The sequence below is a fragment of the Stigmatopora argus genome, chromosome 4, assembly GCF_051989625.1.
Source record: "Stigmatopora argus isolate UIUO_Sarg chromosome 4, RoL_Sarg_1.0, whole genome shotgun sequence".
In the NCBI taxonomy this organism is placed as follows: Eukaryota; Metazoa; Chordata; class Actinopteri; order Syngnathiformes; family Syngnathidae; genus Stigmatopora; species Stigmatopora argus.
The window spans coordinates 7260795-7332883 of record NC_135390.1 but is presented as its reverse complement, the minus strand read 5'-3'; the positions used below and the strand labels follow the sequence as shown (position 1 = coordinate 7332883).

General features: G+C 38.5%; 1 protein-coding gene and 1 long non-coding RNA gene across 2 annotated transcripts; one reads left to right on the top strand and one right to left on the bottom strand.

The window, feature by feature from the left end:
* Positions 1–20050: 20050 nt before the first annotated feature.
* Positions 20051–47617, bottom strand: LOC144073326 (uncharacterized). The gene is made up of 4 exons (XR_013300059.1): positions 47449–47617; positions 38226–38365; positions 22077–22151; positions 20051–22004 (listed from the first exon to the last, which is right to left on the bottom strand). It is a non-coding gene; the product is annotated as an uncharacterized LOC144073326 (long non-coding RNA).
* A 1951-nt stretch (positions 47618–49568) lies between these two features.
* On the top strand, positions 49569–63339 carry sall3a (spalt-like transcription factor 3a). Its single transcript, XM_077599471.1, has 4 exons — positions 49569–50794; positions 57097–60237; positions 61293–61630; positions 61736–63339. The coding sequence occupies exons 1-4, from the start codon at positions 50713–50715 to the stop codon at positions 62165–62167; spliced, it is 3993 nt and encodes a 1330-aa protein (XP_077455597.1). The 5' UTR covers positions 49569–50712; the 3' UTR covers positions 62168–63339.
* The last annotated feature ends 8750 nt before the right edge of the window (positions 63340–72089 follow it).

Below are 72089 nucleotides of genomic sequence, written 5' to 3'. Positions count from 1 at the left end.
GTAGTTTTCTTCTAGAAATTTCTTCCACATGCATATATTTGCAACACATGATGTATACGAGTAATGGGTAGAGTATAAGAGTAAGTAAATTGTTGTTAGTTTATATGCTTTGCAAAAAAAGACTCAAACATTCAGCTGATGTGGTTTGACACCTTTGACCCCAGACCATGAAGCAACAAGGTTTCGCTCAGAGAATATGACATGGTTGCAATGATGTTTGACCCAGCCATTCAAGTGTCACTCCATCAAGCAATATTTTGTTCACGACTTTGTCATCACATGTTCCTCTGTCTGGCCCCAATGCAATCATGTCTAGACACCTCTGTCTTCCTGATGCATACATATTATGTCAAAACTTTTTTAGGAAGTTCAGACATGAGTTCTTCCTCTCTGCTGACAGACACTAGCACCAGTATAGTGAAACCAGGAACCAATTATGTGTGGACTGCTCAGTTAACTCTCCCTCATCCAACTGAAATTGTATCTCTTTTTTGCTGTAGTGTTATTTAATTCCTTCACACAAGGGATGCATAAGTTTGTTTGCATTGAAGAACATTTCTGAAATAGTAATCACAATTTGTACGATGAGTGGGAGTTGGGGTGGCAGTTTGTTGTGTAGTGGCTTAGTAGAGTTTAGTTACGCTGATATTAAATCAGATCAGGGAAAGTAAGCTTTCATCCTCATCTGATGCGAAATAAATAACAAATGTCCACACAGGTGATGCAGCGTTTCATTCACCTGACACACAGACAGTAGCCTCTCAAGTGTGAATCTGTGTGGGACTGGTTGTCCATCTCTGTATGTCCCCTGTAACTGGGTGACGGCGACCTGTTCAGGGTCTAATCCACCTTTACCCTTGGCACATCACAAAGTCAGTGATGCTTAAATGGATGAATGATTGAATGAATTTCATCAACAAAAGACATTCAAACCACAGAGAATTGAGTCACTTGCTCTAATTTTTCAAATTTACATCTATATGTTTATTTTATATATGCAATACCTTCTTAAAATAAACAACAATAATAATTTTGTTTATACCTGATTAAACTGGGTTGTTCTTTTACTGTTGTGTTATGCTGTATACTTTATTAGAAAACAGTCAACTCAAGCAATCATGTATTTTAATAGAAACCAGATTTTTTTAAATGTTATAGTGTATATACATATATAATCCACATTATTATTAAGATTGCAATGAAAACAACACAGATTAACACATACATTGTAATCTGTAAAATGTAATGTTATATTTACTTAGGTTGCAGACAAAACCGCGTATTATTCACACAGTTACATGTTGGAGTACTCAATGAATTAGCAAGTTGCCCTTGCTTGTAATTTGCTGGCCAGAACTTCAGTGGATTGGGTATTTTGTGAAATGACAGAACATGCCAACAAATTGCATCACTTCTGCTTCTGTGGCTAAGGACAATAGGCCACCATATGCCAAAGTGGGGAAATGAATGGAGCTCATTTGTACTGGCACCCAGAGTCCCTGCTCTGCTCGACCCTATTGGGGCCACCATGGCACTGACAGTGTCACAGACAGAAGAGCCCACCTTCTTTTATGATAGGTTTAGTATTCAGTTTGGTTTAAAGAATCTGATTTGAAATAAAAGAGTTGAAAAAATATTTGAAATTGTAATGACTTAATGAACGATAATGTGTAGAGTAATACAGAAAGAAATGGTGGTATTTTTTTTGGTAAAATCACCCTTGTATCTAAATATGTGTCACCCTGTTATGCGTGTGCGTGTGTAGTGTTTGTGTGTCGGAAAAGCCTAGGATGATGGCAGATGATTAAGGAGTGGCTGCTCTGCTGACATGAGATACTAATGAGGATGAAATGAGAAGGTCAGGGCTTGTCTCTGGGAGGGAGACACTGCAGCAACAACCCCGACCCCCCCGACCATTACCCATACAGCATCCTTACACACACCAACACCGATTTTGTTAACCCGCCCCCCCTTCTCTGGATAGAGAGCTAATCCTTCTCTTCATCGACACAGACCAATGCATACAAACACATTTAGCAGAGACCAAGGCCTAACCCCCCATCTTTCAAAATGAAGTCCTGGAAGTGTTTGAAAAATCCTGCAATACTGGACATTGGCCACTGGATCTGGCTACTATGGTTTCACGAGTGAGGAGTGTACATTAACACATTATTTTTAAGTGCCCAAATCCAGCATCAAAACAAACCAGATTAAAGCGTATTTCAAACTTTTAATTATGTCATACCTTCTTTCTGGGGGAAAAATGCTGCATTTTTCAAAATTGTTTTGTCTTTTCTGATATAGACAAATAGACATTGTGCTGGTGCATTTGTATTTACTTTGTTGACCAAAAAACCTCATGAGACAGTGAGTGTTTACTGCCAGGCCAAATACTAATTCTGAATACTAGGGGCTTACCTCTCTCATTCGATTTGAAGCCAAACTATTCCCTCACCGGGGCTGTTGAATTTAGGCTGGCATCAGCAATCATCTTCTGCTCTGCATTGCACTGCTAACTTTATCCTAGCGTCTATCAGCCCCACCACCTCATTCTCTCAGAGACAGAGAGAAATAACAATTCAACAAGAGGAATTACTCTGTTCATTTAACGTGAAACAAATATGCCCAAGTGCTGAGAACCAAACACAAACAAAAACCTTTTGTCCTCAATTTTCTTAGGAGGAAAGAGATGAGGAAAACCCTAATGCACATGTGTCAAAGTGGCGGCCCGGGGGCCAAATCTGGCCCGCTGCATCATTTTATGTGGCCCGGGAAAGTAAATCATGAGTACCGACTTTCTGTTTTAGGATCAAATTAAAATAAAGAGTATAGATGTATGTTAAATTTCCTGATTTTCCCCCTTTTAAATCAATAATTGTAATTTTTTAATCATTTTTTTCTGTGTTTTTAGTTCAAAAATCATTTTGTAAAATCTAAAAATATATAAAAAAGCTAAGATAAACATTGTTTTAGATCTATAAAAAAACTGAATATTCAGGGCTTTTAATCCAGTTCTTTTAATCCATTTATTAAAAAAAAATATCTAAATATTTTATCTAAAATGGTCCGGCCCACGTGAAATCGAGTTGACGTTAAAGCGGCCCGCAAACCAACGCGAGTCTGACACCCTTGCCCTAATGCATGCTGCACATGGCAATATATCAATATAGGTGATATAAATGATGCGGGCCACAAAGGTAAGGATAGCAGAATGCAAATAGCTTGCAGGCTGGACAACGAGCTAGGCCAAAGTACAATAATTGCAACTTTTAAATGAAGACAAATACGATGGTTGCTCCGTGATGCAGCAAAGAGACCTGAGTGAGTAGAAGCAAGCTCTTATTAATGGAGGTGTGTGTGGGACTCTATCAGCATAGTGAACTGCTGACCCTGACAAGAGGAAGGAAGTGCTGGACCAGCTGCATGCCATTTTTCATCTCTAGAGTAGATCTCAGAAGAAAGGCAGTGTGAAGGGGTATAGAAAAAGAGGTGGGGAAATTGGGACTTGGAGAGAAAATTTAAAAAAAACTTAGTCCTATCAAGTGTGGCGAGTGTTAGATAGAGGCCAACTAAACAAGTGTCCTTGTGTGTCTGCCTCACTTCGTTAATCAAATGGTTCGGGAATATGGCAAAGGCACACAGACAGACTCAAACACATAAAACAGTGTGTCACTTTCACAGAGGTTTATAGAATATAAGAATAATATTTTTGTCTCCCACAAGACCGACATATGTTTAGGATAACTTTTTAAATCATTGTTATTATCTATAAACAATTACAAAGCACATTTATATCAGGCAATATAATATCATATACACTCACAAATAGTACTTTTAAAGATACACACAAGAAACAAATACACTCACACAAATTCAGGGTCACCCACTCACCCAAAATAGACACGTAAACATACCCAATAGTAATCAAATTTTAATACCGTATGATTGTGCCGGCCTTCCTTGTCTGATCCCCAGCAAGTGAGCCAGAGGAAAAATGAGCCTGCCAGTGGTTAATTGAGCATACAGATTCCTAATGTGTCAGGTGGTGGCCTTGCAGATGAGCAATGGGACTTTTTCTCAATGCATCTTCCTTTGTTTCCTCTTTCAGGCTAATGAATTCGGCCTTCTAGTTACCACCTGGATGAGTGTCTCTGCAACTAAAGACACGTTCAAGTCACCATTCAGAAAGTCCAAACGAGTTATCATCTTGTACCCGCCAACCCATAATTCATGCGTGTAGTAATGTCTTGTATGTGATTGCACAAATTGCAAAAAACAATGCATACACATGAATTGGATTATTAAGTGGATGCTTGTGAAAGACACTTTGTCTGGGCCAATGTTTACAGCATATTCATTACTAAAGCCGCAGACATGTTTATTTTTACTGTCCTAGAACAGCAAGTATTCATTATCCAAATTTTTGTGTGTGTCTCAGTGTGTGTGTGTGTGTGTGTTTTAATGCCTTTAGGTCACACACTAATGAGCTTAGCACTGAGGAAAGATGGAAGCTATTAGATGGGTTTGGTTGTTTAAAAAAACTGAGCGATGGCTTTGTCGTACCATGTAAAAAAAGAAAAATGACGATGAAGGGAAGTTAAACTAATAGGATTACACGTGTTTTATAATATTTAGAACGTTTTTAACTGTTTAATGTAGATCATTATCGTTGCATGGACATAGATCTGAACTTCTAATTGAATTCTGTGTCTTTCCCCTGACATCACTGGAAAAGCAGTACTATGTTCAAGGTGCTCTATTACCATATGTTTTCTCATTGGGGAATGAAGCAGCCAAGAGCTGCACTCTTTGACCTTCACTCAGGTAGAGCAATGAATACACCAGGCTCTTTTCGTTTGGGTTCATGCCAGGTGAACGGTGTAGTCAGCTATCCCCGCTAAGTGCCTAATGTTTAACAATAAATAGGGAATAGACAACATACATGTCAAGTGGAGGGAATTATTGACTGTTATTTTTTTTATGTAAAATACAGTCTTACCACAAACCAGCATCAAAAAAGTTTGAAAATAATGGTCCATTCTGAGCACAGCCACATGTTCAGTAATGAGACACAAACAAGCATGCATACACCAGCACTTCTGCGACCACATTCTCCAAGTTATTAAATTTACATAAACTCTTTGAAATGATTTAGTTTGAAAAATAGTTGGATAGGCTATTCATTCATTTTCTCACACTTATCCTCACAAGGGTCACAGTGGACAGGTTATATTTCATAAAATTGGTGAAAAGTCTTGAAATGATTTATTCTGGCCTCATTTATTTTTACATCATAAAAATTGAATTTGAAGACAGTTGTGAAGACTTTTCATTGCCATTGCATTTGACTTAATGCTTTTAAGATTAAATATTTCAAATTAAAAACAGAATTCAACCTACAGACTCCCACCCATTACATGTACCCACAAAGAGAAACACACACTCCACGGTCCTTGATATGGGTAGATAGTTAGAAAAAGAAGGGGGCTCAAATATATAAATATCTTGAAAAGAAAGAGGCCCTCTGGAATTTCCTAAAAAGTGGTCTCACTCTCTACTGTGGTTGAGGAGGGAGAAAAGGCGAACGCCGGTTTTGGATGGGAGGAGACTAAAACTGGGCTAGTTCAAGCTGCAACCTGAGCTTGAGGGGGACCAATCTGTCAAATAATTAGCTGTTGCCCAGCACAAAGGTTTTATTTGCAGGAATTTCATCGGCGCCGGATTGAATAATATGCCTGTGTGTTGTGTGGGGTCATGGGAACGTCATCTCTTCCTGGTGGACATAAAAGATGGCTAAATGATAATGAGAAGAGGCTCTAGTGACTCTTGTATGGGTTTCCAGCTTCCTCCCCCTCTCTTGTTCACTCTCATTCACTCTGTCCTTTTACCCTGCTCATCTTATTGCCCAGCATCATATTGATGGGAAGGTAACTCTATTAATTCATACTGCAAAAAGAGAAACAAATGGTTATTGAATAAACCAACATTTCCTCCAGGGATACAGTACGTTATTTATTTCCATGCTCATTTTGTGATTTGGGAGCATTATATTATATCCTAGTATATTAGAGTTTTAATGATAGAGGAATTAATACAATGGACTAATAGATTGACTACCAAATGAACACCTACACAAATGAATCATAAAGCACATTATATTTATAAAATTAATGAATAGATTGGTAATTAAATCAATCGTATTTACCAAGTGGGTCTAAGGGAAAAAAGTAAAAAGAAAGCCCTAAGGTTTCCTGTTCTAAACCCAATTGCTCTGTTGTCTTTTTTTTATGTTGACCTTTAACCTCTGTGAGCAGCCAACCAGGAAGTGCATAGTGTTAAAAGGGATTGATTAGGCTCTGGTCTATAGATGATTGTTTATATCATTCCATACTCCAGGTTTGACCCCTATTGACCTCTCTGTGGACCAATCTGCTGAAAACCATGACCTGCATCCATTTGCAACAGCACTAATTAGCTTTGACAGGGTCTCCGTTTGCAACTGGTTTGTAAAATGAAGCCCTGCAGTGCCCTGATTGAGGGTGGACGTGGCACAGCGATTCCACCATTTGCTTAGCATTTTCTCCAGTCGAATGTCAAACACATTAAACTTAATGTACCTGCAAATCTTACTCAATTATTTGTATGTTGTTGAAGTGCGTGTGAATAAATGTTTATGTGTGCGTCTGATGGCAGTAAATGGTGGTCATATGTCAGTCCATGTTCAGCTCTCTGAGCACACTGATGCATGTTGGTGTTTACATGTAAGAGTTTGCAATTTTGCCAGTAGATCTGCGCAGGGTAAAGGCATTCATCCAGAAAAACACAGCACAGGGATGAGGGAAGTTGCTTTTAAGTCGAATAATTGGATTATTGCTTCCTGTGATCTTGCTAATTATAATGAAAGCAAGCTTACAATTTCCCAATTATTATTCCATGCCGACGCCGCTCCTCCTCTAATAAAGAGGAGCACTGATGCAAAACAAAATGCCACAACTTCATTTCCTGCCTATGCCTTAAAGCCATTTAGAGATCAGGGGACTAGACACCCTTCAAATATCCCTGTCCCACACCCCTGTATAACACGTGGGACCGTCATATTATTACATACTGTTGTACAAAAAGTTATTCAAGGACACAATACTTAACAATAACTTTTTTTTCCCGTAAATCCAGCAATGGGTGAATTTTATCACAACATGGACATGACGGGAATAAATATTAAATATTTATTCCTACATAGAAAGTGAAGCGCAATTCATGCAAAGCTTTATTAGAGAACCCAAAATGACAATTTATTTCATTTGATTTATTTCAAAATAGAGAAAAGCTAAACAGATAAAACGATAAACTAAATATATTTTGACGTCTATGAATGAAATCCAAGAAAAAAAATTAACCGTATCTTGCATAAATCGTGAAAAAAAACTCACTTACTTGTGCCTGCCATTGCTCATTGAGGGCACCCCCATTTTATATATATATATATATATATATATATATAGTAATATATATTTATATATATATAGTAATATATATTTATATATATATATATTTATATTTATATTAATATTTATATATATATATATGCGATTGGCTGGCGACCAATTCAGGGTGTCCTCCAGATCCAGCCGATCACAGGGCGCAAGAAGACGGAAAACCATGTACACTCACACCCATACCTAGGGGCAATTTAGAGTATCCAATCAGCCTACATATATATATACCGGAGTACCCGGAGGACACCCTGAATTGGTCGCCAGCCAATCGCATATATATATATATATATATATATATATATATATATATATATATATATATATATATATATATATATATATATATATATATATATATATATATATATATATATATATATATATATATATGCGATTGGCTGGCGACCAATTCAGGGTGTTATCCAGGTACTCCGGTTTCTTCCCACATTCCAAAAACATGCATGGTAGGCTGATTGGATACTCTAAATTGCCCCTAGGTATGGGTGTGAGTGTGCATGGTTGTCCGTCTTCTTGCGCCCTGTGATCGGCTGGCCACCGATTTTGGGTGTCCCCCGCCTCTGGCCCGGAGTCAGATGGGATAGGCTCCAGCACCCCCCGCAACCCTAATGAGGATAAAATCGGTTTAGAAAATGAGATGAGATGAGAGATGTAATTTGCTTTGTTCTTTACTGAACAGCAAACAGATAAAACTAATTGTGCAAACAAATCATTTCCAATCTGCTCTCTGTAGCTCTTCCTCCATCAAGCACACACTTCACTCTTAATCAGTCACTCATTCACCCCTCATGCCTGGACTGACAGTCTTTTAACAAATTCCATGGACCACAGTACATCTGACAGTATTTCATCTCGGATTTGAGGATAAGTGAGAGGATTTCAGTTCAAGCCCAGAGCTTATCATGAAAATGCCGCCCAGAGTGAAAAGCAGAGGATTTACACAATGTGGGATCCCACCACAACCGAACCTTTTTTTTCCCTTCCAAATGGTACTCCCTCACAGCTTCTTTCTCTCCTTCCCTTTTTGCGCCGTTTTGTTGATTTAGCTGTGAGTGGCTGCCTAACATAACATTGGGCAACTCCTCAAGGAGCTAAATACAGCTGAACCCGTTGCAGAGTTATTCTATCACTGGATTCCAAGGGGAGCACAAAAAGGATGTATTATAATTAAGAGAAACCCGGGGGTTTCGGCATTACTATTACCTTGATGTTGAGATGAGAAAAAAGAAGAAATGGGGATTGTATTCAGTGTGTATACAGAGCAAAAGCAACATCTAAAATCATGCCAAGTATACTCAAAATCAAGAGATTACATAACTGCATTTTGTTCTCTGGCATTACGACAGTTAAAATCACCAGCTGAAATTTATTTGAACAAACGGTAAAAACATTCAAATATGGTTAGAAACAATAGCAAAATTGGGTTTAAGGAGGAAAACAAATTATTTCTACTCTCACCCTTTTATCTTTGCCATGATTTAAATTTACCCTGAAGCCCTGTTTCAACTTTAATCATTTTAGGCGCCTAAATCTATGTAAAGGAATAGCAATAACAGACAAATCACATGAACCACAAAAGCGTGGCTATTTGAGCATGGAGATACTGATGTGGCTGTTGACAAATAATCAACCTTATTTACCTGCTTTAAAAATATTTAATAATGGAATAAGCTTTCAGAAATTATAAAGCATCAATAAATTTTGTAAAAATACAGTGTTTTTGTCATTTAATTAAAGTTTACAGTTTTTCAAACATGCATTCTTATATAAATGCATACTCTATATACATACATAACTATCTTGATTCAGAACATTTCAAAAATTGAATGTTTATTGTATTTTCTATAACATTTCCGTTCACATTTTCAATCTTATATATTCCTTTATTTTATTTTATTTATTTTATTTTATTAAGGGACATAGAGGTGAAGAAACAAAAAAACATGCCTTCACCACCTTGTTAAATATTTGAATGTAACTTTTTAACTTATCTATTGGAAAATGCTACCTTCCCTATTTATAATGTTGATATGGTAAGCATGCAGTTATTCTTAGAGTGAAGTGACCATATTACTGAAATACAATGCAGCATAGCCACTGCAGCAAACATGTCTAATAGGCTCTAATAACAGGTGAAGGGCTGACTGACTCCCCCACCATAACACATGGTGCTCTCTCTCTCACTCTCTCTTTCTCTCTCTCACTCTCTATTTCTCTCTCTCTCTCTCTCTCTCTCACACACACACTCACTCTCTCTCTCTCACTCTCTCTTTCTCTCCCTCTCTCTCTCACTCTCTCTTTCTCTCTCTCTCTCTCTCACTCACTCTCTTTCTCTCCCTCTCTCTCACTCTCAATCTCTCTCTCTCTCTCTCTCTCTCTCTCTCTCTCTCTCTCTCTCTCTCTCTCTCTCTCTCTCTCTCTCTCTCTCTCTCTCTCCACACACACATGCATGCATACACAAACACGAGAGCGCAGGTTAACCCGGGAAATAAAATAATAAAATAAAATAAAAGCAATACGTTGCGAACATGAGGGGAATTCAAAATGCCAGTTGCTGGTAGGAAAGATGGATTGCCTGAATTCTCCACCAATCACCAAACAACACATCGGCTGCAGCATTGATTGATGAAGTATTTAAGTCGTCAATCTCCCATCACCTTCTTTTCTTCTCTCTCTTTCACACAAATGGCAGGTGAAAAGCTATGCTGCGTCTGCAGATTGGAAGAACTCTGACCTGTCAGACACTTGAGAGATCTCCAGCTTTTCTATTTTGAGGATCTACTTTGTAAATCAGAAATGATGTTGTCTAGTTTAGTCAAGTAAATAAGACAACTTTGTTGTCATTGCCTTACAGTAAAATACTTTTTACCTGTTGAATACCCATTGTGGTATATATATATATATATATATATATATATATATATATATATATATATATATATATATATATATATATATATATATAGTATCATGTATCTTTTCAATTCAAAACAGTCCAACAATTCAAGACCTCACTGTGTATAATTTAGCCCAATAATATTGATTAAAAATCATGATTAACAATAATGATATTGATAAAAATGGAACATTAGCCCTCACCTTTGACCTTATTTGTAGACCTTTTGTACTCGATGATGTATTCAATATCATAATCATGCCTCAGTACACTTTGCTGGAAAATATCGAGAGGAGTCGGAGTGCAGATAAGCTGTGGGGATTGCACAAACATTTTATTGTGTTTATAGTGCTTTGGAGAGCGAACATGTTACCAGGTTTTCTGGAGTTATGGAGATACCATTGATCCAGCAGTTAACCTATTTTCCTGCATTGGTACAGCACAAAGACCCTTCCCCCATCAAACTCATCCATTGTGTCCCTCTACTAATATGATACCCCCTGAAGGTTCTCCAAAGACCTTATTTCTAATCAATGCATGTGGTTGGTGGGATCATCCTGTCTCTGCAAATTAATGACTTCACTTTTTTTCCCGTGGTTTCATTTCATCGATTTGTTTTATTAGCCCATTGATCTCCATGCACCCACCACCACCCTGGAGCTCTCAAGCCAACCCTATGCTTCCTATTTGTTAACCAGTATAAATGAGTATACCTAAAAACTATGATTTTCCTCATTAGTAAACTGAAAAATGTTGCATTCATTTGGGGATTTTTTTAATCATGAAAATATTAGTCATATTCACAAAATGACCATTGCATTTTCATGATTGAGTGAAATACTTGATGTGTTACACAATCATTTTTATTAGAATTGATAATAGTTTTAACCATACCGACATTCATCTGGTCAGCTCTTGGTGGTCTTATTAACAGCCATATCTAACTCGCTCCCCTTTAATTCCCTTTGAGATGTGAACAAAAGGATAGGAAGTGCTTTACTCTGACAAGTCAGACTTCACTTCACAAGAGGAATTACTTCTTTTCATTTTCTGTCACTGGAGCGTTTTAGTGAGGTGCCCCACTAGCGTAACGATGAACTTTCTCACTTGTTTATTACTTGAACTACACACAAAGACTGGATTCACAGTGCTTGAATATAAAAAGAGAAAAAAGAGGATAACATCTATACAACAAGTTCATATTATTGCTGCAATAAGCACATATGAATATAATTACTGTTGCAAGTTTATATAAGACAACATCAATAGCACAGGCTAAACAATACTATATGGATGCACAGAGGTGAGTGTTTTTCAAGAACGGTGAAATCACACAACAAGCATCGCATTTTGAAGCAAATAATGTTGCCAAGTGAAAGAATGTTTGGTCTTGGCCACAGGTCAAGGGTCCTCCAAGAAGGATAAAAACCTAAAACTTAGAAGAAAACATCAGATTCTTCTGCAGTCTTTTCCGAGCCCAGTTCTCTGTTCTACAAACAATTCCCATTTGTGGAAAGAGATAAAAACATGTAGACTGGAGAAGCCTCTTTTTTTCTCTCTCAGAATGAATGGCCCAAAATACCTGCCGAGAGGATTGCAGAAGATTTTCAACGCTTGTGGGAGTTTTAGCTTCTGGCTACATTTTTGTCAAATCCTATCGAGTTCTTTTACACATGTTCCACACAGGACACTATATTACTCACTTTTGTCAAATTATGCCACTGTTTCCTGGTGAAAATTAAAATTCAGTTTGTGAGGCTATTCACAAATGTATTCACTATGCAAAAAGTTGCATGATTACTTGATCACACAGATCAAGCACCTCCTTGGTCTTAGAGCATAATGTTGTAATTTCAGAACAATATTTACTAATTAGTGAGTGGGTTTAATTTTGACATGAAAGAAATGTGACTGGTGGAGAGACGATGTATTCATGGTTAAAAGATAAACCAACATTTTGAAGCTCTGAGCTTTCTTAGACAGAATATTCATTTTATCCCGAGTTTATGCTTGAGTTTTTCAAGGGTACTCTGGCTTAATATATTCCTTAGCAATTCATAGTATTAAAGACAATGACTCAAATAGAAAATAATTGAACAAGATTTTTTCTCATCACCCTCATTTGAAATTTGTCATTTAATAGAAAACGATCAAAAACTAGCGGTAAATTTAGAATGAAAAAGTGAAAAGCCTTCAACCAATAGGACACAAATGTCTTATTTGACAGGAGTCTGAAAAGGCAAGTGAGGAAAAATTCAATAAAAATGTAAATGTCCGTGCGAGGAAACAAAAGTTCAAAATCAGACTTGCAAACAAATGGAAAACGGGTATGGCAATAAATACTGAACTAAATAGTACGGGTATGGTTATTTAAATTCCAGAAAATGACAAACAAAGGTAAATATATTGAAACCTTTTTAAAGGGATAAATCCAAATTAAAACAAACAAATGAATGAATAAATAAACAAACAAATAAATACATTTGCATAGATATGGGTGAATGTGAGTGTGTTTCAACAATGGTGAACATTTTATGTTTTGGGAGAAGATCCATTAATCTCTATTTGTTGTTGTTGTTGTTCTTTAAATGTCTGCCCTAATTTTATTGATGGAAGTTAACTTCTCATATTTCAAACTCTTGTGTCTGTTTTATACTACGTGCTTGCATTATTAGTATGAGTGTATGTGACATTATTAGTACGTGTGTATGTAACATGATTTATTCCACTTGTGCTAAAAAAATGGGAATTTTGATCATGTCAAAATTGTATTGGAGAGAAATGACAATGAATGTGTGGGCATCATATTTTTTTCCAGGCTTGAAAGCTCGAATCCAGCTATTTTGTCATTTGAGATTAACGGTAAAGGGGAGTGTTGTGAATTAATTCAACTACCAGAAATGAATAAGGCAGTGGCCAAATTCCATGTTATGTTGTGTTGTCCCTTTGTAAAAACTACACTATGACAACACAGCTTATCTGAGGGTGAAAGACTCTTCACAGCACTAAATCCTTTTGGGGCTTCTGGCACCATTTCCCACTTCTTTCATCTGGCTCCCTGATGGTCCAGCTATTACTGTACTATGTTGGTGTTGGAGAGGATATTCCATGCCTGCATAGGCCTAGAGGCTGCTGGGATCTGGGAACACTGGCACCAGCAAATAGCATTGGGCAATTAGATGTACACTCGAGTACAAATGTGGCAAACATTAGACATAAGGCTCTTCATGTATGAATAGGTTAGTGGTTAGAAAGCAATAACAGATCGTTTACTTTGTAGATGTACTATAAAGCAGAATCCCAATTTCCCTTAGAATATCCAAGTTGCTCAATAAATTCCTTGATCAGTATTTGCAAAAAACATCATTTATATCAGAATATATTTTTTACCATTAAGGTTATTATTTTTAGAAAATAAATGCAAAACTGAACGTTGCTTTTAGTGGCATAAGTTTTGTGAGTCGAAAAAAAAATAGTTGCAAGACTAAATGATTCTACATGTGCAGGGAAAAAACACTATTTAGTTTCTTGAATATCACGTTGTGAGTACAAATGAAATCTAACTGTTTGAGTGCTTTTACTGTCACATGTGCCACTTACTGTTTTCTTAGTTGTGAGAAACATGACAACGGCGGTTTCTCATGTAAGCGGAACACGGCAAGAGGCCCCATTTTACTTTTGTGGTGAAAGGTGACATAACCCATAATTCCCCACTAACCACAATGTTCTTTGATCAAATGTTTTCCCGTGTGTAAGACTGGGAAGGGATTTCACATGACAAAAATGTAGACCAGTGTTGGAATGTAGCTTTTCTAGAGATTTCATATTATAAAAATATATGTAAAAAACAACAATATACTTTGATTATCAGATTAAATGATAAAAATATGTATCTGTAATATTATGAAAATTATGTCTCTTTAATCCCTTAGGAATTATCAGGGACTAAGGGCAAGCAGACTGTTTAGGTCCCTACTCTTATCTAAGGGCAAGTAAAATAATAAACATTTTTGGAAAGGAAACATACCTTAATATTTACATATTCATCCTAAATGGAGTGAAAAATAAAGACAGTTATCTAAGAAAAGAGGACCACAGCTACTATAAGCATTTATTTTTTTTAATTTGGCAGGCCAGTAACAGAGTGGTTAGCACATCCGGCCCACCGTTCTGAGACTAAGGGTTCAATCCCCATTGGCTGCCGACCTTCCTCTGTGGAGTTTGTATGTTCTTCCAAGGTGTACATGGGTTTCTCCAGGTACTATAATTTCCTCCCTCATCCCGAAAACATGCTTGTTGGGCTGGTTGAAATTGCTCCGAGGTATGAGTGTGAGTGTGAATGGTTGTCTGTTTCCTTGTGCCCTGCGATTGGCTGCCAACCAATTTAGGTTGCACCCTGCTTGATGCCCATACTTGGCTGGGATAGGCCAATAGATCAGCCCAAAAAAACAGCCACCACCAAAGTTTTTTTTCCCTGCACAACGACATCTAAATGAACTGTTAGTAAATTCATTTATTCATTAATTCATTCATTTACTCAAGTTTATTTGTGGTCTGGTAAGAGGAGCAGCAGCTTCAACAGGGAAGACCACACTTCCCTTGCCCCAGCCAGTTCATTCAGTTTTTCCGGTCTCAAGTAAAAGTAAAAAGTATGGCATGGTAAACCTACTAATGGGAGTACATTTTCTCAAAAAGTTACAGAAGTACTGGAAATTGTAACAAAGTAAATATAAAGCTAACGTTACTAGCCCCCTCTAAGTCTAAGGGATCATTATATAAAGGAGGGCATAGGGGTAAACATATTAAGACTTATTTGAGCTGTCAGGGCAAAACAAAAACAGTCCACATTAGCATAAACTGGAACACAAAAGAGAGAAAATGGCCAAAAGGAATAAGACACAAAATAGGATTGTCAACAGGACCCCTAGTGAGGAATTCCTATTTCATATATTTAATTATCCCTGTCAGATGGAAAAGAAGTGAGACAAAGCTGTCTTTGTTCTCCCTCTTCATCCCCCGCATGTCTGCCAATTAATTTCAGCATGTGAATATGACTAATTGTCTCTTTGTAGCCAAATAAATAATAATTTTGTCCCATGCTTGAGAGGGGGTTGTGCATGTGCCAATTTATGATATTTTAGGACAATGGAACGTGCGCATTTCAGGTGATCATGTTTGTAGAGGGATGCAACCACTTTATAGGAATTGCCCTCTGCCATGTAGTCTTGCAGCGATCATAATACTGCTGTACTTTCACTCTTTTGTGAACAAGGGAATTTGGCAATGTTCTTTGTTTAGAGTGGTGATATTACCATGATAATTAGACAGACAGATTTCGGTAAGGATAAGCAATGCATATTCATGTTTTTCAATGGGAAAAAAAGAAACATCAATAAGACACAACCATACACCATCAAACAACTTTGCAAATTGTGTCAGTTCACATTTTAAGTTAGATTGTTTTAATGAAGAGCACTTGTACCACTTGAATGATAATGGTTGTACCAAATAAACACTTCTACTTTTCATCTAAACTTGAGTGTTTTGACCCTCTCCACAAACGTGTTTAGAACATAGCAGTATAGCACTAAGGTTTTACTGATTGCCATTGGTGGCAAGGGAATTAGGAAATTTGTGAGGCCAGTCTAGGGTGTACGTAGTCTGCTTTCCGCCCGAAGAATTAGGCTCCAGCAATCCCTACAACCCATTTGAGGATGGACAGTATGGAAGATGAATAAATAAATATGTACATCGGAAATTTGAAATGTTACCGTCAAGCTTTAGGTGATTTGAAATGTTTAAAGCATATAATAAATTGAATACCTTATCTATGTTTATCAAATATGTTAAAAATATTTGTTAAACCTTTTTTTTACTATTAAATACTTTTTGCATCTTTGTGAAAAATTACAAGGGTTTGACACTGTCTTGTGGAAGTGCGCCAATTCGCAGCATACACCCAATGTCATATGCCTGATATTGTGGAGCAGCCTAAAGTCTGGAAGTAAGCTTCCATGACAACAATGTAAAAGCAAAACATTGATTTTTCGGAGTCAATATTTTACCATTGCAAAGCCGTCAAATCACAATCAGTAATTAGTGCGCAGGTGCATGTGGAGCATGCAGTGGACTCAGTACTTTTGCAAATGCATCCATGAAAAAAAAACGTATTCTCAGCAACTGAAGGTCCTCCACACAATTTTTTTCATTCTATTTAGTTCTATATTATATAGTCTTCTCCAAATGTTTTTAAAATCTAATCAAAGTTGTCAAATGTTTCCATGTGAGAGTTTTGAAACTCCACCAAGGTAGCTTGAAACTGATTCTTACCAGAACCAGATCATACATGGAAAGCATCTGTTCTATGTAAGGCAGACTGGATGCAAAAAGTTGAACCATCCACTTTAACCCAAGCCTTCTGAAAACTTTCCATTCATTTAAATTTGCATTTTTCTCAACAGTCAAGTGTCCAAAAACACCATAATAGGGGAAAAAATCAATTTGCATTTGGTGTATAAATAGTTCCAGGACAAGGGCTGTTAAGTTTGAAATTAACATGTAAACAGTTGGAAAGTCTGCCTTGTTACCCCCTTATCCCTTTCCCTTAGCCCCCCTCTCAGTTGAATCCCTTTTAGTGCCTTGATAAATATACATAAAGCCTCACACAAAGACTGTCTTGTTCCTTTAAATGGGATACTTTTTAATGGAGACATATATTTCCAGGATTATATCAGCATTCACTTGCAAATTTGTAGTTTTAATACTCCAGTTGAGGCAGTCTATGAATAAGCGTATCATCTGAATGCAGAGAGCACCTGGTCCTGAGGGGCTGGGCTATGAGAGGGCTTCAAGCTGACCTGGTGACAGTGCCAAGACTTCACTTGTTCCCAGCCATTCACACACTTCCCAACATAGTCCGATGCTGCAGATTGTGCAAATGTAACTGTGCTGCCATTTGGCACAAGCGAATGAGAAGATGATAACGGCAAAAAGGGACAAGATACAAATATTGATTAAAAATATTTTTCATATATTTTCCGCTAAGAACTTGATGGGATTCTTTGGAAATGCTGTATGCATAGACAAATGATTTATATCCAATTCCTTCTGCTTACTGATGAAAATTAAACAAAATCATAGTTCAGTCCTATAAGAAAGAAAACAATAAAGTTATAGTTATTTTTTTACTTACTTGGCTTCATTAGAGGAAGGGAGCGAGAGAGAAAGAGTTGTACTATTTGGAGGGAGAGGAGAGGAGAGGAAGGGGCACATGGTCTATTCGTATGCGCCCCACATCCACTCGACACACAATCAGGCCTGTATTGCGTTTTGCAAATTTATACCCAGGATGTTGGTTTAGAGTGTTTCCCTGGAAAAAAAAAGAGAGAGAACTTTTTTTCAAGTGTCTGCTTTCATGACCAAGAGTGATAGAGGCACACAAATAATCCTTTGTTCCTGAAGCTCACAGATGCAAAGCATGGGCTCCGATTTTTTTTGTGTTGCACCTCAACTCACATTTGCACATTTTTAAACAATTCCTTGATATTAAAAAAGGAGTAAATCCCAAAATAAAATAAAAAAAGTAAATAAAAGTTTTCCATATTTCCATCTATAGTTGGATGTAAGAAAGACTGGGCTTTGAGAAAGATACTTTTCAATTTAACTACTACTCACCTGTAGTATTTCTTTTTCTTGTTCATTCATTTATTTTCTGAACCGCTCATCCTCAAAAGGGTATTTTTTTTAGAGTAGCAGACACAAATGTGTGAAATCACCCCCACAGATAGTAGCCCGGTGGAGCGAGTGGTTAGCGCGTCGGCCTCACAGCTCTGGGATCCTGGGTTCAAATCCAGGTCACGTCCACCTGTGTGGAGTTTGTATGTTTTCCCCTGCGTGGGTTTCCTCCAGGTAAACTGGTTTCCTCCCACATTCCAAAAACATGCATAGTAGGCTGATTGGACACCCTAAATTGCCCCTAGGTATGGGTGTGAGTGTACATGGTTGTCCATCTCCTTGTCCCCTGCGATCGACTGGCCACCGATCCAGGGTGTCCCCCGCCTCCGGCCTGGAATCAGGTGGGATAGGCTTTAGCACCCTCTGTGACCCTGAGATGAGATAATGAGACCCCCACTAGATACTCAATGGGTCTTAAATAGTTAAAGGTTTTGGGTCACCAAAACATTTTGTCTTTTCCATGTTTATTAAATATGTAGCAAGATGAATAAAAATATAGTCGACATTGACAGAGTTGGATTTATTTTTATTTTCCTTTTTTCAAATAATTGCCTCATTAAAACTTTACTCTCCAAAAAGACTGCTCCATTTTCAACTAATACAGCATTGCAGAACTTTGCGATTCTAGTGGGTAATTTGTTGAAGGAATCTGGAGAAATTTCACCCGACGCCTCCAGATGCCACTTCCATAAATTGGATTGGCTTGATGTGCACTTTTTGCAAACCATACGGTCTTGCCACAACTACTCAATTGGGTTGAGATGTGGTGACTGTGCTGACAGATCTGCCTGCTTCTTTCATGGATGATGGCATAGTTGCATTGCAAATGCATAATTTGAAAGTGTGTTTTGGGTCATTGCCTTGTTTTAGGTTGGAATTGGCTCCAATCAAGCATTGCCCACAGCGTATGGCAATGCATTGCACAACAGTTCCCCTCAGCCTTCTATAATTTTTTCCCTTTACCAGCAACCAAGAAACCAAAAAAATACCACTAACCTCCACCATCCTAGATAGAAGGCATCACGCACTCTTCAGCAGTATTTTCCTACCAGAGTGGGAACAGATTGTAAGGTGGTAAATCTCTCTTTCAAGAGGTCATATATTGCAATATTGTGAGAGAAAAGTCGTAATATTCGTGTGCGGTCGATTGGTTGCCGGTCTTTTGGTCGCCGTGTTTTGGTCGCCGGTCTTTTGGTCGCGGTCTTTTGGTCGCCCCGACCGCAACAACGGGTGACCAAAAGACAGGCGACCAAAAGACCGACGACCAAAAGACAGGCGACCAAAAGACCGACGACCAAAAGACCGGCGACAAAACAAGGTAAAACAACATGGTCTACGCATCAATAAAAGCCAACGATGGCCATGAGCAGTTTCACTGAGCCGACGTGTGAGTGTATAAGCGTTTGTATGTACATGTGTTGTCCCTTTAAGAAGTTACGTCAGTCAGGGTCTTAACAAGTTCTCCAACAAAAAACAATATAAGTCCAGGAAATGTGGAGCTTTTCTTTAGACTAATAATTACTAGGGCATTAAGTATGACTAAATAGTAATTCGCAGTTTGTATTTAGGGAATTTGAGCAACAATTTAAATGGTAATTATCACTTACCTTCCGGGCGACCAAAAGACCGGCGACCAAAAGACCGGCGACCAAAATATCAGCGACCAATCGACCGTGTACCGTAATACTATGCCTCCTAATATTACAATGATGAGAATACGAACATTAAGTCATACTAAATCATAATTTTACAATACAAAAATCATAATATTAAGAGATTAAAGTCGTTTTGTTACTTTTTTATACATTATGTGAACCGGTAGTTATTGGGTTTCATGGTTTTTTTTTCTGTGTGAATACAGAACAGGTCTTGGCATAATACGAGGGCATTTAATTAATATCGGGAGAAATAAGTCGTAAAATTACAAGATTAAAGTCGATCCATGACTCATTTTTACATTACGATAACCAGAAGTAATTCAGGGTCCACTGACTTGTCTTGACTATACGTTCTATTTATTTAGCATCTCATTGGGAAATAAGATTTGACTTTTTGACTTTCAATTGAAAACAAAAATGATCTGATCCATCACAAACTTTTGAAGGCTATGTTTAATTCCAGCGGAATCCATGCAATCAGTTTCTTCTCAAAGGGAAATTGGTACCTCAGTTTTCTGACATTTTAATATTGTGAAACTAATTTAAAATTAAGAAGTCATATTGCACCACATTAACTCAATGAAAATGTTGTACTGAACATTATAAGCAATGTGTTTAAGTGCCTCTTTATTCATAGGACATCAGTTGCCAATTTGGTACAGTGACCGGAAGGAGGAAATGGTAAGTCATTTGCCTGTATCTGTCATTTCAAACTATACCTGTAGGTTTTGTGGTGGCAGAGTGAGTGAGAATAAGGGATTGTGGAATTATAGTACTCCCATATGTGTGATTGGCAATTCTCTTGGCCCCCAGGGTTAGAGAGTTCAGAGAAAAGCCGATTATTCCTTTCCCTTAGGTCAAACATTCATAAATAAACAAGGAGACCGCCTGAGGCACAGTGTTTTAGTATGATTAGCATATCATACAAGCTATCGACAAGGCACTTATCATATTACAGCGGAGCAAGCCACAGAGCACACAGAGGTTACATGTACAGGGCAGCTGAGCATACATCTCTGTTCATTAGAAAGGTCCTCTGGGAGAGAATAAATCATATCAGCACGAGTATGATGCCAGCACTCCGTTTGATCCTGACTCCACCGTGGATGTTAACAAGGGCCTTTCATAAACTGCAGAGGCGGTAAAATGGTAGTCTTCCTTTTGTATATTAAATTCATAATTCACCAAAAATGTTATCAATTTTTTAGCTCCAAATCATTCCCATATTTAATGGGCTAACTTGGATGTTGTTAAATATTGTAAATATATATTCCTTGGTATTTAATTACAATTTACAATTTTAGGTTGCTTCCAAAATTTGGAGGGGTTCAATTAAAGGGTGAAATTAATTAATGTACAAGGAATGGAATGTTTAGTGCAGGCAAAAGACAATGGATGGTGAAAGAAGTACACTATTCATTCATTCTTTCATTTTCTGAACTGCTTTATCCTCACTAGGGTTGCAGGGGGTGCTGGAGCCTATCCCAGCTGACTTCAGGCTAGAGGCGGGGGACACCCTGTATCAGTGGCCAGCAGATCGCAGGGCACAAGCAGACGAACAACCATTCACACTCACAACCATACCTAGGGGCATTTAGAGTGTCCCATCAGCCTAACATGCATGTCTTTGGAATGTGGGAGGAAACCAGAGTACCCAGAGAAAACCCACGCAGGCCCGGGGAGAACATGCAAACTCTATACAGGTAGAACTCAGGACCCCAGAGCTGTGATGCCAACAAGCTACCTCACTCAAGCCGCCGGGCCGCCAGAAGTATACTAACATTAAATTATGGGGATCGACTCCAATCCCACCCGCAACGCTTTGTGAGGATAAGTGGTTCAGAAAATGAATGAATGAATGAATGAATGAAAGTTTTGTTGTAGTATAACTGTTTGATTAAGCATCCGTCTTCTCAAATCTGTGACACGCTACTCAGATTTCAATTAGCCAAACTTTTCCTGTTGGTTCATCATGCCAAGAACCACTATTATTAGTAGCTAGACTCTCTGGCCAAGAGGAAGGAGCAAATGACATACACCAACAAAATCTTCATAAGCCAAAAGTGCCAGTAGCCTCAATGTTGCCGCTGCAGTCGAGCATGGCCTCTTCAAATGGGTCATATGCTGAAGCCGGATGGTGTGTAGTCACTGGTTTGAGCAGTTTATTAACCACTAACAGTCAAACCTGTAAAGACTGGCTCACTGGGGAAAATGAAGCAGATGGAGTAGGTTTGGAGTGGAATAAGTGGAATTTTGCATTCATACATTTCTTACCTTGGTCTCAGTGTGTTAGGCCAAAGCAGGGAGCAGATTGAAGGCAACGTCACATCCATATGCTCAATATTTCTCCTATAAAGGAGACAACGTTTACAGTCATTTGAAATGATTTTTTGTATACCATGTCTGCACTTATCATTACTCTTCTCCCATTGTCCATATGTTTTCAAATGCAAGTTTCTCAAAGCCCCATTCGATCTTTGATCAAACCCTTAGTCATTTTTGATATATACTCCTTCCTCGATGCAAATTAGAACTTCACACGTGGTGACAATCTGCCGCGTGCACTGTGATTTTACACGACCAATTAAGGCCCACTTGGCAGTTGTGTGAACAGTTTCATTAGAGGAGATAATATTGCAAAGTGAAATGATAAGCAATCATTATGATTAATGCAGCGACATTACATTGCCCGTTAATGAGGTGTAAATGATCTCATTATTTTTGAAAGAGTACAGATTAGATTAAAGCGGAGTGGACAGCACTCCTCTGTGTTCAGACAAGTTAGTGTTAATTAGGCCCAATCTCCAGTAGCAAATGAGCCGCAACCCTTTGGTAAACAATTAGGCTTCCATTGCCCCGGGCAAGATGGCCAAGGATAGGCAAGCTAATAGATAGATGACTGTGAAGATGGTTGTTGAGGCAGATTTCAAATTTAAATCTGTGTCAATTTTGCCAATTCTCATCTACACTTAGACAAATTATAAGGATGATGGTTTTGGATATTCAATAATTATCGAGAACATCTTTCTATTAAAAAAGAAAAAAAGGCATAAACATGGACACATTTGTTGTTTTAGTGATGCTTTTGTCTGATCAGGCTTATGACCAACCAATCAGTGGATTGACCGATACAATGACTGGCCGATAACAATGCATTCAAAGTAAGTGAAGGTTTGGATAATTGGCATACCAGACAAAACAAATTTGCAAGCAATTTAAACCTAATCCTTACAAGGTTTGCAGAGGTGCTGAAGCCTATCCAGTATATTTGGACAACACAGTAACAGTAACGCACTGGAGTGTAAGCTGCATTTTGTGGGAGATTTTATTTTATGAGACCAAGAACAAACATTATGCAGGCTGGGAGCAAAACACATACTAAAGACCCGAGTATAAAACTAAGCCTGCAAAACTTTGAAAAAAATAGGGTTTTGTGAACTGACTGTACATGCAATTGTTACATCCCAGTCGTCTATCCAGCAAGTCCCTCTGTCTATTATTTTAACCAGACAAATTGTGAACCCTTATACCTGTGAATTGTATTCCTGCATCTAATCTGCACACACATTAAACTAACATCTATGGGAAAACGTTTCCCTGTGACAACATTGATTTTACCTTGCTCTTGCTTTGTCTGACAAGATATGTTAAGGTTATTCAAGAAAAAAAAAAGTGATGCTGTAATCCTTCTGCCATAGGAGTTATGCTTTAGAAGCATAAAGCTCTTATCGGTGATTGATAACGCTTAACTCAAAAACATATAGAAGCATTAGGAATGTCAATATTTTGCTGGTGACTGAAGGTGACCCCAGGTTCCTCTGTTTGCTGTGTGTGCACGGAGGGCTTTGATGGTAAATTTGTAAGGGTGGTTATGTGGGGAGGCTATTATGGATTTGCTATCTGGCCTCAAGTGTTCGCCACTGATTATGTGATTAAATCAATAATAATTTCTGTTTGTGCTCCTTTGCTTCTCTTCTTCATCCTCCTTTTCCTGTTTAGTTGAGCAGAACAGTGGGTGGGAACACTTGCACTCTAGTGAACTAAAATAAATGCATATAATTTTACTTGATCATTTCCTTTACAAAATATTTACAGAGAAAAAACTGCTAAGACAGTTTAATAGTATCTAAACTGATTTGAACTGAGCTCGATTCCATTCAACTGGAAATAGCATCTGTCCCAGAGAGTGTACTATACAGGATTTTGGCAGATGCAGGATGGGTTACATTCTCACCCAGTGAAGGCAACACCATGATGATTGCTTTTCTCTGTATGTGCCATTTGACTGACTGGCAACCAGCTCAGTGAGGAATCACTGAAAATCCAGTGGCGTAGGCTACAATTTACATATGACCCTGAGGTGGAAAAGTGGCAAAGTTGCATTGATAGATCACCTTTGAAAATTTTGCAAAACTAATCCTAAACCCTACACCCGTTCCAGTTATCTCTATATCTTAATGAATTTTAGTGTATTCGTGTTAATTTCATACTTGGTGTGGTGGTAAAGCATGTTTGCCACTGAGCTGCACATGCTTACCAATTTTGCTGGTTGGATGTTGTCTAGACTACAGGAAATGCAAAATTAGATTTGTTTACAACCAACAGGAACTAGAACCAGAAGCTGTTACGAGATTAAAGGGTGCTACCCAGAGAGAAAATGTGTGTGGCTCAACCCCCTGACTTTGTCAACAATCGAGCCAGTCAAGGAGAGGCACATTAGAGAAACGGTGCAGAGCTACCACTGCTATCTGTGAGATAAAACCTTAAACGCAACACAGCATTCCCAACCAAGACTGCGGGTCCTGAATGAAAATCATAAGTTGTGTATTTGTACTTTATTCAATGTTGCTTTTATTTCAGTGTGTGGCTATAGCTTGCAATTTGCATATCTGTGGCCATGTGTGCTTCGAATAATTGTGTGTAACTGTGCTAACGCAGAATCCCCCAGCAGCCTCTTTAAATTCATACCCAGTAAAAATCAGCACCAGCTTGAAAACAAAACTCTGAGAAACTTCTGTAGAGCATAGACCAGCTGCATCGCTAATGAAAAAATAAATATTTTTTGATTAATTAACACCAAAATTGGTGTATCAAAGATCCCGCAAGGGAGACACGCTGCAAGTTTGATCACACGGGAAGAAGATGACACACTGCTGGAGTTGCTAACCGCCAGCTTGCTCGAGCAGAAAAAGAGAGCCAAGGAAGAAACATGGCTCCTATTATGGGGATCAAAAGAGGGGTTAGATATTTTCCACTCAGTGACCGAAGCCTGTTGACCCACGAAAAGTTGCTACAATGTTGAAGATTACAATCATTAAATTGTAGTCAGTATGTCTACTATTCTGAAGAGCAGCCTGTTTAGTTTGACATGACAACAGCATTAAGCATTAACTCATTCAATGCAAGATCTCCCAGTCAAAATCATTGACATCTAGTACTATATCACCGTCAAAGGTAGTAAATTATTTGACATTCAGATCCGTAAATCTCAAATTTTAATCTAATGCGTACGGGCCACCAATTCAGGGTGTCCCCCGACTGGTGCCCAAAGTCAACTGAGATAAGGTCCAGTCCGCTCCATGACCCTTGTGAGTATAAGCGGTTCAGAAAATGAAGGAAAGAACTTGTTCCCTAATTTGTCATGTCACTCTGTCAGACCATATCAATATAATCTGACTGATCACTAATAAAAAAAGAAAAAAAGATCACATCGTGATTCTATTTTTGTTACCAGAAGTTACTTGGATATTTTACTTAGGATATTTATGGCGACATCCTCTCTACAGATGAGGGGAGCGGGACAAATAAACATAACTTTTGTGATAATAAGTAAATGATTTTTTTTAAAAAAAAGTGTGTGCATATGTCCTGATATGTTTGCCATCTGAAACCAAGTCTGAAAATTCTAAAATGAATCTGAAAAACACTGTTATCTAAGCTTAAGAAATTAATTTGCTTCAGTAGTGGTTTCATAACCATGATTTTTTTTGTAAGTAGAAACATTTTACATGTAAAAGCTTTGATTTGTTCCAACCATTCTAAGATCCCCAATACTACACCTGAAAATGATAAAAGTATACCAAATGTGTATGAAATATGTGTGGAACACAAAAAGATGGGCACAGTCAAACTATGCTGGTGGCCACTACCCCAGTAATAGCCAATGGGAGAGCAACTCTGTCACGGCAATGTCAAAATAAAATACTCCAGGAGGCTACAAGGGGTCGGTAGAATATTTAAAATTCTGTTTCGTAACTTGTAATTTCTTTCGTACCTAGAGACAAAATGTTTCCATTGAAGATTTTTGTAACCTGAATATTTTGTATTTAGAGACATTCGTAACTAGAGTTACTAGTGTGCTTAACTTCAATCTGAATTATTTAACTTAAATGTTGTCATGTGCTCAACAGCAAAATTATTCATTGGCTGATGTAATGATCATTGTCTCACGATTGATTGTTTTTGCCAAAAATATTTGGATAAGAGACATAAATATCTGAAATTAAATATGAATCTGAATTTTCAGACTTGAACTTAAAATTTACAATTTTAATTTTTCATTAATTCATTCATCTTCCAAACCGTGCATCCTCTTAAGGGTTGCTGGACCCTATCCCAACTAACTTCGGGCGAAAGGCAGATTACACCGTAGACTGGTCGCCAGCGAACTGTAGGGCACACGAAGAGACAGATGACCATCCGTACTCACATTCATACCGCCACCAGCGGGAATCAAGCCCATACCTGCCTGCACCAAAGTCAGGCGACTGAACCTTAACGTCATCAAGCGGGCAATTTGAATTTTTTGAGTTGAATTTAAATTTGACAAAGTGAATTTGAAAAAGTAAACTTGGAATTAAACCTATTTAACAAATCATAAACCAGTGATTCACATTCAGTTTATAATGCATTGATTCAAATAAAAAATAAAATTTCAAATTACATTATTTACAAGTCAAGTAATTCAGATTCAAATTAAATCAGTCAGATTCAAGTTAAGCAATTTAGATTCATCTTAGCCTTTTCAGATTCAGTTTCTAAAGGCACAAATTATAGCCCTAATAACACATTACTACAAACTATTTGTAGTGTTGTTGATGCATTTATTGAGTTAGTCGGTATTTCAGTCATAAACACTAATGGACGACAATACTAAAGTACAATCAATTCGCAAGGGTTTGTTGCACATGAGAGATAACATTGTCTTTGTGCCACATATTAAATTCTTGTAGCAAAGACAGACTTTGCCGTATTCATCCTTAAGTATTCACTGGGCACAAACAGACATAAAGTCTGCTGACAGAGACCACAACATGCACTGTTCCTCCCCTCATAAACTGTTACCTTTCAGAGGAACTGCTCGTGATCTACACACAAATATATTAAACATCATAAATCTGCTTCATAAAGGATGTCTGGGAGATTCAATGTCTTTTTGAAAAATAAAAGAGCAGAGAGAAACCTAAATCCTTGTGATTAATGTGTTTGAACCCTCACATAGCTATGGTAACCGGGGCAGTTTGCCATGCCATTTAGAGGATTCAGGCAGTGACATAAACATATTGAAATCTAGCACCCTACTTTCTCGGTTTGAATGGATAAATATAAACATAAAAAAATGAAATATGTACTATATTTTCAAACCTATAGGCGCGGTGCACCTGAAAGGGCGCTGTATCAGATGCGGGTGTATTTTTGATCCCAGGTCCTTCCGGTGGGAAATTTGCATGTTCTCCCCAGGCTCGCGTGGGTTTTCTCCAGGTGCTCCCACATCCCAAAAAATATTTATGGAAGGCCGGTTTGCACTTTACACTTTTTATGATAATACTGGCAGTCTATTATGTTACATCACAAAATATATATTCAGTAGAAATATAACAATTAATAAAAACTATTAGTATTTGAACATCAGCTCCATCAGCACTCTAATGTTTGCTGACTTTAATTCAAGTCCTCACTACCACTCATGGAGAAGACAGAATGAAAAATGTAGTGTAAATCATAACAGCAAAGGGAAGAGAAACTTTATAGTGAGAAAATAATGTAAAATAAAAATATTAATAACGCAGTTTTGCCTTGTGTGAGCTGTGAGGGCTTATGTTACTTGGTGTTTTTTCATCTTTTCAAACAATTCAAAATAAAAAATATAATACAATATAAATATAAAATATAATAAAAAAGAATTGTGCATAACAACATCACTCAGACGCCTACATTTGCCTTTACATGTAATAAAAAAATGCCAAATGTTTTTCTCAGGTTTGTGTGTTCATTTATTTTCCAGAATGTCATGAATAAAACCCCAAACATTTCCATCGAACCTGGGAAAACTTCGCAATTAGGGAATTTGTTAATGGGTGACGTTATAAAAGAGATACACCTGTAATATCGAGAGTCACATGTACATCCTTGTGAACATTACATATGTCAGCTTTTCCTTTCAGCAAAATAAATCAAAATATGTATTTTTTTGAGAGTACAAACACCTTTAAAAAAAGTACATGTAGTACTTAGCTTTAAGGACTTAACTGTTTCCTCTTTCACCAAAAGACAAATGGTCTTCACTGCATGCCACCAAGCTCAATTAAAGGAACAGTGGAGAAGAGCATTGATTTAAAAGACAGTATTTTAAACAGCACCCAAGAGTACAGAGTCTAGCTCTCAAACCGATGACACAAATTCTTTAGGGAAATTCATTTAGTTGGTGTCTAGACGTTTTATTATCAAGCCAAAGCATCAAAGAATGTATTCTCTTACACAGTCTGAAGAATTTTAAAGGTACGTCAATGCACAAACGTCAATTGCCTGTCACAGAATTGAATAGCCAATCGCATTTGATTATTAGGTGTACAGTATGATAAATAATCACAGATATTCACTTTGATCATGTTTGCTGGGGGCACATTGGGTGAGTGATTGGCATATCTGCCTAACAGTTCAGATATTGTAGGCTCAAATGCTTATGTTGAGTTGCATTCTGTCCCTGTTTCTGTATGATTTTCTCTTGACAACTCCAGTTATTTATTCCCATATTCTAGAAGCTCCTATTGTACAATATTTAATATTCTATACGTATTAAAGGGAGATTCCGCTCATTTTAATGATTTGTTTCTAAATATATTAAACATGCTAAGAACAATTGAGTGCTGAATCTCTTAGTTATGACAAGAAACTTTTTCTTTGTGAGAGCTGCCAGGATTTTTTGGGCAGGGTGAAAATGGTCTAGGCCTAGGGTGACATCACCTAGAATTCTATCTTTCTGGCCCATCCCACAACTACTAGGAACTCTTGGCTGTCAATGGCTTTGCGCCAAGCACAATTGCAGCTTCCTCGCATACTACCGACATTAGATGCATTGTGGTTTCTCTGGGCCTGCTGAACTTCTAGCTTTACTTCCAGGTGCAGCAGCGGCAACTTCCATCATCAAAATGTATCTTCTGTCATGGAAAAACATAGAATTCGCTTAAAATTTAGCGGGCCCTTGTCAATATTGTAGTCGATCCTATGAATCCACCATCGCATGGGTTTTCTCCAGGTACTCTGGTTTCTTCCCACATTCCAAAAAATTGCATAGTAGGCTGGTTGGACACTAAATTGCCCTTAGGTATGGGTGTGACTGTGCATGGTTGTCCGTCTCCTTGTGCCCCGCGATCGGCTGGCCACCGATTTAGGGTGTCCCCCCCACCTCTGGCCGGGAGATAGCTGGGATTGGCTCCAGCACCCCCTGCGACCCTAACTGCACAGACTTCAGTGTAAACACACAAACATCTACACTCAAATCCACATTTGCCATATTTAAAATGTAAGTTTAATCTAACATGCTAGTATACTATCATAAAGCTGACCAACCCAATTCATTGGTCATAAGTCAAATATAGCACAACTACAGACAGACACATGGTAACAATGTCAGACTATGTCTGAGGGAAGTGAACCTCAACCTTAATGAAATTCATCGCATCTAAACCTAATCAACCCTAAATACAAAATACTCTATTTTGTGGTTACGTATAGCCACGCAAAAGCCACACATAGAAAGATCATTAGTTCCCTGTATTGAAAATATAGCAATGACACAATACGAAAAAGTTTGGTAAACAATTTACCTCACTGGATGCATTTGCAATACTTTATCTTAGACATTGGAATGAGTTTGCACACTCTTGAGTTCATTAGCAAAGTCCCTTGTGAGTGTGTCATGTTTTAGCAGAAAATTATAGCTTTTACAACAATTCCTCAGTCGGAATCCCATTTGGAAGTGGATTTATTTGAAAATGACAATTATTGTGTTCATTCTCCTTTTTAATGGCCCCCCTGCTGGTCTGATGAAGATGCTTGTCTATTCAGAAATATAATACTGTTGTGCAATCGTCAACTTTTTGTTAGAGGAGCAAATGAAGGCTTATCGATGTGACAACATTCAGCACTTTTGTTTTTAAGGAATAAAGAGGCACATTAGTGAAACTGCATAATCTAAAGCTTTTTCACACTTCTGTGTTGGTGTTGATCTTAGTGGAGGGCTTTTGATGCCACATTTGAGAGAAAATAAAAACAATTGAAGGCTGAATTTGTGGATAAAATGACAATGAACAAGACAAAAAACACCACTAAATGGTCACACACAGTGACTGGTGAATTATTACTTTTGGACAATTTAATAAAAAAATATATATATATAATAGTGCTATTTTGGCATATACAATAACACAAAAGCCTAGAAAAAGACAAAAAGGCATGGGGCTGGGGAAGCAGAAGAGTCAGACAGTTTGCACAGATGGTGGCCATCCTTGGTCAACATAAAAAAAAGAAGAAAAGCTAAATGAGCGTCTCTCTCTCTGTTTCAACTGATTCCTTGGCCTGAGAATGCAGACGCAGATAAAGGGGCACATGTAAAAGTGTTTAAGCAGGCAGAAGTTGTAAAGGAGGTGAAAGCAGAGTCACCATTCACTACTTGCGCAATCCTTTCTGCCTTGTTGCACTTTATTAAATTCTCTTGTTTCGCTCTGTTTATCCCCTTTTGTCAGTTGGTTCTCATGCATAACACATATTTTTTCTTTTTCATTGACAGAGGTGTGGATGAGGGTGCTGAAGTAGAAAGAATGTTTGGGTAATAATCATGCTCACAATAGTGCACCACTTTGAATCCAACTGAAAATCAATGTTGGAAAAGTCAAAGGGGCGTGGTTATTTAAAGAATGGCAATATTTCTATAGTATGGAATACAATAAAAGAATGCTAACCAAAACTTACATTTTGTGGTTCCTGATCAGGTAGATTACAGAGAGAGAGAGATTTTACACGTCAACAGGCTCGTAACATAGTAACATAAGCACATTTAAATAAACTTCGATTACTATACAGACACATTCAAAAATAAATTTAATCTAACCTTACACTAAACTTAATTCTAAATTTGTTTTATAATTTTTTACCTTTCTTGGCTCTTTTTGCCCCGCCTCCACCCTGACTTAAAAGGAACCTATTGAGGGTTGTTTGCCTTTGTCTTTCCTTCAAAATATTCCAAAAATGATGCACACAACTTGTGCGAGAAGTACTCATCTCGTGTTGGCGAGCAGGCTCTGCCACGCGTACACCACTCTCGTATTATTATTTTGTGCTTGCTTCTTTTGTACAACTTTTCATTCCACCTGCTTGCTTTGGATCCATTGTTGTTCCCTTTGTATTCTGCACTGCCTAACGGGAAAAAACACGGGAATATGCAACGCTCCGCCCAGTTCTCGTAGAGATCTTTACACAAGGGAAATGTAGCGAGAAAGACGGTGTGCTGAAATCATAAGCAAGCTCTCGCGTCGGCCACCTGGCTATCTCGTATGCTCGTATCTCAAAATGTGTCTCGTATCTCAAGGTAAATATTTGCTCGGAATTTTACTCTCAAATTGCTCGTATGTCGGGGCACTCGAATGTCAAGGTATTACTGTATTTAATTTAATTCGGTCCACTTTGGCCTTGAAAATGTGTGCCTGTGATTGGCCATTCATCACAGCAGCTCCAAAGCTATCCTAATGGATATGAAAGTGCGATCAATTGGTCAGAAAAGGGAGATTAGAGAAGGATGAGGGTCCTTATTCCTCCTATTTGACAGCCATGGCATGTCTTACAGACTCATTAGAAAGGTCGTTGATTTGTGCCAATATTTCAGCATAAAGCTTTTATTGACTTTACATGTCATTTGTTACAATATCCACCCCCCAAAAAATTGGACCATGGTCCTTTCGGTAGCAGAGTATTTAAAAAAGAAACGAAAAAGTTGAAATTTAGGACTGAGGGAAACACAATTATATCTATACTATATATCTCTTGTTCTCTCTATCTACATCTCTCTCTCTCTCTCTCTCTCTCCCTCTCTCTCTCTCTCTCTCTCAAACAACAAACAAACAAACAGGTTGAGACAGTGCCATCGTTGACCTTTGTTCTAAAAAGGTGTCTAATCTATTTTCACTTTGCTTAATTAGCAAAAGCAGAGATTATAAGAGTGCTAATGGAATACAGCTCAAAGGTGCTAATTATAAAGAAACAAACAAAAAAGCTACAAATTAAAATTTTGGTCCATTATTACGCATACAGCATTCATCATCAGAACATTGATACCTTTAGAGACATAGGTTTTACCCTATGGAAATTAACAGTACTGTCTGTGAATTACTGGTTCTGGCATTTTTTTTTTACGTGTAAGAGCCTGGTAGCATAAACGTTTACCTCTCTGGCTGATGGCTTTTCCCCACTCAAGGCTACGAGGTTTATGCAGAGAGTGATTAACCACTGCTTTACAGGATACACAAACCTGCCATGTGTGCCCTAGAGGTGGCAAATACATTTATTTCCTCTTTGACGGTGACTGTAAAAGCAGCAAGCTGCTGACCAAAACAGTGTTTCATGTCATATAATCTAGTGAGCATTTGATAGATAACATGTGGTTGTATCACAGATAAAATGTTAACAACGTCATCCTCTTGTTCTGCCATATTTTTGTTTATGTTGTATACTTTGCAGCTACAATTGGCAACCTTTGCGCCGGCAGGATTAAGGATAGAGTTGACAACAGTGTCCCTCATTTGGAAATGCAAATTACAACTCCTATATGTACTATCGACAGTTAACTACTTGTGCATCATGAAATTTGAATGGAAGCCAAGCCCGGGAAAACATGCAAACTCCACAAGAGGACCAGGACCCAGTACCCCAGAACTATGAGGCCGACGCACTAACCACTCAGCCGCCGGGGTGCCTCCAATATACTACATCTACTGAATATGTGCATTCAACAAAAGAAGACAGGTTTGGCCAGGTTGCATGACATGAAAACTGGCATTTCCCATTTTGGCCTTAGGATGGATTAATTCTCTTTCCATTATTATTCATTGTTTTTTCTTTGTATTGTTGTTATTAAAATCTGACTAAATAAAGGTTTAGAGGCATTCTGGAACGCATTGAATTCATCCTTAGTGGTTCCATTTTACTGGATAGGAACATTGGGAAATGTTGACTGAAAGTGAGGCTTGTTAAGACATGCTTAAACATTAAGCAATTATTGTCTAAATATTCGCAGCAAAAACAACAAATGAAACAACAATAAACGAAAATGTCTTCCTGTACAATGCAATGAACCCGGTGGTTGATGAACTAAGCTCCAGGTTATGCCCCCTTAACAACATCAAAGTGCCTCTTGTGCAACTAGTGTGTGGTCTGCCTCTGCAGGAAACAAATTAGCTTTCTTGACCTTGGCCTTATTCCTCCTTCCACATTTCACCCCCCACCCCTCTTCTGGCCTCTATCCGGCCACTTTAAGGGTCAGCTGAATGACAAGTCACCTCTGTTCTCCTGCACAGTTGGGAAATATTCAAACGAAAGGAGTGTGCATGTTTAGGCTTGACGTACACTGTGGGAATAAAACTTTATGAGATCTATTTAGATTTGACGTCAACTGGAAGTGGTGAGCATGAATACCAGTCATATAATTGTCTTATAATGGTGAGGGGGAAAAATACAGTAATTGTGGGAACTGAATATACAACAAGTGGGAAGAGATGTTTATCATTTTAGAAGAAAACAAGCTGAGGAGAAATCTCTTAACTTCTGAAAGAAGACAGCTAGATTAGATGTGAAGTCTTTTGCAACATGAATCCAAAAATAAAAATTGCTGTCAAACACAAACTTCAAGTTGAGGTATTTTGTCTGTGGTTTCATATCACGCACACTACTACTCCTAAAATAAAATGTTGACATATCTTCTTACAATAACTGTACAAGTTGTCAGAAAGAATACTATTTTGTTGTCATAGGCTCTCTGAGTGGTCTCTGTCAGAGTCCAAAACAAATGATCCCTGGCGATTGTGGCAGGGGATTTCTTTTTACAATGTATTTTGGTTATAAACACAACGGAAAAGTCTAATTTTCCCAGAAGATGTGAAAGCACGCTCGCGTGCATCAATGTTATACGTATATAGTACCTGGGAGCTAAACAAAAAGGGTGTTCCTGAGTGGAAAGTACCTGCACTTTATTAATGCCAGTGCTCTACACTAATCTCCAAGGGCTCCTTTATCTAGTTGTGAGCTTTTCCATCATAATGGGAGAAATACAGCATCAATAACACTGGTAAAGACCTTTCTGTCTTCTGGCTGGCTCACATCATTTACCAGGTCCATAGGAAGTAAACATGTGTGCTTCATACATACAAAAATGTAAAACCAAAATTCCTTCAAAATTATTATGGAAAAAAAATGAATAAGATAAATTGTTGTCAAATGATTGAGGGAATGGGAGAGTTTTAATCATTCTCAATGGCCACACAGTAAAAAAAATATGGTAGTTGCAGGAATTTTATTTAGAAATGTCATTATTAGTAATAGGCCGCCTGATGATGTGGAGCACATGTGTCAAAGTGGCGGCCAGGGGGCCAAATCTGGCCCGCCGCATCATTTTGTGTGGCCCGGGAAAGTAAATCATGAGTGCCGACTTTATGTTTTAGGATCAAATTAAAATGAAAAGTATAGATGTATATTAAATTTCCCTTTTAAATCAATAATTGTAATTTTTTAATATTTTTTTTCTGTTTTTAGTTTAAAAATCATTTTGTAAAATCTAAAAATATATATAAAAAAGCTAAAATAAACATTGTTTTAGATCTATAAAAAACTGAATATTCAGGGCTTTTAATCCAGTTCTTTTAATCCATTTAGAAAAAATAAGTATATTATAATAAATATTATATCTAAAATGGTCCGGCCCACGTGAAATCAAGTTGACGTTAAAGCGGCCCGCGAACCAACCCGATTCTGACACCCCTGGTGTAGAGGTTCACGAAACTAACTTCGGTGGGGGCAGGCGTGGGCTCGATTCCCGCTTTTGGAAGTATGATTGTGAGTGCGGATCAGCGGATGGGATCTCAGTGTGTGCCCTGTGGCTGACTGGTGACCAGACTAGGGTGTAATCTGCTTTTCGCCTGAAGTCAGACGGGATAGAGTCCAGCAACCCCCGCAACCCTTACAAGGATGCAGGGTATGGAAGATGGATGGATTATTAGTACTTCTACCTTAAAAGCACACTTGAAGATGCTGAATTAAGAGGTACTCCAAAATGTTGACATATTTCAGAAGGAGTAATCATAATTGTAGTACAAATTTACATTATATTACTATAATTTCTTGATGTCAGAGTGCACCTGACAATTAGCCACATTGCCCGAATTTGTTAAATTGTTTATATTAATTAGTTATTATAAAGAATAATTGTGTAAAAGAGCATGTTAATAAATTAACAAATAATAATATAGAAGAAAAATATAAATATATTTTTAAAATAATTAATATTAATCATATTAAGAACTTCTATAGTGGAACACAAATAATACAAATTCAGGGCTCTTGTTGTTTCCCACGAATTTGTTCCTATTAATTTTACAGTATGATTCAGCTGCCGTTCTGGGAATGGTTGACAAAACAGACATACAGTAAAGTGACTCAGGGCCATGGTTTTGGCTGTGTACCAAATTGACCATATCCTTATGACTGAACGCTAGCTTAAGCCAAGGCAATTTCCTCCTCTTCCTGCAGGCAAACATGTAAAAATGATTATAGAGTGTGCTTTGAGTAAGGTTCAATAAATATGGCTTTCTGACAGCTAACCCTACTGGATAATAGTTAACATAGTTGTTACAACTGAATTTAGACCTCAGTTTGATTTTTCTGCTATTACTCATAATGATATACTGTCTACAAATAATAGGTCCATGGCATGGACTGCAGATTATTTGACATACAGTGTAGTGCATCACTTCTATACTCATAGGAATTCACTTTCTTTTTCTATCCTTTTCTGCTTGTGGTAGGTTCTGAGCTGCAGACAAGCTTGAGATTATCCTAACTCACAGTGGTCTGTAGTGATATAAACAACACTTAAACTCACATTTCAACCTATGAACAGATTAAAATCTTTCATTAACTGTAAAGAGGCCTAAAATACATGTTTTAGATATAACCAAAGATAACCTTAAAGTAGTCAATTCTCAAAAAAGGTGTAAGACGATGCCGAACACATTTTTTAGGTCACAATTCATGTGGTTATACAAAAACAAGTATAAACATATTGATGATGAGATTCTGAAAATTACATCACAACATATCTGCTGTCTTTGTTTGACATTGCATACCATCCACAACAAAGCAATTTGGTGCACACTTTGTAGATATTTCTTGTGTATGGAATGTTATCCTACAAATTAGTATTATCCTGATAGCCAATGGTTAGACAAATGGTACCAATGGATTAGATCTCCGCTTAGTTGAAGACCAACTGTTTATGCTTATGGTTAGCCACTACTAGTAATGATTTTGTGTAGCTTCATAGCTCTGCAAGCAAGGCAGTTGGATCTAATTTATCCATTTGTCTTACAGTACCTAAAGAGTCTAGCCTAGGGTACTCGGACATTTGGTCGCCGGACGTTTGGTCGCCGGACGTTTGGTCGCATGGACGTTTGGTCGCCCGGACGTTTGGTCGCCGGACGTTTGGTAACATGACAGAGAGTTTAATGTTGAAACCGGCTCTCAAAATTATATTCATGAGAGAGAGAGTTTAATATCTAAATATCTACTGTTGAAACCAGCTCTCAAAATTATATTCACCCGGGCGACCAAACGTCCGGCGACCAAACGTCCGGGCGACCAAACGTCCGGGCGACCAAACGTCCGGCGACCAAACGTCCGGCGACCAAACATCCGGCGACCAAACGTCCGGTCACGCTAACCTAGAGGTAAGATCGGGCCGAAAAAAATTCTAATTTTGTTTAAATTGTTTGTAGAAACTGTTATTTTTTGTAATTGACAGTGATAATCTCATCAGTGCATTTTCCATAGTTTTCATTTAATCAATTCGATTTTTACTTTACTCAGAGAGAATGGAGGAGAAAGGAAAATGGAAGCAAATCGGATGAGATTTTGAGTACCTGGTATACTACAATGCCTTCATTTCTGAAATTAAGAAAGATGGAAAGAATACTTGAAAAACAAAAGGAAGCCTGCAGGCTCTTAAAGTGTTGTAATAGCTTCTCAAAATAAATTTCATTGTATTAGCATGGATATTTTAATTAGTAGTTAGGAAAGATCTTTTATCAAGTTGACACTGATCTCTCTATCTGATCTACACAAAAGCACATATTACAGCAATCACCTGAAATTCTACTGCACAGGTAAGGGTGTAAAAGACAAATTGTGGTTGTATTCAATAACAGCATTTCCCCTGTTATTGACTACAACCACAATTTGTCTTTTACACTTACTACCAAAAAAAGCACAACAAACTAACAAAGAAAAAAACATGAGACAAAACTATTGTCCCATTTCATTAAATTTTTGATTGGATTTCCTGGAGGTAACGGTATTAATTAATTTGTCTAAGGGGGACACATACAATGGGGGATTGGGACACATCCTTTAATAACAAGCACATCCTACAACTTTTGCTTCATGTCCTGAAAAGCTACTTCATTTTATGCTATGGCAACTGTGAAAAAAAAATCAGGGATTTAAAGCGAGCACAATTGCCAGGTATTAGTTTATCATAAAATAATTTTGATAATTACAATTGACTTGTTTCATATTTTGTAAGTAAATTGGAATTTTAGTCATCCTTTTATAAATAAATATGAAGTAAATATCAAATTAAATGACATTCCCTGAGCAATATAGAAAATATATTTAGAGCAAGAATGTGTTAAAGAAATAATTATGATATAATAAAACTACAGATGTGTTGTGAAACAATTACACACATTTCTATGTACTCCTACTGTTCTATAACAAAAGGAACTTGTAAGATGTCCTCTCCCTTTATATAGCTTGGTATGTGTACTGCGGTTATTATCCCATCTCCCCCTTTTTCTACCCTAGCTCCCTTCCATTGTTAGTCACCTTGTTTATTGGCTGCAGCAGCTGCAGCATACTGGACATCATCTGAAACTGCAAACGACAGGATGCAATAAGCTGGAGAATAGCAGCAATCTGAGAGAAGTTCTCCATTCACCAGCACTCTTTAACTCCGTCTTCTTATCCTGAGAAGAAAATAAAAAAATCAATATGGGCTCACAGGACCTGATAAAATTGTAGCATCTAGAGAGCTGTAATTCTGAATATAGTAAATTTTTCCCATCATAAATAAATAATAGTGGCCTGTATAACTTAACAAACCTGTCTGAATAATTGTTTATTACCCTCAAGCATTTGCGTTCTTTAGTTTTGAATATTTTTCCTTAACTTATTTTATCTATTTATGTTCATAATGTCCTATATTTGCAATTGTAAATTGGACAAGTAAAAAATAAAAACAAATGTAAATCAAAATAAAACCTGTTATTAGTGGGTGTCCCTACCTATTATCCTCTTACTCATGGTCTCATGGCCAGGTATTTATAATCTTTCATGACATTATACCTAATTTCTATCAACATTGTGGATTCATCCACTGATCCATTCATTCATTTTCCGAGCTGCTTATCTTCATGATGGATGCAAGGATGGTGGAGTCTAATCAAGACAGCCACGAGGAAACAGTTTCCCAGCCAATTACAGTCAACCAAATGCATGTAAATAAAAATGAACAGGATTAGCAATGAATGTTTGAAATATCATATCTGCATTGTAACATTTGAACAAATTAATAATTATACTTCTTTGAGTAATTCTTTCCAAATGGTTAACATCAAAGTTGCCTTTAATTTCTTCACTGTACAGACGCTCCCCTACTCACGAACATTCAACTTACGAACAACGGTACATACGAACATGTCTGCAAATTGCGTTTAAGTCCAAAAATGTTCGCAAGTCCAATTTTGTATTTCGCGCCTTTTTCGGAGTAGTACTTCTTTCCGCCGCTAATACCGACGCCTGGCGCTGTGAGAGCTCAGCTCACCCAGCATCTACCTTCTTCTTCGTTGCAATGCGGAAGTGCGTGAATGTATCTCCAGTGTGCAAAGAACCTTTTTCATTTGTATCATTAAATATCTCATGCATCCAATATTGAATATGGTTGGTAAAAAGCTAAAGGCTTCTATTGAGGGAGTTGCAAGGAAGAGGCAAGCCATTTCATTTGAAACGAGTGGCAATAATAACGAAGCTTGATGCGCGTGAGAGTGGTGAGCGTTTCACGGGCATTGAATCGTTCGACCGTCAGTACCATTTATAAACAGAAAGATCGACCAGCAGGACCCAAATATTGAACGTTGCACAAAGTTTGCAAATCAATTGAATGATGCCATACAGTGCTACCGCATCATTTATGATGAAAAAAAAGAAGAAAACTGTGCAATCGTCATTAGGTCGCTTCTTTTGGCCAGTTTCTAATACATAAATCTCTCTCTCTCTCTCTGCAGTACTGTACATATTCTCTCCATTTTATTAAATGTTTTTTTTTTCAGTTCAAACCAATGCGTGTTACTTATACAAGCCTTAAACATACAAATGCACTTATATAAACCTTCAATATACTTATATCGGCCTTAAACATAAATTATAATACAAAATATAGCACTGAATCAACTTACAAACAAATTCAACTTATGAACAATCGCTCGGAACCAATTGCGTTCGTAAGTAGGGGAGCGTCTGTAATCTTGATCAGGTCTTCACCTATTGCGTGCTGAACTACAAACACACCCATTCTAATTCAATTACATTAATGCCATCGACAGTTGAACCGCACAGCTCATGTTATACCCTCATTGGCCCTCTTGGCACCTTGTGAACTTTAAGGATTAGTCATTGGGATTGGCAGTTGAAGTCCATAGTTGAGGTGTGTAATTGCTACCACACAGTTTGACCCAAAACAAACAAATTATAGATTGTGGTGAGGGTGAAATTGATGAAGTGAATGTTTTTTTTAGGTAAGAAACTCTGCCCATTTTCATTTAAGTGCTGTCAGTGCAACAGAAATTCATGATAGAAGCAGCGACACTTCATTTTGAGTCATCTCTTTGGAAAGTAATTTTAGTAAAGCCTCTGCTCCACCTGTGGAGGTCAAGACACATTGACTCATCATGTCTATTCATGATAACATGCCCCGCTTGACCATCACTGGCTGTGGATGATCCCGTGACATTGCTTGGCCAATCCGTGCTGCGAGGAATTTATATATCTTGAATTTGAAAAAAAAACATATATTATTTTACACTATAGTAGGGTTTGGTGAATGCGCATATGAAACTGGTGGGGTTTGGTAACTCCAACAAGGTTAAGAACCACTGCCTTAGTACAACAAAATTGAAGATTAAATCTTGTTCATGTCTCATTTAAATCTCCGAGAAGTGAAAGAACATCAATTAAAACCCAAGTGGTATTATCAGTGTTTTTTTTTTCTTTTTTTTGTGTTACTTTTCAGATGTGTCTTGTGAGAAATTAGCTTCTCATAGTTCAATGACACAAGTTTTCACAAATGTCTCACAGCTGTCCCTTTTCCTGATTTGACCAATAAACATGTTTGAGAATTTGTGCCAAAATTCATTATGTCACAAATTGATATCCTTACTTGGAATCACTGTCTCAAGATAAGATTTGGATGAGCTGCCTATTTGTCTCAAGATTGTCCCATAGCTACCACTTTTTTTTAAAATCTCTCCAAGAGATAGATGTTGTGCAGATTTCAAACATATCCTATATCATACCTGTTTTATTTAAACAATATAAAAATATAATTGATTCCAGACAAATTGTCTTTTTTTTTTTACTAATCCAACAAAACTATTTACTACAAATCTAGATCAATTAAATTGTGGACTTCTTTGGCTGAATGATTGGTCTAAATGATTTAAAATGTTACAACTTAATTTACAAAATCAGCAAAAAAAACACCATGTTAATGATAATAGTTCTAGTGCAGGGGTAGCCAAGTCCGGTCCTCGAGAGCCCCTATCCTGTCTGTTTTCCATATCTCCCTCCTATACCACACCTGAATCAAATGATCAACTCATCAGCAAGGTGTCCAGAAGCTTGATAACGATCCCGATTATTTGATTCATGTGTGTTGGTGGAGGGAGACATGGAAAATAGACTGGATAGAGGCTCTCGAGGACTGGACTTGGCCACCTCTGTTCTATTGTACTCTGATGCCTCACTCCACTGTTTACTATACCTTTCTTTTAATGTTTAATGATTACAAATGATGATAAAAATAACTGCAACCAGCGTGTGTGTGTGTGTGTGTTTGTGTGTGTGTGTGTGTGTGTGTGTGTGTGTGTGTGTGTGTGTGTGTGTGTGTGTGTGTGTGTGGCTGCACATGTGTCAAGGATCAGCTTAAAAGAAACTCACCACCTGGGCTGACCCTTGTTGTACACTAATCTCCTATTGACCTGGGTAAGACACCCAAACAGCCTTGAGACATTTAAAATCATCCATAACAAAGGCAATGTGTTCTATTAAAAGATATGTGATCCGAATCAGTAGTCTAATCTTTTTTAAAAGCTAGCTACATAGATAAGTGATGGATGGACGGATGGACGGACGGACAGATGGACGGACAGACGGATGGACCGACAGACAGACAAATCTTCACATCTTGAGTTGTATCTGCCAGAGACAAAACTCTTCCTGTCTGTTTCAGTATGCATACATTTTAATCGCTTTCAAAACCAAAAGGATTCCAATTAGAAAGGCCAAGAGTCAATCCAATTGGAAAACAGTTGGCAGTCTCGTGTTTAAAACCTTAAGAAAAGATTACAGATGGACCATCGCGTGCATATTCGCAATGTGTCGAGTTAAAAGCATCACTCTGGAACTATTTGCCTAAGTGTTTCTGTCAGAGTTGCACAGTGGCCAATTAATTGAAGGTCTTTACAATATGGTGCCGAGCAGTTCAGTGAATCAGCCATAAAGCCCCTAAAGACGAGCAACAGTGCAGGAGAGCAAGCTTTAAACACAAGAGCGAAGATTAGGATTACTCTACTTAAAGGAGAAATAAACAACCAGCTAAGCGACAAAATAAACAAGAAAACATTGTTAAGAGTTACAGTGTATTATTTCAATGTCGGTTTTATAATATAAATGCTTCTTTTGGCATAACTCTCCTCTTTAATAACCTCCGGGCGCATTACTTTTATATGGCCAAGTGTGCACAATTTACAGCAGTTGGCTTTTGAAGTGTTGCAAATCCCTATCACACATGATCGAGGAATGTTTTACCACGCATCCACACCAGCTACCCTAAAAACACACACACACTCATGTGGGTTTCCTTTTGAAAGGCTCCTTAATCACACCTAAAATATCGACTGATCAATGACACATATGAGGAAGGGCTGTAGAATTCTAACAGAACTACGTTGCCTTTATTTCGGTCCATTTTTATCATTGGTAATATTTCACTCAATGTTAACAGGCTCAAAGCTCCTTTGAGGTATTAATTAAATACTAAATATTGATCGATATGTTATCAAGGCAGGGCAGTTGCTTCACAGGCTATTGATCCTGGCTGTGATTTATCATCATATTTAAGAAAAATCATTTTGGGTGATTATGCGGCGTAATTGATTTTTAGAAGAGGTGTAATTCTCTCTTTGTTGTTGTTACTTGATTCTTTTTTTTAATTGAATGTGTTTTGTTTGGCTGCAGCAGATGCAAACATTCTGATATGCTTGGTCTTGCTCACCCCTTGAGCCCCCTACCATCCCAGCCCTGACCAATGAGGCAGTCTTGTGTAAGTGCACGATACTACCCTTGTCACTGGGAATAATGGTTTCTGGGATTACCTCTTTAATCACAACAAAGATTAACAGATTGCATGAGAATAGTTATTAGCAAACATCTTGCACCCATCAAATCAATAAGATGATTTGTAATCAGGATGTCGGTTGCACCGTACAGGGAGTTGTGCCCCTCAAAGTGTGAGATGCTGGCAATCAGAGGCTACGGTGTCACGATTACCTCTCCTCAAAATAATTGCAGGTGCTCTTCCGCAGTTATCTGGCAGTGCTCCAAAACACACAACAGCCTGGAAGCGACGTAAGACATTACCAAAGCAGAATGCATGCAAAGCATTGATCAGGGATTCGGTTGGTGTGATTTCTAAGCGGGTCACCAAAAATTAGCCACTGTAAGAAAATTGAGGAATACAGAAATCCTTCTGCAATCTCTCTAATGCCACATTAGAATTGTAATTTGCAGTACTCCAAATTGTTTGTGATATCGTAACAGTAATATTTAAAACAACCAAACACATTAGTGCGTTAAAAAAAAAAATCGGAACTCTTAAGTATAATTTCAATGCTAAATGCAATTTTGAAACAACGTATTGTTTTATTCTTGTTAAGTTTGTGGGAGTTTCTGTAATTTTCTGTCAAAATCTCACTTTTCTAAGCGGATCTTGAAAAAAAATGAATGAGATAAGCAGGTCAAAAATGCAAAGACATTGTTAAAAATAAAAATAATAAACTATGCAAAATAGGCTACATAAGATAATGTCTGATGAGTTGAAATCTGACCCCAAAATATTTATTTAAATAGGCTTTAAACAATCATTTATTCATTTAAAACCACTTATCCTCAGAATGCTCATGGGTGGGAGGCTGGACCCTATCCCAGCTAACTATGGGCACCAGGTAGTGAACAGCCTGAATTGGTGCCCAGCCAATTGCATGGGCACACGGAGGCAGACAACCATTCACTGTCACTCTTATACCTAGGGACAATTTAGAGTGTTCAATCAGCCTACCATGCATGTCTTTGAATGTGGGAGGAAACCGGAGTACCTGAGGAGAACATGCAAACTCTGAAGATGAACCAGGGATCGAAACCTCAACCTTAGAACTGCGAGGCCGACACACTAACCACTCATCCATCAGGCCACTAGGCTTTAAACAATCAGCAAATTATAGCCTTTAATTTCCCATATTCAGAACACACATCATATAATCCATGCTCAGCATCCTTACACTTACAAAAACCCAGTTCAACACTGTCATTGAGCTATGCACTTACCGGGATTAAGAAAGGCAAACAGTGCCAAAACAATGACAGTATAAAGTAACTGATGCTGTTTAAAAATGCAAAGGCTTCTATTGAACAGACAGTGTGCTACACATATCAGAGGACCACATAAGTCAGCAGTCCTCTGTTGTCATGGCTTGCGAGAATATGCTCACTGCACATAGACATTTCCATGCATGTACGTATCAAGGATATTTAACTCTAGTGTAAACTTTAAATTGCATCTCTGTTTGGCATCACAAAGTGAGTATAATCATTCAATCATGTCATTTCTGTTAGAAACAGGTAGGCCCAGCTCCCCTGACACAAACAACTTGACACAGAGTCACTGCTAAAATGGCTAATATCTTTCCAAGGTCAAACCTGACAAGGAATTCCAATGAGATTAAGTGTCATCAGTGTGGTGTTAGTCTTTTTCTTCTCATTGCTCTTGGAAATGGCATTCAAGCTGCAGATGACCAAGGCCTTAGAGCTAGGCAAGTTGCAGAGGTATAGAATAAAACGACAGCCAATTTGAGCACATCTCTTTATTCTATATTATAAAACAAGATAAAAAATGAACGGTCCCTGACAGTGTAGTGATTCATTTCCTTGACTCTGGCTGCAGACAATATGGGATTGAATCCCATACAGTGGTGAGTGTGGATGGTTGTTTGTCTCTGATTGTGCCGTACGACTGACTGGCAACCAGTTTAGGGTGTAGTCTGCCTTTTGCCGGAATGAGATGGGATAAGCTCCAGCACCCCATGACCTTGATAGGGATAAGTGGTGTTGAAAAAGGATTGATGGGCTAAAACATATTTCACTATGTATATATATATATATATATATATATATATATATATATATATATATATATATATATATATATATATATATGTTGAGCATGCGTGTTTATCATTTTTTAGTTGAGGTACAAGATAAAAAGGCCAACCAGCCAACCAACTGTTTAAGTCTGTATCTGTTTCTTTTCTTAAATATTTCGCTTGAGATTCAGTTCTGCGTCTTTTAACCATTCACAAACAATCATTTTTCTTGCAAGTACACAGAGGATAAATCCTGCTCTGAGTTGGCACTGCCTGAATGATTTAAACTTAGTCCTTAATGCTGGCAGCTTGTTTAGCAATCATGACAGAATTTGGGACATGATTTCAGTCAGGATGATCACCTTATTGCTAAGTGCCAATCTTGTCAGTGTGTCAAGCAGCATTTGGTGCAGAGCATTTGACACTAAATTTGACACATTTGCCTTTGGTGGCAACAAAGAAAAAAAATTCAGTGCCTCTTAAGTGCCAACTCGATGTTCCAGCTTCTAACTTAATTACAGTAGGCAAAGAAATACGTTGATTCAATTCATTTCAATTAGTTCTGATTGAACCAGTCAGATCAAATTTTGCTTATCTCAAGGTGGGAACAATCTGTCACCTTTTATTTCCACTGAAATAATAAATGTGTCCGAAATCCACTGTTCAAAGAGGAAACACCAGCAGATGATATTACACCTCCTGATCTTTGACACATCTTTTGCATCTTTAAGACCTCAACCTTCAAGACATTCTCACGGGCATTTGAGACATCTAGTAAAGTAGTACAACTACATCTCATCTCATCTCTTCCTACGCTTAGCCAAGGTCGGGTCACGGAGGTAGCATCTTCAGCAGGAAAGCGCTGACTTCCCTCTCCCTAGCCACTTCATCCAGGAGGATGCCAAGGCGTTCCCAGGCAAGGTCTTCAGACATAGTCTGAGGTGGCTCCGTGGCTTCCTCTCAGTGTGACATGCCAGGAACACCTGACCAGGGAGACATCCAGAACTCCACCCATGTCCGAGTTTTTGCTTCAGAGACCACCAGAGGCACATGTCGCTTTGTCAGCCATTACCCATCAATCTAGTCTTCCAGGGTGAACCCCAATGTACAGGCACCGATTACATAGATATGCCCACATCGTCTTGGCGCCTCTCACCCTGAGCGACTCCAGGGTGGAAGAGTGTCCAACACCTGTAAAGAGGAGGCACCAGAGCCCAAACTGTGCGTAAAGGTGAGGCCAACTACATCGAGCCAGAACTTCTTAACCTCAGGCACTCATTCAGGCTCTTTCCCAAATCATGTCCACTATATGTAATGTGGAACTACTAGTATCTATTTTTTACTAGGTCATGAACTGACTAGCTCACCACATTTTTTTCAACCAGCATACCATGCATGTTTAGGAGGAAAACGGCATACCCAGAGTAAACTCACACAAGACCGGGGAGAACATGCAAACTTCACACAGGAAGGCCGTAACTCATCTGGGATAGAACCCTCGCTCTTACGTGGAGCTATGAGACCAACACACAAAACACTTGTCCAATGGGTGACCCTTTCCTTTGCCAATAATTCAAAAATCATCTCATGTATGATAAAATGACCACACACAGACATAAAATATCAGGTTGGGAGCTGGTCTCCTATAGTTTCTACTTCAACCTGCAGAGCTGCTAATTTCTTAGTAAACCTAATTTTATCTTCCCTTTGTAGTCAGCTTGTAGTTCCAAACACTTTCACACGTTTACCTCCCTGATTTTCAAATAAACCAATTTCTTCTTCCACCAGGCTAAGAACCAGAAGCAGATCACTAAATTTAAAGGGAGTGTAAAGGTGGGTGATCATGATCTGCAAATGTATCTCATAACAATCAAGCCCCAGGCAGTGTAAAATTCCTTCTTTCAAATGCAACTGATTGCAATGTTCATTAAATCACTAACTAGCCGTTTGGCCGACCTGACACCACAACACGCCTGCTCTTAAATTCGCACTAGTGGTTATATTATTATTATCAACATAAATCTGTACCAAAAGTTTTGCATTTTCCTAAATGTTTTTTCAAATGACATGTGAAACACAAACATTATAACACAATTAATAACACAATCATTCCAAAGCGGACTTTGCTTACACTGTCTGGAGCTTCCAAAAGGTTTACCGTATCAGCTGTGTGTGCATGCGCGCATGCGCCATGGCACCAGTCACGCAATACGTCTCATCATCAATGTTCACTGACTAATCAATCTCTGCATTGGTATTTCGAGCATGATGACAAACATATATATATATATATATATATATATATATATATATATATATATATATATATATATATATATATATATATATGAATTTACCTTTGGTTTCTTCTTCACCTCCCACCTCGGGTCTGTATCCTGAGTGGAGGAGAAACGATTTGACGCAAAATGATGCGCAGGAGAAAGAAGAGGCTACTCTAGGGATGTGAGCCGCTGCTTTTTCAGTTGCACAGCAAAAGTAGACCGATTTACCTATAGCACAACACTTTTAAAGGAGGCGAAAATGGGTAAAAATGTTTGTTTGGGTGATTACACGTTTACTCCGACTCTCTCTCTCCCTCCCTTCACTCCTGCATCCTTGTTTCCGACCCCCACCTCACCGGAGTGGAGCCTCTGCGATAGGGGTCCGATTATGCTGCAGCCTGCTTAAAGCTTTGGAATTTGAAAATTTAAAAAAATGCTCTTTATGTTTAAAGTTTACAGTATTTTTTTACAACACAACCCGATATACACATAAAGTAAGAAACTAAACTTAATGTCATGTGAAAACTCCCATATTATCTCGGATGAGCCCAGCCTCTCCCTCACGATCATTTTCTACTGCTACACGTGCACAAATGCGTGTGGCCCACCCAGCCTGAGATGAAATGGCCCCTCGCATCTTTGAATGGCAACAGACACGTTCTCTCTTCTCCTTTCATCATCAGCAGAATCGCGATTAGGCCTGCGAGAAGATTGTAAAAAAGCGCAGGGAAGGGAAAAAGAGAAAAAGGATCCTCATTCCTCCCGCCTTTGTGATGATATTGATGATGATGATGGCCAAGTGGACAGTTTGATTTTTGTGTGCCGAGCTTGTTATAAAGAATCAATATTATATCAAGGGGGCAACTTTGGTGATAAAGGACTTCAGCCACCCCGGCTATTCATCATAAGTCTGTAGCAAGCAGATAGGTCAAAAGAAATTATATTGCTCTAAAGAGTGTGTCTCCTTATCTCTCAGTAGCAGGGTAGAGGAGGACAAGCCGATCGATACAGTAGCCACCATGGACTCTTTGCAATTATCAATAGCTGATTTTGTCTTCCCGGGGTTGCATCTATTAATACCAGATAATAACGGGCTTTTGGACATAACTTCTACGGGGATGATGGAATGAGAGGAGAAAGAAAAGTTTGCTTTGGACGACCTTGTGGCCTGCGGATTTGTCTCTCGTATGAGGTGGAGACAGGGCAAGTCAAACAAACGAAGGAGGGGGGGTTAAACAGCCCCTCTGAATGAAAACATTGAGGTTTTTCCTCCCCTTTCTTTTTATTAACGCACTAACTCAACTTCTGATATGACGAGCAAGGATCTTGATAGTAGGTAATATGTTAAAATGATGCTCGGATTTATTTTTAATCGGGAATTAAAATCGTACATGTAATCTTGGTTAACATCATTGGTTGCCAGGCGCTAGGTGTCCAATTACTTTTGACGGAGGAAGATCGCTGCCATCCCTCCCATTCAACACGGATTGGATCAGTCCTCCAGGTATAAATTAATTAGATGTCTACAATGGCAAGTAATAAAGTTTAATATTATCCGATTAAAAAGTGTCAATGGGGACCGTAACCAGAGCATCTTTTTTGTTTTTATTCATTTTAATCTTGTTACATTTTTTATGTTGACATTTACTCCTCAATAAGCAAAAAATATATAAATACATATTTAAAAAAGAACACACTAATGATTAATATTAATAATATCAAACTCTTTGGGCCTACATGAGCCAAAATGTAATCCTTTTGAGTGTAAGTGTTGTTTAATCACTAAAAGGGTTCATTACTTACATTTTTGCCACAATGCGATGTAAGACTATTTATATGTGATGATCTTACTATGATGATTTGAGTATTACTATCATTATACCAGTATTAGGAGAAAAAAAGTGCACAATAAAATTCAAAATGGTGTGTTTTCTTTAAAAAACAACCAAACAAATAAAAACAATAAATTATACCTTATAAAACTCTTAGGGCACGGATGAACTGCCACAAAATCAGCCCAATAGGCCATGAATAAAAATAACACAACATTTGTGACAGCCTGTCAGAGGATGACTGGTGGGATGTGTTAGGGGCATCTTGGGATGGGAGGTCAAATGAAATGTGGGTGTTGACACGAGTGTGAGGACGGTCCATTCAACAGCAACGTGGTGGTACATCCTAGCGGCGGCGGGGAGCAATGGGCTGAGCCTGCAGCTTTGGTGGGGGTTAAACACTCACTCTCGCCGCACGTCCCCACGCACTCGAGTACGCGGAGCCCCGCGCGACAATCCGCAGGACCGCCGGGCCGCTCCAAGAGAACTTCGAAGAGGGCCTCAACCGAGTCTCCGAACGCGACGTTTTCAATTGTTGGGAAAAGCCAAGCTGAAAGAAACGACCTGATTTTTTATGTGCGAAAAAAGGGGAGCAAAGACACTTGAAGAGGAAGGAGGACGGTGAGCTGTCTACGAAAGCCATTCAAATGAAACTTTTTACTTTATTTTGATCATTATTATTATTTTTTTTACATTTATTTCCGAAAGCGTGGAACGTTCTGGTCGGAAACTTTGGACAACCCTGGTAAATAACAACAACAAAACGCGTCAATAACTTAATTCGCCCTAAGCATGTGTTTCATGATTAACTCGCTTGAAATGACAAGGTTGAATTGCGCAGGAAAAAACAATTTGAGAGAAAAAAAGTTGCCTGAAAAAGTGTGAAAAGAAGATGTCAAAGTAATGAAGAGGAGGAAAACATCTCGAAGAAGCACTTTGTGAGTCCGTGCGCTTACCCAGAAGAAGAGCCCATACTGAACTGAGACGACACCCCCTCAGCCCCCCCACACACACCCTCCACACGAAAGTGCTGGGCATAACAAGAGAGTCGTGTGTTGTGTTGTGTCGTGTTGTTGAGGGGGGAGGTAAAGAGGAAAGAGACGGATAAAGTCCGAGAGTGAGACGGCTAATTGCTCAGTCGCTCCCTCATTAGCATATCCAATGCGCGTCCGCTGGACTCCAGCCAATCCTCCCCACCGTCACACGGTGCCACTCATCTCCAAGCATTATTCACTATCATAATTATTATACCGACATGCGCAATCCCACGCAGAGCCGGGACAGCGAGAGCGGCTAATTTTACAGTTGGCCCCCTTCACTCTGCCCGCACACTCTTTTTGGAGAAGAACTTTGGCGAGTCGACCGGTGCGCACTGCGCCGATGTGTCTGCGCCGCACGCGCACTCACAGCCACGGAGCCCCAAAACAGAAGCAACGGCGGAACCGACACCGGGACGGACACCGGTACGGACACCAGTACCAGCACCGCAACCACAACCAGGACGAGCATGTCCCGGCGCAAGCAAGCCAAGCCGCAGCACCTCAAGTCAGAAGAGGATGCGCCAATGACCGGGATCATTTCTCAACACGGTGAGTGCAAGCAAAAAAACTCTTAACTTCCCCACATTATATTTTTATACACCTCTAGTAATTATATTGAAGTGATTCTTTTTTTTCTAGTTCTTCTTTGCACTCATCAAGTAAAGCTCATTATAAACGTTGAATAGAAGTTGAAAGCCTTTTTCCAAGGTTACATGACAAGTGTTGATGTTGAAATGTAGTATTTTAATCCAGTTTAAATAGATTTGCATCTTTTTGCTGGTGCTTTAGGATTTATTAAAAGGAATACACTTACACACAGCATGGGCCTTCTAAAGGCCTTCAGGAAATACAGTGGCAATGAAAATATTTTCTGTCATTTTACTGAACAATTGTAATGATGGGATATACGCTAAAATTAGTTCTGTGTACAATTGTAATACTTATTAAATGTTGATTATTACTGTAACATGCACGTTATAATAAAGGGGAAAATGACTTAAGGTTGTGACATAATCGTCACATTCCTATGCACTTTTTAACCAATATCTAATATAAACCATCATTTAATAATTATTACATTTAAAAAATGTGATGGCTAGTGTGTGGCATGAGAGCGTGCTGTCCCCCCACACCCTCATCTCCCCCCGTGCCTCTCTGTCTTGAAAAGGACCATACAAAAAGCACTAATTCCGGTGCAGGTTGAAGCCGTGTTTTGTCATGTAAATCTTTTTTGTTTACCCGCTCACACAAATTTAGCACACTTGATGTGTTGCCTTTTCTCTTGCTATGTCAGCATTGCAGCTTGACACATCTTGCCATTGGGGGAACATTGAGAATTATTGTTTTGAAAAAAATAAAGTAAATTTAAAATGTATATTTTTATTTATACTGTTAAACCACCCCCCCTCCCCCAATTTTTTTGCAAGCCTCTCTTTAAAACATATCGCATATTGAAATAAATGATGAAAGAAAATCCACAAATGTAAAGTATATACTTTTTCAACTGCCAAAATAATTATCTAATCTAATCGTAAATTTGATTGAAATTCTAATGTTTACTGCTAATTTAAGCCTGAGCCATTTATTTAAAAATACTCTCGATCTGCTGGCTGTTTAGACCAGAGTATACATGTGTGAGAGTCTATTGACCTTCTCTCTTTTGCGTGTGTGTTTCGATGTATTTTATGCCTGTGGCCTGCTATTCTCATTCTAGTGTGTTTTATACGTGCGTATGAAAATCTGAAATTTATGCATGGAAACATTGCTTTTCTTTAGTTGTTTCAATAATGTCCCGATGAATATTTGACGGCTCAAATGCTGAAATGTTATTATTAAGTTATTTATTTATTTTGTCTAGTCAAAATAATCCGGTCCTGAATTGTTTTTAATTTCTTCAGATTATTTTCAACTGCTTGATTACCTGGTGCTACATTGATGTGTATCTGCAGTTAAAAAATGAATAGCTGGCACACACACACGAAAATACAAACAGGCGTGCATATGCACATACCCCAACTCTCACTCTCACACAGACACATATTGTGTTTGCCATTGTATTTTAGATTGGAAGTGGCAGCGGAATGTCCCCCACTCTCCTGATTTGAGTACTTAACAGTCTTTCTTGTTTTCATGCAACACTGAAATTTCTGGGAAACAGTCGCAAACTTTAACCCAACACACACACACACACACGAGCACCCCAAACTGAGAGACACACAACGGTCAGAACAATCTCCGAAGCTACCTTACGGGTTACACGTCACTGTGTTGGCGCGTAATCTCACTCAGCGGCATTTCCAGGCCAGCACAATGGATCCTTAACTTTGATGATCTTTGAATGTGATTTTGAGTTATTTTAGTCATAAAATATATTGCATATGAGTTCAGTAAATCAAGCATGGGATTTAGTGGATTTTCCCCTATGACCACAATGACTTAAAGTACCTGTGAAATTTAGTGAACACAATTCCACCCTAACTTTGTTTCTTTTTTTTGTTTGTTTGTTTTTTTGTTTAAGACTGTCAATTTGAGCTCATCTTAATTATGTATGAATCAACCAAACATGACAGAAGTGTCCATCAGGTGTCATCTAGCTTAGATGTGTCACATCATCTGACCCTCAGTCCTTCTGAACATTTGCCCTGCTCCGGGGGTTGTGTGTGTTAGGATTGGGGGCTGGGGGTGCTTAGAAGTGCTTTTAAAAGGCTTGCTGATTTAACCTTTGTCCAGCCCAGCCAAGTAGGTCCTGCAGCTTGGTGTCAAGATCCTTAAACAATTAGAACATGGATGCCGTTGACCTTGGTTGCACAAGCTGCTGGCGTCTGAGAAACTGTGAACACACACAGGCTCTTCATCTTGTCGCCACTTCCTGTGCAGACAGCGGATTTGGAAATGTGCATGTGGCGCATTAGGTCCGAAGACATGCACGACACATGCAAACATACTTTGAGCTCTTGTATTCTAAAATACCTGAAAGTGATTTCCTCCATAAAGGTGAACACAACTTCAACATACATTTCCTTCGACTTCACTTAATCACCTGTAGAAAACCATAGTTCACGCCCCATCGTGGTGTGTACATTTGTGCAGAGCAACACATTCCTTTGCATGGTTTTCACATTCAATGTCGATAATTTCCCAAATAATATCTAAAAAAATGCAAATCCTTTTGTGTGACGTGAAATATTTAAGAAGTCCTCGGATGCAATCGGTATAATGTAGTGAGAGGACCCCTGGTGACAGTGTTAACATGAATGCAACCCCCCCAACCATGCATTGAGGCTTTGTTTGGCTTTTGTTTTAATCCCCTCTCACCGATGGGTGCAAGCTGCTAGACCACCCACACAGTGCCATAATGTCTTCAAGAAAGCACTTAAATATGACTCACTTTAAAACAGCTCTTTTAATTACATTTCTGTACCAAGAACACGTACTGTATTAATGCATAAAATCTAGCACAAGAACATTTTATCATAAGCGTTTTTTCCCCCATCCATTTATGAATATTTTATGTATTGCTGTCTGTGATACTGGTGTTCATGTATGACTTTATTATGAAATGATAACATTATCAAACAAGGCCTCATCAAAACCATCTCAGATGTTTGGGCCTGTAGAAGAAGCTCATTCATTATCACTGCTTATTCCAAAACACAAACATGTTTTTGACTGTGAGACAGAAGTGAGTCATTGAATGCTGCATTTTCAAAATCTTCCATTAACAAATTGTTAAGGTTTTGGCTGCTTTGCATCTGCACACAATAAGAAAGACCTCTCTGTTAATCCGCAAGCTAACCAGAAAAATGACACCCATTTGAGCCTCTGCAGGTCCGAGAATGCATGAAGACATTTGAAGAGATGCTCAGTGGGTGTCATTTTAAAAACAAACATGCCATTCAATGAATTCATGTGGAAAACTAAATGGAAAAAGATTTATGCTAATACTATTATTCATTCAAACATTTTAGTTGTATAATGTTTTTTAAATGAAAAATCTCCTCATCCAGCCCTCATATAGAAACTTATCTTAGCACATTCATTTTCATCCTACAACACCTGTATTGCTGATCCATACATCTGCAATTCCAATGATCGATCCTACCGATCCTTAGACTTTTGCATTTTAAATGGGAAAAAGGGAGGGGCACCTTTTCGAAGATTTAAAAACTACAATAATTTCCGTGTGCTTTTTAGTGAAAAAAAAAGTTCAAAGACAAATTTGAGGAGCAAATTGTTGGACACAATACAGCTAAACAGTTATATGAGATATGAGTTTTTCTTTTGTAATGAGCAAATTTTACCACTATGGTTTCCTTTGTGTATATTCATTAAGGGAGTCTGGGAACGGTCAAGAATGGCACCATTTGTAATTGTTCAATATGCAATGCACCATTCAGTGCACAGCACTATGGTTTTCACAGAATAAGTGAATACCTCATCTGATATGTCAGATTAGTGGTTTCAGTTAGCATGCCAGAGATTGTAAGCGTGATAGCAGACACACATATTCAATGTCCACAATCACCCTATTGACTGGTCATCTTAATATTTGCTTCGGAGTAAAAGCGCAATCTCGAAGCTCAAACGAAAAAAACGTATTCATGCCTTTTTCCCCCAGCTTTTTTCCCCCGGTCTTTTTTCTATGTTATAGGAAAATCAATACCTTTACACACAAATGTACACACCCAGTCTTATATGCACAGCCACAAAATGTCGCCTCCACACTGTGAATGCGTACATCAAACACTTGCATGCAACATTGTAAGATGTTTTTATTGTTTGTTTTTCCTTCCCTTTTTATTTTCTTCTAGCGCTGCTAAAAGCTTGATAATTTATAAATGAGAAATATCTGAACAAAGATGTGCGTGTGTGTGTGTGTTGGTATGAGAGGGAGCGTAAGAACACAGGCTTTCAGAGGTTTCCACTTGTATTTGTTCGAGAGTGTAAAAAAGATTGACAGTTATACTATTGTAATAACTAATCATCTAAACACATTGCCTGCTCATTTATGTTGACCTTTCAGCTCTCAATTATGGAAATGGATTCTAGTTTCTGCTGCTGGACTAAGAAGATTTTCTACCTGCTGTCTCGTCTTCTCACTCACGTGTGTTTTTTATTTGCAGATTTTTTCCTTGAATTAGATAATTCTGTACTTTTTAATGTAAAACCACCTTGAAAAAAAATGTTGTGTCTTCTAACATTTAGGGGGGAAATAATGAGAAATGTATAAAAGTTTGTACAATTTAAAAATGGACCGCATTCCTATTAAACAGATATATAAGTATATATTATGAATGAGGCATCAATCATTTTGCTATTCTGTTTAAATTAGGGAATACATAGTTAAATATACACCCTTGGAGGCACAATGCACAATATTTCCACATATTAATCCATAATATTTTTGGTGTAATAAGACAACTGTGTAAAAAATGTGGCAGCATATCAGTATTACTTCCATGTTTGATTGTTTTTAACTAAAAGTGTAAATTGTATTTATTATTGCTAAAATCATTACGAGGTCTTTCAACATTGATGTATATTTTATGTTTTTAGCCAATATTCAAATAAAGATGACAGTGTTAGTTCAAAGTCATTTTGGTTATTAATATACAGCACTCAAATCAATTATCTTTTGTGGACTTCAACAACAAGATCAGAAAGAAAGAAAAAAAACTGAACATAAATTGAAAACACCCATAAATCATCCCTGAAAATAAGTAGTGTTTCACACTGTTGAAAGCAACTAAATCAATAAGATGTTTACATAAAAAAAAAGTAGTTAGTATATCAAATATGCACTGGGAAGTCATGGAGTAGGCCAAAAAAATGAAATTTATGTAAGACACATGCCTTTGAAAACAGTAATATACTTGTTAATGAAAAGCAAACATTAGTTCAACATGACACTAAATTGACTTTCGGATATAAAAACAATAATAATACAACAATATTAAAATCTAATTACAAAAGCCAATATTTTTCATTGAGTGTTCCATGGGTCAGTTTTGAAAACATGGATCGCCTTGTTAGATTCCACTGTTCGCATGAGCAGGAGGATGTGGCTTGATGTAACTGTGATTAAACATGTGTAACTAATCAGAGACTTTGCTGCCTTTACACTACCATGAAATTTGTAGAGACTGGTTTAGAAAGCTTGGGGAAGTAAGAGAGCGAGCGAGAGAGCGAGAGAGAGAAAGAGAGAGTGAGAACTATTGAAAACATTTAACATGAAAATTAATTGAGATTTTATTTTATTCTATTAGTTAAAAGTCAAAGTCATTTAATTGTTTGTAAGATAAAGTACTATGGATTTTTAAGTACTTCGACCAAATACATTGCTCTGTAACACACGATGAAAAGGCCTTTGCATTTGAAATTCAACGGGAAATTCAGGAGCCTGATATAAGAGGGGAATCCTAATAAGGCCATCAAAGTCCTGATTTGTACCCAACAGACGAGGCAGCTGTGAATTGTATGAAATATTGGAAATCGATGGGCTCTATGGAATTTCATTAAGCGGCAGTATCCAGAATTGATAGGCCCTCATAATTTGATGGATTGCACAAAGAAAATTATTAGCTGGCTCTAGAGACATGGAGTGAATGCATAAACCTGAGTCTTGACAATTGGTGAACTGGGAGAGTTTGTGTGGAGTAAAAAATATAAACATGTAAGAATTGATTTTTTTTCAAAGAGAGAGAGAAAATCTAAGGATAAATCTATTCATCACTGCACTGCCGAATATAGTATGTGGTTTCTTTTATTGATTTGTTATTCATGATTTTTATTTTTTTTGTCCTTCCCCCTCCTTCTGTATCCCATCTAAAACCCCTGACCTCCTCTTTTAGCTCGAGGTGATACGCTGGATGATGCTGACAGTGGGAATGAGAGCCGCAGTGGCAGTGAGGAGACTCATGTATGTGAAAAGTGCTGTGCTGAGTTCTTCAAGTGGGCAGATTTCTGCGAACATTTAACAAGCTGCACCAAAAACCCGCTAGTGCTTATTGTAAATGACAATGAGGAAACACCCATTCCTTCACAGGACTACCCAGAACCATCCCCTGTGCCCAGTTGCTCCAGTGAGCAAGCTGACAGTTATGATGCAAGGGATGGAATCTGCACACCTGCTAGTGAGGGTGAGGATGTCCCAGAGATAACAGTGTCAAATGGGGTCAGGATCCTTGAAAAGGAGGATGAGGAGATGGAGGTAGACCTTTCCTCTGAAAAAAACATGGATCTTGGGGAAAGAGATGTCACATCGCCAGAAGTGGATGGCTCTCTACCTCAGCCCGATGATGTTAATCCCCCGAGTGTTACGAGCTATACCTTGCCAAGCACTAACGTTACCTTGGAAACTCTGCATGGCACCCGAGTGGCAGTTGCCCAGTTCTCTCAGAGCATAAGGGCAGCAGCAGGTAGCGGAGTTTCAACCATGGCGATTCCAGTAATCTTGGACCAGCTAATGGCCCTTCAGCAGCAGCAAATACACCAGCTGCAGTTGATAGAACAAATACGTAGTCAAGTGGCTCTCATGAACAGACAGTCAGCATCACAGCCTGCACTCAACCACCACAAAACAGGGACTGGAAATTCTGGACCGGTTTCCACTTGTGCCCCCTCTGTTGCAAGTCAACTTCAGCTCCACAACTTTATCACTCCTCCTGTCCATCAGCTGCCTGTTCGGTTGCCAGCCTCTCTGAATAGCCAAGGTTCTTCACCACTGACCTCTGCACTAGAAGGTCCTCACTCCCAAACATCAAGCAGAAGTCAGCATTCCAGCTCGGCAGTGCCCAATACTTCCTCCAATAATTCAATTTTTCCCCCACCCAGTGCCTCTGGATTGTCAGCTCTACTTCCCTCCTGCTCATCATCAGTCACCAACAAAAGCATTAGCAGTACTGTGACAGGAAGCTGTGGAATCAGTAGTAGTAGTACTACTCATCCACGGAACTCGAGCACTCCACCGTCACTCAGTCACAACAGCCTCCTAAGCTCAGCTTCGAATATGCCGCTGATACCTCACAGCTCATCGAGCAGCGTTATCTTCCCAAACCCACTAGCCAGCATAGCAGCCACAGCCAATGCACTCGACCCCCTATCTGCTCTAATGAAACATCGCAAAGGGAAACCCCCAAATGTGTCCGTTTTTGACACAAAGCCAAGTTCCGAAGACCCTTTTTTTAAGCACAAGTGTCGTTTCTGTGCCAAAGTTTTTGGCAGTGACAGTGCACTACAAATCCACCTGCGTTCCCACACTGGAGAGAGGCCCTACAAATGCAACATATGTGGTAATCGATTCTCTACTAAGGGAAATCTGAAAGTTCACTTCCAGAGGCATAAAGAAAAGTACCCACATATTCAAATGAACCCATACCCAGTTCCTGAGTACCTAGACAATGTTCCTACAAGCTCAGGCATTCCTTATGGTATGTCTTTGCCTCCAGAAAAACCTGTTACCACATGGCTTGACAGTAAACCTGTCCTCCCTACTGTTCCCACATCAGTTGGGCTCCAACTACCTCCCAGCTTACCAAGTATGATGGGCGGGTTTGGTGACTCTGCAAGCCTCAGTCCATTAAATAGGTCTCCGCAAAGACCATCACCCCCATCAAGTGAATGTGCATCTTTGTCTCCTAATATTATGATTGACTCTGGAATTACCATTACTTCAACTTCCCCAAAACCCACACCAGGCAGTGATGTACCACCTCTCCTTAAGCCTGAAGGCATTCTCCTGCCCCCAACCTGCCTTACTCGGCCAGGAGAAAATACCACCACTGCCACAACAACAGTATCTCCAGTTGTTCTCTCTACCACACTCACCTCCACAACAGTGTCAAATAGTTCCCAGGTTACTGAATCCAACAAGAGTCCAAACTCTTCCTCAAACCCAGTGTCACATCCTGTCCTCCCCATGATTTCAGATCAATTTAAAGCTAAATTTCCCTTTGGAGGTCTCCTAGACTCTATGCAAACTTCAGAGACATCAAAGTTGCAACAGCTTGTTGAAAACATTGACAAGAAAATGACCGACCCCAACCAGTGTGTCATTTGCCATCGTGTTCTGAGCTGTCAGAGTGCTCTCAAGATGCACTACCGCATCCACACTGGGGAACGCCCATTCAAGTGCAAGATATGTGGACGTGCATTCACCACCAAGGGAAATCTGAAAACACATTTTGGTGTTCATCGGTCCAAACCCCCGCTTCGAGTCCAGCATTCATGTCCTATATGTCAAAAAAAGTTTACCAATGCAGTTGTTTTACAACAGCATATTCGCATGCACATGGGAGGTCAGATCCCAAACACCCCAGTTACTGAGAATCTCCAAGAAATGGACACAGACCTATCTTTTGATGAAAAGAGTATAGATGCAATGAGCAATTATGATGACGATCTTTTGGATGAAATGGAGCAGGCTATAGATGATGAAGTTGACTTAAAAGATGGTGAAATGGATCCATTAAAACCTTATTCACCTGCAAGCTCTCCACCAACATCTATAATGTCAAGCATTGCTGCTATGGAGAACCAGATGAAAATGATTGACTCTACTGCAAAGATGACCAGTTCATTTGTCCAAAAGCAAAGTCAACTTTTCTCCAGCTATGGAAGCGAGAACGAATGTTTTCCTACTGATTCTTTGTCTGCAGTTGGGGATGCAGAATCTCAAAGCTTGGGTAGCCCTGCTCTATCAGAGTCCTCTGGGTCTTTGCAACAATTGTCCCCAGCTTATAGCCACTGTGAAAACCAACGATCCAAGTCCCCAGTTGGTCTCAACAATCACAGCGGTGCCATGGCAGTAGAGGAGAGTCATGAAAACAATGCAACTGGCTTGGCAACAGTCAAGTCTGAAAAACCTGAAACCCCATCTCCACTTCCTGTAATAGAAGGCAATGGGGCCCTGGACCTGACTGCTATTCAACCAAGCAGGCACTTTATTAAGGAGGAGAGTCACTTCAGTATGCTGTTTCTAAATAGAGACCGAGGTGAGTTATTAAAAAAAAGTAGTGATATATACAAAAAAAAAATCCCAATGATACATAGAGTTAAAACTCTTATCTGCAGATGTAAGGCAGAATTATTTTATGAGGTATATATCAATAATGTTTTCCATCTTGTGTGGAGTTTGCATGTTCTCCCTGGGCATGCGTGGGTTTTCTCCGGGGACTCCGATCCCCCCCCCCCCCCCCCCCCCCCCATTCTAAAGACATGCATGGTAGGCTGATTGGCTGGCCACCAATTCAGGATGTCCCCCACCTCTGGCCCTAATGAAGCTGGGATAGGCTCCAGCACCCCCAGCGGCCCCCGTGAGGATAAAATGGTTCCGAAAATGAAATGAGATGAGATGACATATTTTTCAGTTTATACTCAGGCTGGAAAAAGTGTAATCAAATGATTTAAAATAATATATCTGTCTGTCTTTCAAGGGAAATTGTATTTAATCATACTTCTTGCATCAGCATGCAAATGAGTTTAAAAGACTAAATTTGACATCATATATTGAAGACTTCTAACTAATTATATAACTCCAAATGAATGCCTCCATTTTCGTAAATCTTCAGTCACCTTTAGAGGCAAGCTTGCTCAACATTTGCAGCATCTCTCCCCGAATTCTCTGCATTCAGGGCAGATTCTTTCTTGTAATTGTAACAGGTCACTGTGCTTAGTGGCATACAACTTTGTTTTGCTAGAGGACCAAAAGAAGAAAAAAATCACTAGGTGTGAAGTAAGGGGAATGCAAAGCTATTTGTTAACGCCCCCTTCTACCAACCCATTGATCAAGAAAGTGTCCAAGTGTAGAGCTATGCGGTATTTGAATAATGACAGAGCAAGTAGTGAGTAAAACTGCAAAATGCCATTATTGATGCTAAAATCATAGACAAAAATAAACCTCAGGTCATAAAACACTTTTCGAACTCCCAGGGTATGTCGGAAAAAAAGTATTATATAGTATAAACACCTTAAAAACTAGAGATTTTACAGTCTCTCTATTTTTTTAAAGTAGACTGTATATATAATCATTTTTTCCCTCTGATTATAGGTCTTAATACTCAAAACCTGGCTAGCACTGCATCAAATATGATCAAAATGGAAATGAATGGGCACAACAAGGCAATGTCTTTGAGCGACAATTCCCTCCTACCTGTGGGCATCCAGGTTCCTGCTGCAGCCCCCCAGACCACTCTTAGCCCTAGCACCAACCCTATGTTAGCTCCTCCACCCCCAAGACGCACCCCAAAGCAGCACAACTGCCACTCTTGTGGGAAGAATTTCTCTTCTGCCAGTGCGCTTCAAATCCACGAGCGTACACACACTGGAGAAAAACCTTTCGCTTGCTCCATCTGTGGACGGGCTTTCACTACTAAAGGCAATCTTAAGGTATGCAATCGGTCAATGAGATATGATTCTAAATTTGTATCTCTTGTCTAAAATGTTTCTAGTTCTTTAATTTTGTGTCCTTTGGTCATGTTTGTTTACTTTTAGGTGCACATGGGCACACACATGTGGAACAATGCACCAGCACGCAGGGGTCGGCGACTATCGGTGGAAAATCCCATGGCCCTACTGGGCGGGGATGCAATGAAGTTCAGTGAAATGTTCCAAAAGGACTTAGCGGCTCGGGCCATGAATGTTGACCCCGGTTTTTGGAACCAGTATGCAGCTGCTATCACCAATGGCTTGGCAATTAAAAACAATGAGATCTCGGTCATTCAAAATGGAGGCATCGCCCAGTTACCCGTCAGCCTCGGTGGTGCAGGAATAACATCACTGCGAGCAATGCCTGGTGCAATTGACCGTCTGCACACAGGTAGCAACTCTCCTATGACTGGAATTGAGAAAGCTACACTTGAGGTCGGCTCAAGTCGCCCCTTCTCAAGGTATATGGAGGAAAATAAAGAGATTGGAATAAATTAGAGAAAAACAATGAGCAAAGGCTAAAAGTCAAATGTGGAAATAAACTGCTGATCCAGTCTAAATCTCATGTTACTATATTATGTACAGATTAAATATTTTTTTGCTTTTTGAAACATTGGAATTAGTTGTTGATTAGAGGGTTTTTGCCTTTCACCTATTCCCTGTTCACTTGATATTATGAGAGATGGTTTGTCTCTTTTTGGGAATACATTACATTGTCTTGCAAGATTTGCATGATACTTACAGTTTTTATCTGTATGTTTGACTGCTTTTAAGAATTCCTCTGAAAACCGTGATCGAGCCTTATAATAAAATTGGCAAACATCTTGGACATGACTAAAACACAAAACATTGAAACTTTGTTCATAAGCATTTAGTAAATCTTCTTTTTCAGTGCTCTTTCAGATAAAAGGGGCCCTGAATAGACCACGGTATAGTCTTTCTGTGCTTGCCTGATATTTTTTCTCATGAACAAAAAAAAGTTGGAAAAAAAACAATGTTTTAACTATTTTAATCTTTACAGTTAGTCTCCAAGCATTGTCTTATAATATTGTTCTGTGTCTTTAATATTTATGATATTGACAAAAAAGCGGGTATACAAAAATATATTTAATGGCCCAAACATTATTGATTATATTGTTTTTGTTTTTCATTCTTCAGGATTCACTAATGAATATTTCTTTCTGCAAAAAAAAGAAAAGAAAAACTATTTGAGTTTAATAACAGAGAATATTCTGAGATTTTTATTTGGACATCTGATACGACTCTGTGTCTCAATACATGGAAGTGATGTTATGTGAGGCTAAAGAAGTCCAAAGCTGCTATGAACACGACCCTGCTTTTGACCTTTGTAAAAAAATAAAATAAAAAAATAAATAAATAAATGAGGAAAAAATACATGTGATCTTTTTGGAAAAAAATATCTATGTATAGAAATACCATCAAATCTAAAACAGGTATGCATATTTTGTATCACATTATGATAGACATCATGATTTGAAAGTATTTGTCATGTTTGTGAATGCACTTTTTAAAAATAAGACATTTTATCGGTGATAATGTTAACCTTTTGACTGAGCTATCTATGTGCTGTTTTTGTTGTTTTCGGCTTATCACTCCTAGAATTTGCTGTTGGTTATTGCATCAGTGCTACTCTTTGGAGTGCAAACCCATAAGTCAATCAAAATCTTCAAGAATAAAATAATGACCACAGTGGTGTCATTTGACTTTTTCTCTTCCCCTGGATCAGTGTGTTTTTAAAACTGTTTTAAAGTAGTCAAAATAAAAGAGGGTAACCATCTACGTAAGTGAATTACATTACAGAACCCTTTGAAATTTGTCCTTCAGTTCTTTTTTTTTGACAACTGCGTCAAGGTAAGGAAAAATTAAAAGTGAAGATGTGATTTTTCTGCATACAGATATTAAGTGTCTTACTGTTTATACCATCTATAAACCAAACTGTGAAAAACTGATATAAAACCATATACAGTAATACCTTGAGATACGAGCTTAATACGTTCCGGGACCGAACTCGTATATCAATTTACACGTATCGCAAAGTACATTTTCCCATATAAAATACTAACTAACCGCTAACTGTTTCTCTTTTATCCATATTAAAAGGAGCCCCTCGCCTATGTTTGTATGTCAAATTTGTCTCACATCTCAGGGCAAAAATTAAGATATTACTGTACTGTAACACATTATACAGTTGCACGTATAATAGTACAAATCCATACGACAGATGGTGTAGTAGTACATTCGCCCAACTTCAGTGCAGGCCGCATCCGATCAATTCCTTCTGAGTGGCGGTATGATTGTGAGTGCAAATGGTTGTCTGTCTCTGTGTGCCCTAAGACTTGCTGGTAACCAGTTTAAGGTGCAGTCCGCCTTTTGGCCAACATCAGCTGGGATAAGCTCCAGCACCCATGAGGCGGACGAGTATAAACAATGATTAAAAAATTCACACATAAGAATGAGGACTGATGTCTGAACACTAGGGCAAAAAATCCATGACATTCTTGTTGTCAATGATTTTGATGAAAGCAGCGTGTATTATTTGTTAAGGGAATAGAAAAGAATGCATACTAAGATTATTTCAGTCATTGTGGGTGTTAGGGTGGATGTAAGGATGATGGTTAGTACACAACTGCATATTTAATATTTATTGCATTGGGCACATTATAGAGCTGATCCAAACATTATATGAGCAGGTCCTCAGTTTCTCCAATGCTGCATTTAGAACTGACAGATTATTTATTTTATTTTATTTTTTATAATTGTGTAATGGTACCTTTACAAAGTCAATGTATTTGTGTGGGCTAACGACTGGCCAGTTGCCAGTTTGAGAAGAAAGCATTGAATTTTCTTGCTACAGAGATGGTTGAATTGATCTCTCTGCCACTGCAATTTTTGGCGGTGTGTGAAGCATGGTAAGACCCAAATGCAAGGTAGCGGACAAAGACAGGGAGTGAGGGTGCACTAACAAAACTATAATACTTCCACAAAGTTAAGTCAAGGTAACAAGCACTTGAAAAACAGAACAAACCCCAACTTTACTGGGGAGACAAGGAGCACAGGGCATAGCGAGAGCACATGGAAACACCTGTACACAGACAATCCAACCGGGACTGACAAATACGCAGGGCTTAAATAGGCAGACATGGGTTGATGAGATAATCAGAAACACCTGGGTCACACGAGAGGCAGCGAGCAGGAAATACACCAGGGGTGGGGAACCGGCAGGTGAACTCATTGGGCAATCACAAGGACAGGTAACAGAGGTGAAAAAAAACGAACAACACTAATCCCTAACAGCCAAAGATTTCTGTGACGACGAGGAAGAACCAATCGGTCTAAATGCAGTTTATAACACCAAGCTGATTAAACAGAATTCCCATTAATACAGAAAATGCATTCAGGGCTCATGATAAATGTAGTAATAAGCGATACAGATGGCACAATAGTATATGTCTAAATGAGGTGAACGATCTCGAAACAGTTCATTTTTGATACATGGCTTTTGTTTTCAAAGTGATCAAAATTAATGGGATAAGTTCATCCATCTTCCAAGTCGGTTGTCCTCACAACCTAGGCGGACCTTATTCCAGCTAATTAAGGGGAGTAGGTGGGTTATACCCTGAATCGGTTGCCAGCCAACCATTCTCGTGCACATTGATACCTAGGGAAAATTTGGAATTCAATCAACTTACCATGCATGTTTTGGGGATGTGATAGAAAAAAGGGGAGTACCCAGAGAAAACACACGCAGGTATTAAAAGAACATACAAACTCCACACAGGAAGGACAGAGCCCAGGATTTAACCCTTGATCTCAGAATTGAGACTCAGCCAACATGCTAACTACTAGTGCACCAATCACGTTTCAATATTTTGGCACAAATCCTTTGGAGTCCATTACAACCTGAAGTCTGTAATGCACATACATTACTATAGAGTGGATTTCATCCCAACAATCTTTTTTCTTGAGGCAATTTACCTTCAATTTTGTCTTTAACAACTGAATACATGGTCAATGAGATAGAGGACAGGGGACTTGGGGAGTGCATAAAATTCCACTCCTTTGCCCTAACATTCCTTTGATTGCTTTTTCAGTATACGTCAAGTCATTGTCAGTTTTCCATCCATTGAATTCTACTTGCTTCATTTGCCTGAACATTAGCGGATGATATTATCTCAAACACTTAAGAAATCTTCCTCCTGCTTTTGTCAACAGCCAAACAATCGATACAATAGATACAAGGGAATCAATTGGAATGGAAGACATACCTACTCTACGCAGCATTACCACAACACAACTATAATTATTGTGCATTGTCTTTTGTTGGGTTTCTTGATTCCCCCTTAAAGATATGAAGAAAAGCTCTGTTATCCGGGATGTGTTTGAAGTATACTCGGTGCTTCTCCATTGAGCGGAGTCAGATTAGGTGGCTTGGGAATCTTATTAGCATGCCTACTAAACGTCGTAGTGAGGTTTTCTGAACACGTCCCACTGGAAGAAGGCCCCAAGGAGAACACAGGACATGCTAGGAGAACAATGTGCTCTTGAGAAGTTGGAAAAACTGGGTAGCTGTCATTGTGAGAGAAGCTCAGACAAAGTAGAAGAACATAGATGGATGGATTACCACTTGTCAGAAGTCATATTCGTACTGTAACAATGGACAACTCTGCTGATAAGTGACCAGTGTGCGATTGTGTGCTCCCAAGGCAAAAATGCTAAGACATTGTGTCCTTCAGAGGCCCATTGTTTGACATTGCCTTGTCAGCTAATGGCACAAGCTTGGTCAGTGGGATGGTCAAGTAATGAAAAAAAATCATAGGGACTGTTTTTCTCCATGCAGGCATGATTGAGCTCATATTTGAGTGGGAACAAAATACATTCCATCCATTCTTTCACCCATGTGCTTGCATTTAGCAAATGGAGAAGGCCAGTATATGTTTCTGTACAGACTTTTGTCCAACAATTCAAATGGCAATTCTTCTCAAATTTATCATATAATTTAATGAACTAGAGTTTCACAAGGATAATAAGGGAGCGTTGTTGTGCCCTAAAGCAATTTCAGTTATGAGTCTGCATTGTCACATGGTTTGGAATAATAAACTCTTTATAACCATAATACTTGAGAATTTTAGTTGTCCATAATTTAAGTTCATCTTCAGCCCTCCCTACAATGCCCATTCAATAAAATTGTAAATTTAGATTTGAATGAGCAACTACCTAGGGGGATGCAAACGATTGTAAATTATATGTTTCTTATCATTTCATTGTACTTTTTAATTCATCTAATTTATTCGTTTCTATTTATTTTGTTTTTGACAACATGGCAAATGATCATTTTTAGTGCAATTGTGTGAATGACAGAGAGTGTTGTCTTTTTAAACTTAATCTGTGTTGCATTTGGGCATGGCAAAGTCAGAACAGTTAGGCCTGGGCTGAGACAGGGCTTTCGGCTGTCCAGGCTGTTTGTTTAATGCCCTGCCGACTGAGAAAGTCTCTCTAAAACAGGTGCAGTAAATATCCTCATTGATCCAGAGGCAGGGGGCCCTATGATGATGTAGTGGCAAAGAGCCACAGGAGTAAATCTAGCCGACAGTAATCCAATCCCACTCTCAAGGCTCTGGGATCTGAGATAGGTGCTTTAAATCCAAAAGTGTGTCTTTTTGCAGAATTTCCCTTCATGTCGGTGCTGCCTCTCTTGTGTTGTACCTCATGCCTCAGCTGTAGAGTCAATAGCTTGCTGAGGCGCTTCAGAAGCCGTTCTTTATTCTGGTTTTAATTCGAAGGTCTATGATGAGGATGCAACAAATTCAGCTTTATGTTAATAGTCCTGTCAAACCCTACCCCAAACATGCTCATCAAATACAACGAAATGCACACCTCATAAGTTTGATAAAGATTGAAATGTGCTTTCATTTCAGTATTTGTGAATATTGCCAGAGTACAAAAAAATATTAACGGAATACATGTCTCAAGTTTAAAAATGAAGAAATAAATTCTTTAAGGTAACAGTCATTAACGCTAACCCCAAATTTGCGACGGTAATTGATTATTTAATTATTTTATTCTTATATTATTATCATATTGAACATACTGTAATTTTCCCATAAGGAACTGTGCAAAACCGTACAACTTCAACAAAACTTCCCATTAAAGTGAAGGTTTATTTACTTTGAGTAAAATATAAATACAAATAATGAATACAAAGGACTAAATATGAAATTTACCATTGAAGATCTTTTTGTTTAAATTTGTTCACAAAGTTAACAAGTGGAGCGGTCCTCCTCATTTATATGCATTCGCAAATCTATGGTTTGTCACAGCCAGTTTGAATTCCAACCAGTTTTTTATCAACTACTTTCACACTACAATTATGAAAAAGAAGGTACAAAATCCACTATTCCTTGAACTCCTGTCTTGTAAGAACTTTTTTGTCATAACTTGTTGCAGACAAAGCCCTCATCATCAGTAAAAACGCGAAAGTGGATAAAAAACTTAATCTTGCATTGTTTAATAAGTTTCCCAATACCGTACCATAGTGTGGATATTTAGCCTATCTTTTTGGAAGTCTTGAATATTCTTCTGTATTGGCACAAATGGGTGTCTTTACCAAAAGTTGTCAGTAAAATTTCATGCAATTGATGGTAGATATAAAGAATATGTTTGGAAAGGGTCAGGGATCCCAAAATATTGTTTGAAAATTATGGAACACACAGAAAAAGTAGAAGTGTTACATTGAATATCCTAAGACACATAAAGTAGTGGCTTGATATGACACATTTGTAAATTAAGGTTTCAGATTGGTGGCGAGAAGCTCATGTGCTGTACGGAAGATGAATGAATGAATAAAATCAGCATGGACACAATTTTACCACATCCAATTAGATACAAGAAAGAATGGAAATGTAACTTTTTTTCTGACTGCTTCTGAAAGTTTAGGTATTGAGTAGGAGATGTTCAATAAAGGGCACAGTTTGCATGCTTGTTGAGGCCTAAAACCCAGAGTGAGTTTATCTTGGGTTTATAAAATGAGAAAAAAGGTTGCCCAAGGAAAGTGGGGGTGTCCTGGTAAATCAATAAATGCATGGAAGATAGCGTTGGTCCACCTGAAGAAGAACAAGTCATCAATTAAACAAACTGAGCAAACAGGGCCAATTCATCAGAGTGCGGCATGGATCAGCTATTGGGGTCAGCTTGACGTGACAAATGCTGGACCTCCTCTGTGTGCCCAAGGTTGCAAATCGATAGAGATCATCATTGTGATGTGGTCCTTTATCTCACAACCTGCTCCTTCAAGCCTTATATCATTCTAAGCAAAGAGATCTAAAAGAATGGGGGGGGGGGGCTTGGAGGGGTGTTTAATTCTCAGATGAGGATTAATTGTCTAAACTGTTTTCTTGGATTTTGTTCATTAACATTTTCTCTCAGTGAAGATATTTTTGATTTTTTAATAAGGCTTTCCATATGCAGTCACACGTACACGTTGAATGCCATATTATGATCACTTCCACTCCAAGGTACTGAAACAATTATTTCAAATCTCTCCGATGAAAAGCCTGCTGCTTGGTTGGTATTGATCTATGTAATTATGAAATCCAACGCAGTTCTGATGTACTGTAACAATAAAGTGATTATTAGGAGGCACTTAGCTCAAATGGATAACTTCCTCATCATTACAGCCCACTAAGTTTTGTTCCGACGGAATAATACAAATATAATCATTGTTTCTTTCGACTGTCAGTTTCAATAATGCTAAGGGCCTTCTGACTTATCGAGACTCACAAATAATGTTTTCTCTGCAATGAGGCATACTGTATACAAAACCTTATCAGGATAATTGTGAGCAGGAATGCAAAAATAAAAATTAAGCAAATCCTGGACTAATTTGCTGCATTATATCATCATGTTCCTCCACATCTTGGTAAATAAACTATATACACTCTTTAATTTCCCATATAAATGGGGACCTGGCTGTAAGGAGTATCTTTTATGGGGTGAGCATCATCTTTTTCATTGCTACTCACTCCTGTTTTGAGTTTCAACACCACAACACGTGGATAAATCAGTTTATCAGCGAGTCAAGATTCCCACTCTAACAATTGGAGAGGAAGAAGAGACTGCACTATATTGAATGCTGCACTGATAGAGTAACATATTTTGGTGGAGGAAATGAGTTTATGAAGAACAACATCTGCACTGGAGAAAAGAGTCATTACCAATGTAGAACAATATAAAGATGATGTATTAGTACAATGAGTAACTATCCCACATTGTGGGACCAAACTCAATCATCCAAGAAGACAATGCTTATAATTACACAGAATGGTTTAAAATAGTATCAGCTTGGCCATGCTGTTCATGCTGCGTATACATACGATTGACACTTTCCCGGAGGGGCAAAAGATCAACTCAAAACTAGAAACAGAAACTAGTTCACATTAGTAAAGGGGACATTAATTCCTTCGGAATCGCGTCTTTAAAAAAAAAAAATAGCACATCCTCCAAGCAGTACTGTAGTATACTTACCAAAGAAATTACATTCTAAATTCAAATTTCTTTACCTGTTAACCTATGTTTAGATTTGAGGGTCATATCTCCAAAATAGTGTGTTTACCTTCAGTACCCAAACGTAAGTGCAAACACAAAAAAACACAAAATCATGCATAATTCAAGTGAATAAACACACCCAAATCATTTAAATTAGAAAATGCCACCGTTGGGTCTCTTGAGTCATTAAATATTTTGAGTCAGCCTGAATATAAGCTTTTAATGCTGATGTATAGAATTTGAAGATTTGGTTTGTCACCGTGAGAGATTGACATGATGTGAAGATCAATACAAAAAAAAGTACTGCCAATAATCCATCCAAACTAATCACGCTTAAAATTACCCCAGGATATTGATCACCTGTGCAAAACCAGAAGACATCAGAAGCAGTTCCGCAATAATAATCATGTTTTCCAAGTTACGGCCATCCAATCATTGCCATATCATCTATAACACCCTGATTTTTTTCACCCGCTGCCTGTTTGTTTGGTTTCCTTCTTCCCCTGCATTTTGCCCCCCTGCTCCTCCTGAACCCAAAAAATGGCCTTTTCTGTTTGAGCATGACATACACAACACAAATACACACACACACACACACCTGGGTGCCTTAATAGAAGTCTGAACTAAACATTATCACACACTCGAGCGAACTAGAACAGAAATGGCAAGCCAGAATTCCTCTCTTGGGTCTAATATCAATGACCTGTGACCTCACCAGTGCTGTTCTGTAAAATGGACAAAGGCACAAGTGACATGCATGAATGCTCAAAATGTGGTAGTTGACACTACACACTGAGGAATTTGAGTCAAAACCCAATCCTATCTTTATTCTGTTGATCTTACTTGGACTGGTGACCTGAACTGTAATCCTTTAAACAATTGGTATATGATATCTTCCACTTGTTAGCATGTAGTTGTTGGGCATTCCAAAGACACAAACTTTAGGAGAAGGGTGCAAAGGGCAACAAGCAAACAGACATAAGTGTAGAAGGTGTTCCAATATTGGCGTACCTACAACTGGGGTTGCCCCGTATACTTAGGGGAAAAAAGGGACAATTCATATATTCATTTTCTCCTTCTTTATAGAGTCGAAAAAGGAACAAGGGGTTTTGTCCGGCACACCAAAAAGATGATCTTCGATCATCATCACAGCACTACCATTAACTAATCATCATTGATGGAAGATGATTGCTGTGGTTTAAACATAAGTAACTTGGGGTCCATCTCAACTACAAGGTCGACTGGGCTTTACAGGCTAAGGCTATATATATAAGAGAGGAGAGCATAGGCTCCATTTCCCAAGGGGCTCAGGGCTTTTGATGTAAGCAAGGACATTATTTATTGCACATTTTTTTCAGTCAGTGGTAGTCCACTCAGTGTTATTTGGTATTGTCTAGTTAGAGTGGGTGAGGGTGTGGGGGTACAGTATGAACCACAAAGACAGAAACTGGTTGGAGAGGCTGATCAGGAGGTGTATTTCTGTGATGGGGGGGGAGTAGCTCTGTGGACCGGTCCTGGACCATAAGATGAGGATTCTCATGTGGAGCATCCTGAACAACACCATAAACCTGTTCCACTATGCCTGCTCAAAGGAGCACCCTCAGTGACAGGTTCTTCTCTCCACAATTCCATAAATTCTTAATTCCAGCTGCTACATGGCTGTACCACACGGCAGTCTGAATATGTCGTTTATATGGACTGTTGAATTTCTCCTTCAGGAATTAACACATTATTTTCACATTACCTATAAAGGCATTTTTCCCAAATACAAAATGCATAAAACTGGAAAAATGTTTTCCTAGGTGTACCTGCATACATATTAAAGTTACAACGATCGATCAGCCAACTGATTGTTCAA

What these genes read in the sequence shown, in the direction of transcription:
- sall3a (XM_077599471.1), top strand. Translation starts at nt 50,713, where the DNA reads ATGTCCCGGCGCAAGCAAGCCAAGCCGCAGCACCTCAAGTCAGAAGAG. An exon ending in GTTTCTAAATAGAGACCGAG is followed by an intron (nt 60,238 to 61,292) that starts GTGAGTTATTAA and finishes CTCTGATTATAG; the next exon opens with GTCTTAATACTCAAAACCTG. An exon ending in CTACTAAAGGCAATCTTAAG is followed by an intron (nt 61,631 to 61,735) that starts GTATGCAATCGG and finishes GTTTACTTTTAG; the next exon opens with GTGCACATGGGCACACACAT.